Here is a 72,089-nt window from a genome sequence, read left to right on the forward strand (position 1 = left end):
GCATTTCGCACCAATACACTAAAATATTCCTTCGTAAGCTACGAAGTGTTCTCCTTCTGGCGAATCCCTGACGAAGAAAGTGTCAGCAGCAGTTCATTTCTAATTGCTATCAATTTCAGTAATAAGTCAATTAAGGCTGACTATGTAAAACATTTCATGCCTGCTGACGTTAATTTGAATACCACATACGGACGAATCAAGATTAGTTCCAGTATGACTCGCGATGAAGAGATTGTAGATTTGAAAATGTTGCATTTATCACCGGGAGAGGCGCTAGTCATTCAATCATACGCAATCAGGACAAAGACAAGACGTGACTTCAAACATGACTTGTTTTATTGCTTTATTTACTTTATGTGCTGTATACATTACAATGAAAGCAAATTTGATAGCAATTGAATGCTAGCTGAATAAACAAAACATCAATGCATAATAAATACCAACATCATGTGACATACAAGACGATTTGTTGAAACTCCTCTTTGGTGCTTTTAATTAGAGGTTAATAACTGCGCATCGGTTATTTAGAGGGCATTATCTAAACATTTTGCCTTTGGAACCGAGGTATATTCCGAGGTCCAAAGCAACCTGTTTAGATTTTTCACAATGCCCGAGACGTCCATGTCTTCACTTTACAAAAATAACACACAGTTTTCATGAAAAAAACAAACAAAAACGTTTTGCCTTTTCAAATCTGGATCAGGCTAAAACAGGACGACCAAACAGAAGTGCGAATCAATAATCTTATCTTATCTTATCACGTATCGCGTATATTAATGAGGTTATGAATTACCCTTGAAACAAGGCTTCAGTCTTCTTCCTTCTCTTTCTTTGAACATGATAGTTTCCATTTGGTCACTATGTACTATTCAGAATGCCCATAACAATAGCAATATTACCTCATTGTCTCCATTTGCAGTCACTTTTTCTACCTATTTAAAACCATTATGTACATGCATTATACAGAGTGGCTATGTCATTTTACCCGTGGCATTTTAGTCTCAGGTGATATGTTTGCAGGTCCTCCGCCGTCATACCATTCCATAATATCATAATAGCTTACACGTCACAATTGATAGGATATCCTCATATTACTAAACCAGTTGGGGCAGCATCATAATATTGCCATTTAAACTTGTAAAATAAAATAGGCCTATGACTTCTGATGAATTGAGTTCTGATGAAGAACATGTTTACATAATACTGCAAGTACCTGGAATGCAGTTTTAATTTATTTAACAGTCTTAGCAAACTCACATATAACCAACTTTCAGTCTCGTCGATGGAATTTTGTTCAGACTTTGCCTTGCGCATTGCCAGCAATGACAAACTTGGTTTGACCGGGTTTGAGTTTTAATATGTTGCTACCCATTACATTTTTCAATGTATCAATACAATTTTCAAGTTGTAAAAGTGCAACCTTGATCAGGGCCAGTAATGTCGATTTGAGAACACGTACCCCTGCGTATGGAAAAGATACTTCAGTATAATATGATACCTACGGATGATATTGCCGATTTATGGTGGTATATATGGTCTATAGGAGCAAGGGCTTTTGAAAAATGGTCGTGTTCAACACCAAAGTCAACCAATCTTTGCTACATTGTGGTGTTAGTTGACTAAAATTGTAGGGTATATTTTTCGCTAGAGGTCACGAAAGGTCACACAGGGGTAACAAACTAAAAATGCTTTGATCTTGTTGAAAGATATATAAAAAAAAGCATTTTGGTTATAGCATCAAGAAATCATGACATACCGTATTCTCTTTGGGATAATATTATGTACTAGTAGCATGTGGTACTGCACAAGGGATGGTGTATTTCTAGTTCAGAACATCCGACACCCTTCATGTACTAGCATATTTGCTACTCCTAGTAATAAACAACTTGCACCCAACAACAAGCTGTATCAAAAGTTGTATCAATATCATTGTCAGTTTTCCTTGATAAGACATGACATTGGATCCTAATTATTTTGCATAGAACCTGTTGCATGTGATACTACACGCATGCTATTGTGCACCTAGTAAATAATAACCCATCATGTACTAACAAGTGATACTACACAATAGCATCCTAATATATAAAAACTTGCACCGAACATATACTAGCATTTGATACATTCTTCACCACACGATTCTGTACAGTACAGTACAGAAAATACTTCTAGTAATTCTAGTACATACAACCTCACAACCATCAAGTACTAGCATGTGATGCTACACATGGGATGATGCATTCCTAGTACAGAGCAACTCGCGTCTATCATGACTGTACTGTAGTCCGTATGCCTTCCTAGAGGTAGTAAAGGAAAATCTAATTCTGTGATTTTGTCTAAAACTGTTTATTTTTGCAGGAATCTGCTATGCTTGATGGATTCCCGCGTCATTTATTTCTGAAAATGTATTCATAAATTGTAATTACCATCATTACGTTTAGAAATACAATGAAAAACAATATTTAAATTACTGCCTCGAGGAAGGTATACGGAATATAACATGTGGTACTACACATGGTATGATGTATTCCTAATGCAGAACAACTAGGGGCGTAGCAAGAGCCAAAGGGGTCCGAGAACAAGTAGCAGTACGGAGCCCTTTTTGACATCTCGTATCGCCTTATTTAATTTTCGCTTTTACTCAGTTAGGACTGCGTCCACTCTGTCCAACCGCTTGCTACGCCCCGGAGAACAACATACACCCATGCATGTAATAGCACGTGATACTTCATACATTTAGTGTGCTCATTAACCTAATATACGATTATTAAGGTTTTAACTATTTTTCCGCTTGTACAGAAAGTGCAAGCATGCAAACTTTTATGACATAAATTTCAAACACACTTCTTTTTCAACAATGACATATCCAAAGCTCCTAAAGTCTGCAAAAAAGGTAACACAGCTGTTATAAATACGCCTATAGCTTCAAAACTAATAATTGTTTCGACAATATATCTAAATAGAAAGAAGGATGGTTTATATACGCGCATTTTGATACCCCATTTGTCAAATGTCGTTCAATAATAACAACACAGTAATGCTTTTAAAGAAAAATACCTGAATTTAAAAGTTGCAGTTTAAATACAGCGATCAATGGTTATTACGCAAGCATTGTGTTTGTCTTTGCGCTGACTTGAAATCAATACAAATAGCTGCAACTTTTAAATTCGGGTATTTTTCTTTAAAAACAATGCTGTTTTGGTAATAGGCCTACTGACGTAATTGATAAATTAACAAAATGCGCGTAAAGAAATCATTCGTCTTTCTATGTTGAAATATTGTGAACGCAATAGGCGTATTTATAACAGCTGCGTTACTTTTTTGCAGTCTTTAGTTAGTTCTTTTAAGAGTATGCTTACGAAAACATAATACAAGCAGCATAGAACGTGTAAATATTTTGTTTAAAGCATCCCATGTTAAGAAATCGTGACATTATGTGACTCTCCACGACAAACCAAGTATCAAAATGAAATGTGCAATTTTAGATTTTTAATTAGTTACAATGTACAAAAAATAAGCTTTTAAAAAGATGGATCATATATGATAAATTCTTGGATAACAGTTACTCAAATTGTTAAAAATTCCTCTTGAAATTACTTTGTTTTCTATTTGAATTATATTGAGTTTATTGCACCATATCTCTGAACTGGATAATTTACACGTGGTTCGTGGTGGATGGTCGCATATTGTCTACGGGATAAAGATAGATATTAACATGTCGTGATGTACTCCTAGTGCAAAACAACTTTCACCTACATGGGGGGTCGAGCCAAAAGGCCATAAGTTCATTTCGGTACCAAAATAATCCTTACAACACTGACCAGCTCATGTAAAGCCCCAAGCGTATCACTAATCCATTAAATGTGTGAGAGGCAGAAGGCCCTAAGTACAAAAATACATGTCAAAATGCCCTTTTTTTATTGTAAGGAGCATGATTTTGTTACCAGTAAAATGTATGAGAGGCAGAAGGCCCTAAACACAAAAAATACCTGTATCTACCTTATTCCACATTGCATGGAGCATTTTGGTACCAGTTAAACGAGTGAGAGGCAGAAGGCCCTAAGTACAAAAATACCTGTATCTCAAAATGGCCTGGTTCGTGGTGGATGATCACATATCTTTTAGGAGATGAAGAAAAGTATTAATAACATTTGGTGATGTACTCCTAGTACGTCTTGTACCAAAATGATCTTTACAACACTGGTCACCTTATTGTATACCATAAGCAAGTTATAGCAAAATATCCTACCCATCGTATACTAGCACATGATAATACACATGGGGTGTATTCCTAGTACATAATAACTAACAGCCATCGTGTACTAGCACGTGATACTTCAAACACTAAGGGGTCAGTCCATGCCAAAACAGACTGAGTGTACACCCACCCTCTTGGATTTTGCTCTCCTTTAAGTCAGGGGTACCTTTCATGGATCCCTAGGTGAGGTCACAAGAAAAAAGACTAGAAATTCATATCTGGTGTAAACCTAAAGTTATTAGGGGTAAAAATTTGCCGATTTTTAGGCGCCATTTGTGGCTGAACCACTTTAGGGGGGCCTAAAATTCTGTAGGGGGTCTAGAAATTTCACTTCTTTTGTATTGCTCATAGACATTGGCACATGCTGAATATAATTAGTGATCAAAAATAGAAAAAAGGGCATATTAAAATTGGCATTTTGTCCCCGTAACATGTAAGTTAGTCAAAAAATGGCATTTTTGAAAGCGTCAACTTAGTATCAAAACACAAAAATACAAAACAAATCTTATGTTCCTAGTAACATTAGACTACATTCTTTCAGATGCAAAAGACTAGAAATTCATATCTGGTGTACACCTAAAGTTATTAGGGGTCAAAATTTGCCGATTTGTGGCTGAACCACTCTAGGGGGCCCTACAATTCTGTAGGGGGTCTAGAAATTTCTCTTTTTTTGAATTTCTCATAGACATTGGTACATGGTTAATCCATTCTGAACATAATTAGGAGCTTAAGTGCACTGTGACATTATCATGGGTCCGTCAAAATCAAATATAATTTGATTGAACAGCACGAAGTGCTGATTTTGACCCCCTGAAATCCCAACGAAATTCAAAATCAATATTTTTGGCATTGGCATTAGGCATTTCAGACACAACAAGAGGGTCACAACTGATTCAATTAAGAAGAAAATGCCCCTCAAAGAGAGCACTTTGTCATTTGGACACCTTAAAATTCCCAATCTTGGTCAAGGTCGCCAAACTTTGACGGCCCGTCATTCGCAAACGAAATGGAATTGGAATTTTTTTCTTGTGACCTCACCTAGGGATCCATGAAAAGTAACTGGCCAAAGGAGAGCAAAATCCAAGAGGTGGGTGTACACTCAGTCTGTTTTGGCATGGACTGACTCTAAGGTTGCTCGCAAACCTAATTATAAACATCTCACTCAAAAAAGTAACTAACCACCCTTAAAGAATGACCAATATTCAAAAAGGGGTTATTGTATTACAAATCTGTAAAATGCGTTGGAAGCAGAATTTATTTTTGTGAATTTTGACACCTCATTTGATACAATAGCCCAGAAAACAATAATATTAAACATTGGTCAATATAGTGTAGTGAGGTCCTGATTTGAAAGTTGCACTTGCATACAATACAAAAACACTCAGACATCATTACACAGATCTCAATCCATTATACTGAATACAAAATCAATACAATTTACTTCAACTTTCAAATCTTGGGTTACATTGATTTAATTGTACGCGGTGACGTCAATATTTAGTGAATTGCTACAAATGAGGTGTCAAAATGTGCAGAAATAAATTCTGTTTCCAACGCATTTTACAGATTTGTAATACAATTGCCCGTGTTTGAATATTGAGATGTTTATGTACGATTATTATGTACAATATTATTATATACTTTAACTATTTTTACCATTGCACAAATATGTATTTCTTACAACTTTTATTATCCAATTAAGTTAATTCCAATACGTTATTTTTCTACAACGTCCGATGTTAGCCTCCGGTGCTGTTCTTTCAACTATTGACAAGCCGAAATGTTGTTGATATATCCTGATGTAAAGGCACAACACAATAAAATGTTTAAAGTTTTATCAAAATGTTATTGCAAAATATTTTTGGCAAACCTCACCTCACCTCACCTCACTGGCTGTGTCACCCACTGTCGGATGTAGCCCTCCTCAAGTAGCTTCCATTTGCTTCTGTTCTGTGCTTCTCTTGCCCAGGTTGTACCCAGATAGGATGTGAGATCATCACGCCATCTTCGTTTTTGTCTTCCCCTTCTTCTCTTTCCTGTTCTTGGTTGCCATTCCGTTAACCTCTTTGTCCATCTATTGTCGTCTCTACGAGCTATGTGTCCCGCCCATCTCCACTTTGCCTCTTTGATCCTTTCCATGATATCTTTGACATTTGTTTTGTCCCGGATTTCCACATTTTTTACTTTGTCACGTATGGTGATATGTAGCATTTTCCTCTCCATAGCATGCTGTGCTACCTTGAGTTTTTGTTTTAAAAACTTAGTTGTTGTCCAGGTTTCACAACCATAGGTCATTGTAGGTAGTACACACTGGTTGTAGACTCTCGTCTTCAGTGTCATTGGTAATCTTTTGTCACATAGGATTTCTTTGTGTCTGCCAAAGCAACTCCAGCCAGACTTTATTCTTAGCATGACTTCTTCTCTCGTGTTGTCTTCCATCTTTACTGTCTGGCCTAGATACTTATAACTTTTTACTTGTTCTATCTGCTCATTCTCTACTTCAATGGACTTGTTTGTCTGGTAATTTGTCTTGAATTAGGTCTTCCCCTTGTGTATATTCAGTCCTATCTTCTTACTTTCCTTGTTCAAGCTGTTTAGTTGCACCTCCATATCCTCAACTGATGCAGCTGTTAATGCAACATCGTCTGCAAATCGCAGGTATGTTAGATAATCTCCGTCAATGATGACTCCTCTCGGTTTTAGGACTAATTCTTGAACACTTCTTCCATGGCGGCTGTGAAGATTTTTGGAGAAATTGCATCACCCTGTCTTACACCTCTTTTGATGTGTATTGGTTTGGATACATCATTTTCATGATGAATAATGGCTGTTGCGTCTGTGTATATGTCCTCCATGATTTGTACATATCCTTCATTTACTCCAATCTTTCTTAAAGCTGTGAATAGGTCTATGTGCTCTACCGAGTCAAAGGCTTTTTCGTAGTCTATATACCCAACGCAAAGCTTTAACTGGTATTCATTTGCCTTTTCTATTAATTGATTTAGTGCATGAAGATGATCGGTAGTTGAGTAGCCCTCTCTGAATCCAGTTTGTTCTCTTGGTTGATTCTCATCCAGTATTCTTTTGATGCGGTGTTGTATTATTCTTGCAAAGATTTTGTACGCATGGGACAGTAAGCTTATTGATATGTAGTTCTTAATATCTGCTTTGTCGCCTTTGTATAACTTTAGCCTCTTTCCAGGTTTTGGGTATCTTTTTCTGATGTAATATGTCGTTATACAGTCTGACTAGTTCTATGTTTATCTCTGCACCGCCTACCTTGAAGATGTCACTGGTTAGGTCGTCAGTGCCTGGAGCTTTGTTGTCTTTCATTTGTTTCACTGCAAATTCCACTTCCCTTACTGTTATACGTGGGAGGTCAGTTTGATCAGTTGATTTACAGTTTGTATCTGTCTTGTCCTGATTTGATTTTGAACTGTACAGATCTTGGTAAAATTCTGCACATACGTCTAGAATTTCTTCTCTATCAGTTGTGATGTTGCCATCCTTTTGGCAAACAACTATTGCCTAATATTTCTTTTACTATGTTAAAATATACATGGTAAGTTTTCATATAATGTTTTATATAATTTATATGTCTTTATATAACCCGACCTTTACACGTTTTCTAGCTATCTTTTCTAACCTTAGTCTAGTGTTTGCTGGTTTCCCATTCTAATTCCAAAAAGTTTATCTTCTAACGAATGATTGACGACGTAAAATCGTGAATATATTTCGACCAGGCATCTTTGACATCACATCATATAACTGATTTTCCTTGAACACAGATTCATAATAAGATAAAATGAATTGAAAAGATTGAATTACGAATACCTTAGGAACAGTTGTTTGGAAATACGTGCAATTTTAAAAACGACAAATTACGAATTGCTCATGCAAAAGCCAATGCATGGTGTCAGCTTATTATGTGGCCCGAAGCAACCCGTACATAGTGCACTTACGTCCACGGCGAATTCACCGTGACCTTTCCAGCCATAAACCCGCTTATTGAAGATTAAACCGATATATGCAGTACTAAACCATTATATAGTAATCTATTGTCCAATGCAAATTTATTACCACCTGATAATATTGATCCAATGAGCGACCGAATTGTCCGCTACGGACGACTAATCCAATCGATAACGACTCTATTGACATGTACGAACGGGGCCCCACTGACCAAGTTTTGGGATATTTTTCAATGGTTTGCAGCTGTTTGCTGTCATTTACTCATCAAGGCGGAGTACCGTTATTATAAGGACTATGCCAATTATTTAAAGATTGACATGTAGAGAATAAGCCATAATTGATTGACAGAAAGTACTAAATTTGTACCTATGACGGTTTTATGACGACAATCTTCAAAATACAATATAAAAATTGCTGCCCGGTGAAGGAAAATGTGCATTGGAATAACACGGCGAGTTTGGATAGATGATAGGATTTCTTTTTAATAAAAATGTATGTTCCCCCGTTATTAAAGCTTGTACCGGGTTGAAGATTCAGATATTTGGAAAAGAATAAGTAATTGAAACAGAGAGAAAGTACTAAAATCATAGCTTTTATACTTTTTGATATATGATACTAACTAGTTCATCCCCAATAGCCACGATACAGCGCTACCAGTATGGTTCAATTGCCTATTGTGAGTGTCCCTGTGTTGTGTGCATACATGTAGTTAACAATAACTGCATGATGACAGGAATCATTGACACTTGCTTAACTGCGCACAATTAAAAGAGCGGGTATTTGATATGCATTTTGACTTACATGGGTAAACCTTTAATGACAATGACATTAGACCTCTCAGATGCGTGTAGATCTGTAAATGTTGATTAATGTCTATTCAGGCGACGTAATTCTTGGCGCTCACGCTAGCTCCGCCGCGTGATATAACTCCTTATGTCATTTTTAAAATTGCACGAATTTCCAAACAACGGTTCCTATGCTCACGATGATTAAACTTTTGATATCACATTTGGTATTAACATTCGAAGGAAAGTGTATAGAAAATTATTATATAAATATTTTTGCCATAAACTCATCAGACTCTGATTAATCAATCGATCAATCAATCAATCAATCAATCAACAATCAATCAATCAATCAATCAATCAATCAATCAATCAATCAATCAATCAATCAATCAATCAATTTATTTCATCCATTCAATCTCTCTCTCTTCTCTTCTCTCTCCTCTCTCTCTCTCTCTCTCTCTCTCTCTCTCTCTCTCTCTCTCTCTCTCTCTCTCTCTCTCTCTCTCTCTCTAGGTGCCATATCCTAAGACGTTGGCGATCATGTCATTCCACAATTCTCTTATTTTAGCCAGTCTTTTTTTAGCCAGTATTTTAGCCAGTCTTTCAGATTTGATAACCACATCAGTCTCATCCTGCCTCTGCTCCATGTTCCTTCTGTTCTTCCTGTTAATACTAGGTTCTCGAAACCATCCTTTCTGAGGATATGACCAAGGAATCTGAGCTGCTTAACTCTGATTTCACGTTCCATTCATATACAACAATATAATTATGATACAATGAGTTACAATAAGGATGTATTTTATATACAATAATATAATGGAAAAAGCAACTATATTTTATGAAAAACGTCAATGAGATGGATGAGGACACTGCTAAACGCAGAGCGTAAAGTGCAGTGCCCTCGGCCTAAAGTTACAACATACAACATGATAACCAAAAAATAAAATACGCTCGGTACAATTAAATGGGTATGGAACTAGTGGCGACTAATAGTGTGGCTGTGTTTAGCGGATAGATGATAGTGTTAATGTTGAATATAGACAGTTATAACATGGATAGGATATCAATCACACACATGCACGGTGAGTGATGCATTCATCAGCGACAGAAATATATAGTGTTTGTTTGCTCGTTTGTTTGTATGAGATATAGGCGATGATGATGGAGTTTATTTGATTATAAATTAGTTTATTATCCCCGGAAAGTAAAATATATGCACCTCACTTAGGTTCTCCTATCTCCTCACCTAAATTACCTCGCCCCCCCCCATTCCCTCTCCTCTTCTCCCCAGTGTTTCCTACATCTCCCCCACACCTCACCTCTCCCTTATGCTGCACTCTCCTCTTCCCTACACCCTACTCAACTCCACTCTCGCCCCCTCTTATTCCTTACCTTCCCGTCTTCTATTCTTACCTCTCTCCCCTCCCTGTTTCTTGTTCTCTCTCCCCTAACCCCCCCCCCTCCCACACACACACACCTTATCCCTCCTCTCCTACTCATTTTTGCGTGCGAATAAATAACTTGAATAAAAGTCAACCAGCATATATTCAGCTAAAACTAGAGTCAATAGAATCTGGGTACACAGCGAATAGCTACCTGTCAACCATATTTTGACCTTTTGACCCCAAAGTAAACATTGACCTTTGGAGTCATAACTATTTTTAACATGTTTAGAATGTCGTAAGAATCGTTCCTGTTGAATTTGAGCTCGATTGGACCAATTTTAAAATTTGACCTTTGACCCTATACCTTGACCCCTGGGTGACAAATGTCATTAAATACATTTTCTCGTGTTTAGAGTCACAATGGTTATTACTATCGAGTTTGAGCCCAATCCAAGCATGTCGGTGATTTAACCTTTGACCTGTATAACGTGACCCCTGGGTCACGGATGGGGTCAACTGCATTTGTTTTGTGTTTAGGATGTCACAAGGATTACTCCTGGTGAATTTCAGCTCAATCGGAGCTTCTTTGTAGATTTTGACCTTTGACCTTGAACTTTGACCTATAGGGTCAAGACTATATAGACTCCCCGGCCACTTATGTTGCATCACTGTAGTAATAACGGGCCCTATCCGTCTTCCGTAGGTTGAGATATAGCCAATTTAGCTCAAATTTAAGCATTTTATCGAGGGCCAGAAATGACCTTAGATGACCTTTGACCCCAAATCTGTGAGCCCACAGTAAACATCAGTCAATGACCATGCGTGTGTGCAAGAGACATCACCTAGCTATTTCAAACATAGCAGATATGAATTTTTGAATTTTTTTAGAATTTTACCGGAAATGACCCCTTAATGACCTTTGACCCCTTATCTGTGAACACCCTATAGACACCGACCAAAGTCGAGTCACATGACTTAACCATGTCATCATCGCATGTTGATCATTCCGTATGTGATATACAGGGTGTCACAGAATGTCTTCTACTTATTCTGTGACTTTCATATAAATAGCTTGATTCGTTTGTACGTGGCATTAATATTCCTGAAAATGGATGAAAACTGCATGTGTGTAATTTACAGCGCAAAGGCATCATTCTTTATCACCATCGTCCAGCCGTAATGTGCAATATATTGCAGAAATCCAACATTTTTTCCTAGAAAATACACCGAATTTAGAGAGCACGGATGTAAAGCTTACAACGCTGAATAATTCTTGACATAAAATTAAGAGAAACATTTAAGTATGACTTCAGATATTTAGGTTGAAAAACATACTTTTTATGTGATTTTGACCACAATTTTTAACAGGAACAAAATAGTCAGAAAAATTAATAGGCAGTAAATTTTTCGTAAATTTATATATTATAATCACAGCTTTAGATAAATTATTAATATAATATACAGTAAGAGTATTTGCAAATGTTCAAGAAAATGTGAATTCGTACAGATACGCATAATATGCCTTTGTTTGCGATGAACTAAATCTAATTTGCAATTATTGCTATGTGGGGTGAACTTAAGTTTTATATAATGAGTACAAGATGTTTACCTACAAAACGTGCTTTACAAGATTACTTCTATACTATAATAATCATAAGCTCTGTCTGTGTGTCCGGTTATGCGTTTCGCCGTGCTTCGACGCATCGCGCTGAAATTTCGCATATAGATAGGTATCGGGAAAAGCATGTTGGCCATGTGGTTTTGAAGGTCATCGGAGGTCAAGGTCAAAGGTCAAAATTTGTCCGATCGGGCCCAAACTTGGTGGGTGGAATCCTTGATAGGAGGGGACTATAATGCGCGAAATAAAATCGAGGTCAACCGAGGTCAAAGGTCATTACGGAGGGGGTCAAAATTCAAACTTTGTCCGATCGGGCTCAAACGTGGTGGGTCGAAACCTTTGTATGAGGGGAGCATGAAAAACATATGGAGGTCATCCGAGGTCAAAGGTCAAAGGTCATGGATTTCAAACTTTGTCCTATCGGGTTCAAACGTGGTGGGTGCAATCCTTGATAGGAGGGGAATATATGCGCAAAACAAAATTGAGGTCAACCGAGGTCAAAGGTCATGTAGGGGCTAAATTTAAACTTTGCCCTATTGGGCTTAAACTTGATAGGTCAAAGGTCATCTGGGGTCAAACAGTATCGCTATCATGCCAGTGCACTCACAGCATCTGGGCTCTCACAGCCGCAGGTGCACTCGTTGAAATAATATTTGCAACGTGTCCATTGTGATCTTTCCAAGTTAAACATTCATCCAGACTTCAACCAAGAAATCTTGTGCTTGAAACTCGAGAAAAAATGTGATTACAAATGGCAATATGAAACTCTGGATAATTGCAGTTACTGAACCGATTAAAAAAAAATAATATACTTTATATTGTTAACATTAAGGGAACAACCCAAAAGATTGATGAAGCCCTATAAACGAAAGTCCTTTCGTTAGAAGGCTAACCCCCTCTCCCCTCCCTTCTAACGTAAGTTTTCAAATATCGAACATTCCAACCTGGATTCATATGATACAGGACCGTCGCTATGGTGGATGGGGATGTGGAAGAGTGCAACAATGCAATGATATTGATCACGTTTATGGAAGAAACCAATATTTTATTTTATTTTTTAATATTTTTCTTCATACCTTTTTGGGCACGAAAAAAATTATGACTTTCAAATAAAAAAGAATCAAGGTGCGGTACAGCTGATTAAAAATGAACTTAAAAATTGCAGGTTGCGAGTACGATGACCGATGTTTAACTCTTTTTTTTACAAACGTAATAGGACTGTTTGACCCCTTCCCTCCCTAACGAAAGGACTTTCGTTTATAGGGCTACATCGAAGTTTTGGGTTGTTCCTTAAGGATGAAACTTTTCAGCCATGAAGGTTTTATGTTTTCCGGTAATGTTTACTTCAAATGCTGACGTGGGAGTCAATAATTGGGATAATTAGCTTAATCTAAATCTCCTCTCTTTTCATCTTCTCTGATTGAATGTAGGAATTGCTTGAATCTGGGGGATTTCTCTTTGCCGAGAACCACTGTGTCTAAAGTCGGCATCCGCTAAAAGAGTTGTCAGGACGAGGATGTTTATACTTACTGACTATTATATGCCAGCCCGAAAATTTTTTTTTTCTTTCTGAAAACCACCCCATCGTCCCAGATCTTAAATTTCCCTTTCCCGAGAACCGCTGTTGGCAATATTGTTTCTTTTTCTGAAAGCCGCCCACCCCAGATTTTAAATTTCTCTTTGTCGAGAACCGCTGTGTCTAAAGTCAACATCCTCTGAAAGAGTTGTCAGGACGAGGATGTTTAGATCACCGATAATATACCCCTTCCCGAAAACCGCCCAATGTCAGCTTTCAAACTTCTCTTTCATTTCAAAAGGCGTTAAAAGCAAAATTTGAGCAACAGTACATGGTGTATATTGCCTCGTGCTTATACTCATCCACGAACACGTGACCAAACATTGGTTTTTTTTTTCTTAAAACCGCCCCATGCCAGATCACCGCCCGTTATTATTGGTTTTTTAAACCGCCCATGCCAGATTTTAAATTTCTCTTTCCGAGAACCGCTGTGTTTACAAAGTTGGCATTATTGCCTTTTTTTTCTGAAAAACGCCCACCCCAGATTTAAAATTTCTCTTTGCCGAGAACCCGCGCGGTGTCTAAAGTCGGCATCCTCTGAAAGAGTCAGGACGAGTTTCTAAGGGTGTCAAAAACATGAAAAATTGCGAAAAAGGGTAGCAGAATTGCTAATACGCGGAAATGAAATTTAGGGTATGAAATTTGATGCAAGGATGTGAACAGGCGCGTTTTAGCCAAGGGTTAAATCCTTGTTTAGGGTGCTTTTCAAAAGTTGATTATCGCGGATGGTGTACATACAGGCCACAATGGAAGTGCCCCCCCCCCGGGAAAATACCCCTTCCCAAAAATCGCCCAACCCCAGCTATCAAAGTTCTTTATAAGCATGCGCAATTTTAACATTCACAATTTAATTGCCCACAAAACAGTAGGCATGATCATTATAAAAAAATAACTAAAAGCATAAAAAAAGGAAACTGGGTCAATATAATTCAATATAGACTATTGCCAAATGCCATGCTATTTAGCAAATTAATTTACCGGCTTGGGTGGAAAATACCAAGGAATACAATAGGCCTATGTCGCAGAGATATGTCGAATCTAAAAAAATAATATTTGATATCAGAAGGACATTCCTCGTATTCAGAATGCAATTTGGTGAGTCTGATGTGCTCTCAGGTCCCACAAAAATACTGTGCAAACGTTGCTGTCCAATCCCTTAAACTTATAAGTATATTATTCCCAAAATGGGAAGTCTACTATGTTGGTTGACTATTGATTTATAACTATTTTTTTATCTTTCAATGAAACATGTCTATGGAAGGAATGTGCAAGGACTTCAAAAGTAATTTCTTTCGAGGTTTTTGCTATATATAATTCCTTCCCTTTTTTTAATGAAAAGATTTTTTTTTAATTCAAGAAGATTGTCCTTCAGGTATTTTTATCACCAACTTCTATTTAATATAATTATGTATTATGTTTAAACACCGAGCATTTATAACGTTTTTAAAGAGATTATGATGAGAGAATCCAGAGTAATTGCTTTCAAATATGCAAATGAAAAGCATTATAAAAAATTGAAAGTTTGAAAGAAATTGGGCTTATTGTTTAGAATAAATGAGTTTCAAATTGGGCTTATTGTTTAGAATAAATGAGTTTCAAATTGGGCTTATTGTTTAGAATAAATGAGTTTCAAATTTTCGTCCAAAAATGGTATCCAATCACTCCAAGACACCCGGGGATGATACATGATAAATGCAGAAAAATGAATTTAGAGCGAAATTTGGTCAAATAGGCCTAACGAATGTCCAAAAGTTGACAATGTTTTGACCAAATTTTTTTTTTGAATGTCCAAAAATGGTCTCAAATTACTTGGAGTATGAGTTTTTGTACCCAGTTAAACGTATAAAGGTCATTTTACGAGGAAATTGATGTTGAAAAACTGTACCTTGATAGATGAGCATGTTTGATATGAAATAAAACAATGAAATAACCAGAACAAAGCAAAAGCATAGCCACGTCGTAGAACAGGACACGATGTAAACACACCACAAACACACCACAACCACCACCCAAGCAAACATGCATACACGTGCACGCACACCCCACCACCACACCCCACCCCTAAACCGTAACGCCTACATTCAACTCGACTACATACACATTCTCCCCACAAACATCCCAGCAAACACAAAAACGTTTTAAAAACGTTTTAAATAAGTTATATTTTGGCTTTTGGTTTAGGTAAAAACGTTTTAATAACATTAAAATGTCTGGTTATATAAAGGTCATGATAACGTTTTAAAACGTTTTGTATGAAAACACACTACAACAATATTTTTAAATGTTTTCAAAAAATGTTATTGTAAACTATTTTTGCGAACATTTTTGCCAAATACTAGTATTGTGTCAATACTTAAATAACATTATGTTAAAATATTTGAACCCAGCAAACACAGAAATGTTCTTAAAATGTTTTTTTCAAAACCTTTTAATAACATTTAAATGTCGGGTTATATAATGGTCATGAAAACGTTTTTAAAACGTTATTGAAAATATTTTGGGCAAACATTTTTCGCAAAATATTTTTTCAACCCCAAAATAACATTTTGTTTAGAATGTTTTGTATCAAGTTTTCAAGAATGTTTTGGAATGTTATTAAAACGTTTTTATACCCTTTATATAACCCGACATTTAAACGTTTTCTGTAAAACATTTTGTTTGCAGAGCAGTAGATTATCAAAAATGTTTTTAAGGTTATGAAAACGTTTTATACTCTTAATATACCCTTTATATAACCCGACATTTAAACGTTTTCTGACAACCTTTTATAACCTTTTGCGAATGATGTCGAAAACGTTTTGTGTTTGCTGGGATACTCCACTCTGCCGTAAGCTGCGTAACTCTGCAATATTTTTGATGATTAAGTCGCCACTAAGAAACTATAGAAATATGCATTATGTATGCAAAAATGTTCGAGGAAATCCAGACATCCTTGTATTGTCTGGTTCATTGTGTGTTCCAATGTCTGTGATTAAACTCGCAAAAGAATATGTTTTGTGTCAACCCATCTGTAAGAGAATTGTTACACAATTCAATGACGCAATTTGAAAATAGAATACTATATAATGGTAAAGACTAATTTTACCTTTCAATAGAAAGTTTCTATAGAACAAAAATGTCTGGGATGTATAGTAACAACCTTGAAGGAAGTGAAAATTTTCTAACATCTTCTCTGATCAAGCTGATACATTAAGAAAAGGAGGAATAATGACTCAATTAATATACAAGGTGTCCCAAAAGTCCCATTTTGAACGTTCATAACTCTAGTATTTAGCAACCGACAGCAAACATGAAGTTATCTTTGCACAAAGAAAACTCATAGGTCTACAATGTTTTTGACACCAAATTTGCCATTTGTAGAAAATAATGAATAAACTAAGGTGAAACATTTGGGCATATTTATACGCACAAAACCATATAATTTTACAACGCATCCCCGGATCCCAAGTATCCACTACCTCCTCTTAACATCTAGAACACCCCCCCTCATTCAAGTCCATTGCAATAGTACACATAATGTAGAAAAAAATCACCAAGAAATGTCTACTTACTTGTGCTTTGATTTTATTTAGAAATCAGTATAAGTTATCTTCTGAAGTTGTGCAATATTCCATTCTTCAATTTTCTGCTTTGTCACAAAACATCACAATTTAATGATATGAAACAGTAAATGAGTGTAGGCCTATATTGGCTCGTTCTAACTTCATCCACGAACACCGCCCCTAAACATTATAGCACCCCAGGTGTACTAGGGGAATTCAAAAATAGCATAATTGCGCTAATAACGCGCTCTCATGTCCCACAAAAAATACTGTCGAAACGCTCAAAACGCTCATTCCAGATCCCTTAAGAAACAATAATTCTATTTTATTTTGAAATATTTTCTTTATAAAAAAATTAGGACTTGCTCATAGTAGCAACGAAGCAACGCGTTAACGAACCGTAGGCCTACAATAGCGGGGTCACCATTGGTCGATATACCGAATAAATCCAAATAATTATTTGTATTAATTATTAATTTATCAATCTATCTATGCATTTACCATTCATCTGGAAATGCTAGAACTTTTTATCTATTTATTTATAATTTATCTATAATCTCTGAGATGATACCGATGAATCGATCCCATTCCTCTTCAAAGTACCGATTATCGGCAAGTTACTCTTTAATAGTATAGATATATTTTAATATATAATTGTAAAATTTTAAAAATCCTAAAAAAGATCAACTTTGACCAGAACTTTTAACTACTTTTTTACAAACGTAATCGGACTTTTTGACCCCCTCCCTCCCTAACGAAAGGACTTTCGTTTATAGGGCTTCATCGAACTTTTGGGTTTTTCCCTAAGAGATAACTTATTCGCCTTGAACCAAGTTGAGATATTCGCAAGCTCGTAATTACTAATTAATTGATTCAAATAATTATGAATATGAATATATGAATTTCTTGTTAACTTTAATCATTAACCTTCTAGGATATTCCAGGTCCCAGAAATGGAGATAAATATCAAAACAAGTAAAAACAAATATCTGATGACAAAATGTATGACTGTAAACCAATATTATGGAATATTTTGGGAGAACATAACGCTATACTTATTTTATTGATATATTAAATTGTTGCAAAAGGATAAGATCTTTGAACAACGACCAACAGTGTGACTAAACACTTTAATTTATAGCAGGTCTTCATTGAAATCAGTAAAGCTCTGTTTCCGATTGGTTACAAAATTGCAATGAATTAGCCAAACAAAACAAAAATACTGAAAAAAAAGTAATATCGCATTGTTCACGAACTTAACCTACAAGCTATATACGAGGGGGTATCCAAAAGTTTTTGACATCACCCAGAAGCGAAGGAGCTATATCAATGAAATTTTCTCAGTGTAATTACTGGTCCTTATGTACATTATGGTCCAAAAATGGTCTCATAAGTATGTTTACTTTCTTTACAAGTGGCGCTAGATGGGCAGTAGGCGCATAACCTTTTCATGATAAGATTCTCCACTTTCTTGAATTTCTTCACTGTGGCCGCATCATCTGAAAGTGATGGACGTCCACTTCTTGGCTCATCTGTGAGGGACATGTGGCCAGTTTGGAAATTCCTTTTTCAAAAAGCAACAGTGCCATATGATGGGCAATCATCACCGTAGCTTTCATTTCATCATAGATTTTCTGAGCATTGTAGGCCTAACCCTTCAAATGCAGGAACTTAATCACGCTGCGTGCCTCAATTTTCACCATTTTACAGGTTATGCGCCTACTGCCCATCTAGCGCCACCTGTAAAGAAAGTAAACATACTTATGAGACCATTTTTGGACCATAATGTACATAAGGACCAGTAATTACACTGACAAAATTTCATCGATATAGCTCTTTCGCTTCTGGGCGATGTCAAAAACTTTTGGATACCCCCTCGTACATAATGATTAATGATCTAGGTATACAGAACCTTTTATTTTGCGCGTTTGTGCATGACGGTAAAGCACCAGGTAGATAAAAAAAATATTTTAACGAGTGCGATTGTATCTTTTGTATATGTATTCAACAAAGATATACAATGTGTCTCAAAAATATGCATTTTGTAGATTACAATTGTTGATTCCATTTTGTTGAATGCCATCAATCTATTCTGTTTCTGCTAATATGAGTGCAGTATGACTGGGTGTCAACAATGGTCCCACTCTACTAGAGTGACGAAACACCAACATATCACACAACGAAATGTGCATTTAAATGAATCTTATTCTAAAACCATATTAAAAACAATTTCATTTTGTTGTATCATGATATGACGTGAAACTACTTTCTAACTAAGGAATATATGGTGCAACACACTTGAACAATTGAACGAGATGGCGCACAGTGGTTTAAAAATATTATACTTTTTTTGAGAAAAGTGGGGGATGTGGCCGTGGATCACGAAATGCCCCTTTAAGAGGGGGCTATAACTCTCATGTGCCACAAACACCGACATCGCCTGGTACAACAGAGATACTAAAATGAATACCCGGGATCGATACACGTGCATTTGCTATGCACGAGTTTGCTCACGGGAGTTTGCTATGAGAAGAAAATCTTCGGATACCGGTGTAGAAAATGATGAATATCTCCCGTAAATGATTTCGTATAAAGAAACCAGATGTGGTTCCTTGCACATGAATATATATTTTGAACATAGGACCTATATTATAGTCGTTAGCTTGCGCTTTGAGACAGTAGCTTGCGTCTTGTTTCAAAAACTGACAATAATTCCGCAATAATTCCGATTTATATGTGCCGAATTATATAGCGCAGTGTATAGGCCAATCGTGAAGGTTTTCTAAAAGAATATGACCTATGGCATACCATGCTTGACTGAAACTGTGTGGCGCATCCTTGTGAAGACTAACAATCACAATTTGCCCTTGGCTTATGTATATTATGTCATGAAGAGGGAAACTATGTCTGTTAATATCAACTTAAATATTATGTCACAAAAGAGAAACTTATGTTTGTTAACATTAACAAAATAACAAAAATATACGTATAGCTTTTTGAGACATACTGTACATAAAAAATACCGAACGTGATTTCATATACCGTTAGCAGGCAATGCAATGCAGTACAACAGATGTATACCGCAATAGCAATCAGGCAATAGCAATGAAGTCGATTATTCTGTGGTTAACATTTGGGATTTTAACAAATCCTGCATGTTCTGAAGTCTTTGGATTGCGCGAGTGGTGGAAAGGTACAGTGATCTATCAGATTTATCCGCGCTCATATTCAGACACAGATGGCGATGGAATCGGAGACCTGAAAGGTACCATACTAATCAATACTTAACTTTATCTATAACTTTAAGGTCAGCAACTATCTTAAACTGTTGTGATTTGGTAGTTCACAGCATCTTGCGAATGGTAGTAAGCTTGGCAAAAATTGCATCGATCATTTCATAGCGAGTGTGTAGATGAATTCAAATATCACAGACATACTTTTGTAGGTTACGAATAATAAATCATGCAAGTTTTTTAAGTATATGATTTGTAGAATGTACTTTTGCAAAACATCAAAGTCTTATTTTCAATAATATATTGATTTAAATAATGAAAATCGATTTTTTGGCTGCTTCGACCAACAATACCAAGTCTACCCTTAATGTGTATAGCTTTAATAACTTTCTTGGGAGAGGTGTTTGAAATAAGTGAGTGAGCGTCGATTGGTCCCATTATCTCTTGATTTAATTGATTGTTTGTTTGATTAATTGATTGATTGATTTTTTTTAATTACCCTAAAATTGACCCCAAACCTAAAAATCTGAAAAACAATCTGTTTTTTATTTTACAAAAATAATTATTTTCTAACAATTTTCTGCCAAAATTAATACAGTTTTGGTCACCGGCTTATTTCACATGATTTTAGCAAGATAAGCAAAAAATCTCCAAAACGCAAATTCTGGGTCGGTCGGGCCCGTAGAACAGGGTTTTTTTCATCGCCTTATTGTTGCGGTGTGAACGTTTGAAATAATACAAGCAAATGATGATGTATTTTTATGAAAATGTACCGTAAAATGGGGTAACTTCGGTCAGCGGGGTAACTTTGGTCGGTCAAATATATTTTTTTAAATGGTCATATTTTTGTACAGCGATATTGTTTTTAGTCATATTTGGTGTCAATTTGTTCAGAAATATATTTGGAAGAAATATTAGGCGCTCATGTCCAATTTCCTCGAAATTTATGAAAAAATCGGGATTTTTGACCAAAAATTAGCATTTTTTTACATTTTTTTCAGACAAAATAAAAATCGATATTTGTGATGTGTGCTGAATTAATTTTGCAAGGGGTCAAATGTAATAAAAAACAACAACTTGCCCTTATACAGCGAATATCAATTTTTTTGATTTTTTTTCTTCATGGAATGTATGCTCTGACCAAAGTTTCCCCAAATTTGGGGTAACTTTGGTCAGGCTATTTTGAACCCCTAGGGCACCCTTACAAAATTATTAGAAAATCTTTTTCAACTTCAAGGTGTAGAAGGGAACCCTATTGTCATAAAAAAGAGATAATTAGCAATATAATTGGTTTTGTTTGGAAGCAGTGGTTTAAAAACTCTGAAAAGTTACCCCATTTTACGGTACTGTATTACGAGTATGTTGAATTCTGCACACACGACACAATTACTCATACACCATGACAGTGGGCAGAGGCGGATTTAGGGAGAACCTTGTCAGCAGTATACTGTAGATTATACTGTATTACTGACACATATTTAATCCCAAGAACGTCAACAAATAAACCCCATTCATCCATTTGACTGAATAGGACTTTTACACAGTTTATTCATAGATTTGTCACCTACCAAATAATAGAGCTAAACTAATTTGATCAGTTTGTCTTTCATTCTCGATAACCCCATCTTCAAAAATCCTTTGACCGTCTGAACACAGCTAGTATTTGGCTATGTAAAGTCTGCACAAAAAGTAACTCAGCTGTTATAAATACGCCTATAGATTCAGAACTAATAATTGTTTTCACAATATTTCAACATAGAGAGAATGATAATTTATTTACACGCATTTTGATACCCCATTCGTCAAATCATGTCGTTCAATATTAACAACACAGTAGTGCTTTTACAGAAAAATACCCGAATTTAAAAGTTGCAGTTTACAGCAATCAATGGTTAAAATGTCAGCACTGTAAACACGTAAAGCCCGACATTTTTTTCCCGCTTAGGGTATATGTGCCCATCCATCACAAACTGGTCGTAAAGTCGGCATTTTCCATTTTGAGATACAATCAAAAACAGTATTGGATTTCTGTGTAAAATATATTAGGAATTAGACCTTTGATGAACCATAAATTCACTTCTAGATGTCCGATGAAACTGGTTGAGGTGTCATTGTAAAGCTGAAAGTGCATTTTTTCAAAATCTGCAATAAACAGAAAATGATCTAGAGCCGACTTTACTACCACTTTGTGGTGGATGGTCACATATACAAAACATGGCATGGCCTGGCCTGGCCTGGCCTATGATGGCCAACTGAAACTCAAAATATCCTCATTAAAATATTAGTATATGGATTTTGCTATGAAAAATTAAACAAAACCAAGGGAGCACGGTGGCCGAGCGGAACGGACTTCGACTCATAATCGGAAGGTTGTGGGTTCGAGCCCCGGCGACGCCATCGTGTTGTGCCCTTGAGTAAGGCACTTTATCTCGATTACTCCTCTCCACCCAGATGTATAAAGGGGTACCGGCATTCTTAAATGCTGGGAAGGTAACAGACTCGCCGAGGAGGAGGTGTAGCGATCCCCCTATATAGCAACATTGCATGGATGGGTCTGGCCCAATGGCCAATGAGAGAGCTCTTCCTCGTTCCCTGCCATAATCTCCAAAACCAGTCGTTTATAAGCTGTCTGTTGCTTTAAGGTGGCATTTTAGGCATTTTGGTAGTGTTCTATGCATGTTTTTAAATATAGACTAATTGATTAGGGCAAAGAACACTGATCAATACGCATTATGTTTTAAGCTAATCGGACATACGGTTTTTTATAATACACACATTTTAAATTTCTTTGTATTGTATTATTTTATCAATAATCAATGAACCAATATGACTTGAAAGTGCTCATTAATCATGTTAATATGTAATAACATTTTTATTTAATAGAACACTGGTTTCAAATTGATCAACGTGTTGCTTATGACTTCCAGATAATTAATTAGCTAGCTGCCCTACTTTGCATAATTACTTAGCTGATTATGCAAATTAGGTCATTAATTATGCAAATATGGTAGACTATATAATACATTAGAACATATTAGAAACAATTTGACCAAGTTTCAAGGCAAAATTCTGCAAAATAAAAGTGCCATGTGCCATGAACTTTTTGAATTGATTTTTATCAAAACATTGGCATAAATTACATATCAATGAGGCTTTTCACTGATGCTGTAATGAACTTTAACCTCAGCTCACATCACAATAGCTGGCAAATAGGAAATGGCATAAATGTCTTTATGATTGTGTTGAAAAGTTTAGACTATTTAATAGCAGGAAGGGTAACATTTACATATGAATTAAGAACATTTCTTCATTAGTTTCCGCTGAATGTCAAAAATGTGTGTGTGTGGTGTGTGGGGGGTGTGGGGTGTTTTTTTATGACGGATGAAAATCTCGGGGGGGTTGGTGGTACACCCCTTTATCAGTTCTAGGGTTAAATTGAACTGACATAATGACCGGGCATAATCATAATACTATTCAAAGAGTGTCCGTCCGTCTGTCCATCCGTCCGTCCATCCCCGCGCGCTATCGCTTTCGCGCGGTGCGATCGCGTGGTGCGATATCGCGTGCTCACGGTGTGCTATCGCGGAGTATCAACTGGGGTGTGCGCAGAGTACCGCATCGCGCATCGGAAAGCATTACAGTGTAACCAAACAGGTGCATCTCATCGGACTAATAGGCCTTTTTTCAAGACATGATTAAGGGTGATGGGGTATGAACGTTTGGACAGTATTTATTGTGTTACATTAGAGCATATCAGACATATCGAATTACATTCTGAATACGAAGAATGTCCTTCCGATATCAAATAATTTTGATTTTTTGAAATTCGCAATGTAATACACATGTTATGGCAAATAATTAAAAATTGATATTTAACAGTACTCGAAGTAAACTTTATAAATCTGATGATTTATACTTTTATGTTGGTGTGATGAAAAGCCGACGATCATTATTGAAAATTTTGACCTTTTGTATTGAAGACATGGATTTTTTCCCAAAACACCCAAAAAAATAGGTCTTTGGGGAAAAAAATCCATATCTTCAATGTGAAAGTCAAAATGTTTAATTGATCGTCGGCTTTTCCTCCCAGCTACATCACAGCAAACACAAAACGTTTTCGGCATCATCCGCAAAAGGTTATAAAAGGTTATCAGAAAACGTTTAAATGTCGGGTTATATAAAAGGTATATTAACGGTATGAAACGTTTTCATAACATTAAAAATCATTTTTTGATAATCTATTGCTCAGCAAACAAAAATGTTTTACAGAAAACGTTTAAATGTCGGGTTATATAAAGGGTATAAAAACGTTTTAATAATATTCCAAAAACATTTGTGAAAACTTGATACAAAATATCGAAACTGAATGTTATTTTGGGGTTGAAAAAATATTTTGCGAAAAATGTTTGCCCAAAATATTTGCAATAACGTTTCAAAAACGTTTTCATGACCTTTATATAACCCGACATTTAAATGTTATTAAAACGTTTAGAAAAAAACATTTTAATAACATTTTTGTGTTTGCTGGGTACAAATATTTTAACATAATGTTATTTAAGTGTTGACAAAATATATGGCAAAAAATGTTTGCAAAAATAGTTTACAATAACATTTTTGAAAACATTTTAAAAATATTATTGTAGTGTGTTTTCATGACCTTTATGCAACCCGACATTTTAATGTTATTAAAACGTTTTTATGTAAACCAAAAGCCAAAATATAACTTATTAAAAACGTTTTTAAAACGTTTTTGTGTTTGCTGGGATACACTTTAAGAATATGTCATTAGATTTATAAAATTTACTTCGAGGACTGTTTATATAATTATTAAAAATGAGAAAAATCTCAAATTTTAATAATTTGTCATAAAATTTGTATTATATCGTGAATTTCAAAAATGAAAATTATTTGATATCAGAAAGACATTCTTCGTATTCAGAATGCAATTCGATATGTCTGATGTGCTCTCATGTCCCACAAAAAATACTGTCGAAACGCTCAAAACGCTCATTCCAGATCCCTTAACATAAAAAATCATCAGTTATGGTAAGGCCTATAACCCGTTTGCGTTTACACTTCTCCCGATTGAATTGACGGCCTAAATCCAGACACTACTAGAATTTCGGGGTATTTTTGGGTCCTCCAATGTGGTAGGGCTTGGAAGAGGCGAACGATGGGTTTTCAGATTATGGTTACCGAAGTAAGAGTCACAGCTACAAAACAGAGTTGATTAAGTTGTGTCTTAATCATTGAGAGACATATATCGTATAGTAGTTTGAAAGGTCAGGACAAGTATTATGGGTAACGGGTGTTGGGTAATTAGAGATAGGCCTATCACGAGAACCGCCCAACCCGAGAACCGCGAAATCTAGTTATACTATATATAATATTGCGAATTATGCAAAAAACAACAACAACAAAACAAAAACCAGCTGCTTCACTCAGGGAGGTAAATAAGGATAATTTACTGGCCATGCTGGGTGGACAATTTAATTTATTTTTGCCCTCAATTAGACCTATTATTAGATTGAATTTTGTCCAAATCTATTTTTCTGCATTGAGTAATTTCATAACATTTTTAGACATTCAAAAGTCCTGAGTGTTTTGATGAACATTTGAAGGCTAGTGTAATCTGGCCTCGAAAATTATCTCATCTTATCATAATTTCTTTAAAAGCTTTACAAATATTTTGTGTTTACATGTGATAAATAAAAGATTTTGGCAATAAAGATTGCCTGAAGAGCAGTCTTCTTGAACACTCTTTGTCATCTTTCAATAAAATATGTCTAAAGCTGAAGGAATTATAGCGAGTAGCGACAACCTCGAAATTAATTGGGTTTCAGACTGTTGCTAATTCCTTCTCTTCTCAAAATATTTTTCATTGAAAGATAAAATAAAAAAAAACCTTTTAAAGGGTTAAGCAGCGCCAAGGATTTATCATTTAAATATTAGTGCAATGCACTTAAAACCCACCCATAATCATATACCAAAATCGCTGAAAAGGTACGGTACACTAAAACCGTGGCACATCCCCGTATACCTCCAACCAGGGAGACCCCCTCCCCACGTGTATTTTGTATCGTGTATGATCATTACAATTGAATATTTCGGATAACCTTGCTTTTCCTTGTGTTTATAACACTTTTTAATCAACGTTTTTACTCCCGTCCTCTATCAAAGTAAGTTGACAGCCCTGTTGTTGTCGACTCCGTCAAAGACCTCCTTTGTCAACATCGCTGTCACCCAAAGACCCCCATAGGCCTATTGTTTTCGAACACAAGCTCTGTCACCAGTGGCGTAGCCAGCTTTCTTGGTCAGGGGGGGGGGGCAAAATCATTTTTTGGGGGCATGGATGAAAAAAAATTGCAGTTGCATCATACACTATATAGAGATTGTATGTCTTTGAGCTTCCCGAAAAAGGCCTCATTTGGATTATGTGCGCGCGTAGGGCGACAAAATGGTATTTTACACTATTTTACAATGTGCGCGCGTATTTTACACTATTTTGGCCCTGAATTTTGCTAGAAAAGGGGCCCCTTGCCCTTTTTCTTTTCATTTGCCCTCCTGATTTTCTCTTTCATTTTTTGTCAGAGGGGCACTTTTTCCTTTCATTTTTGTCAGCGGTGCCCTGCACCATCCCCCTACCCCGCTGGCTACGCTACTGTTGATGTCACCCAAAGACCCTGACTTTTCAGCTTTTCCATTCCACCTCGGCCACCCAAAGACCCTTATTTTTCAATGAACAGCAACTTTAATTTCATGACTGATTTTGTTATTTATTTTGAAATAACAAAGCCCAGTGGCGTGGGCAGAACATTGAAAGTGGGGGGGGGCAGGTTGTTCAGTTCCCCCGAATGGAGTCTGATTAGGAGTGTAAGGGGCAAATTTTGACGTTTTCTCCCCGAATCCTCCGAATGACCAACAAAAGTGGGGGGTATCCCCCCCCCCCGGGCCCCCGCCCCTCCTTTTCGCACGCCACTGACAAAGCCATTCGAAACCATTTATAACTAGAAATGCAAGGTTCGTGGCTTCGGACTCTCACCACCCAAAGATCCCATTAAAAAAAGCCATAATTTAGGTCTAAATGGTCTCTCACTCAATGACGGAATGTATAGGCCCTAGATACTTTGTTTAAACAGTTTCTCATATAGTTTCGTGTATGATTACCGTGATTTTGGTTGAAGATTCGGGTCAAATTGATTGAGTGCTATGACGGATGACATGTTATTGTTTTTAAACTTTTAATTCTGTATTGTCATGAAATCGTATAGGCCGCCTAAATCATCATCATTAAACTTCTCATTGTATAATAAATAATTATCAGTATTTAGGCCTAAATGATTATTAATATTATTAGGAGGCTATCATTTTCTTTGGAGGAGGGGTTCCAAATATACGGGGGGTCATAACTTTTGGAAAAACAAAGTCATAATTCAATTTTTCATGACCAAAATGTAGGGAGTCACAAGATGACAACAGATAAGGTGTTTCTTTTTTCAAAAAGACTGATTTCTTGATGCAATTTAAGCACTCAATTTTTGGCGAAAATGGGATTTTGATATCAAAATTTTATGAAACATGAGCACTTTCCAATAAGTAAAAACTTCATTTTACCCCATTGAAATCAATGGCCAGTGAAACAGACTTCACATGTAATCAGCTTAGCATAATCAATATAAACCTAAAATTGCCTATTCAACAATAATTGGTCATAACCAACGTAGTACAAAAGAGGCTTGGCTGGATCATTCTCCATTTATTTATATACCTCCATGGTTTAACATGGTGTGTGAGCATGGTGAAAGACTCATTATTGATTAGGCGCGGACATATTAAAGGCACAGGTCCTTTGCGTGTATAGCAGAAAATTATAATAGAATGTGTGAATAGAATGTTTGAATTTTGCAACTAAAATACTAACTGCATTCTGCATTATGTATTTATTTATTTATTTAGGCCTATGCCTATTTATTTATTTACTGACTTATTTATTTATTTTATTTATTTGGAATATTAGTTAGTAGGCCTAGTTAGTAATATTCCATGATAGGCCTACGTCGGTTTATTATTGATTGTTGATAACTTGACAACTTGATTGATTGATCGATTGATAGTCATTTCACATTATATTCCTAGTTTATAGGCCAATTTGAATAGCATCGTACATTAGATAAATAGACCTATCAGTATTGATTTATTCTATTCAGCAATATCAAGGATTACTATCAAACTTCTCATAGCTGATTGTCAGTTGGCTTAGTGGTAACGCTGTAGGTTTTACAACACCGAGGTCCCGGGTTCGATTCCCACCTCTGCCTATTTTTTGCAAGGCTGAGAAAAAAATGAAATTTCTGGACTGCAAACTTATTTGGCGCGCGATCTGAGCTGGTCCTTTTCTGGTGGCTGTGTCTGTTACAGGCACACTCCCTCTGCATCCAAACCAGGTTCACGCTCATTACACCTCCCTTAAATCGGGGTATTTTTCTTTCAAAACACTGCTGTATTGTCATTATTGAACAAAACTGAACAAATAGGGTGTCAAAATGCGCGTAAATAAATCATCCTTGACAGTGCTGACATTATAACCATTGATTGCTGTGAACTCCAACTTTTAAATTCGGGTATTTTTCTGTAAAAGCACTACTGTGTTGTTAATATTGAACGACATTTGACGAATGGGGTATCAAAATGCGTGTAAATAAATTATCATTCTCTCTATATATGTTGGAATATTGTGAAAGCAATTATTAGTTCTGAATCTATAGGAGTATTTATAACAGCTGGGTTTCTTTTTGTGCAGAATTTACATAATTTCACACACTACTGGTTAAAATTGTATGACAATCGGGTGTTGTAGTAGCCTATTGTTATCGTATCACAATTAGTTTGAATGCATCAATTTTAATTCTTTTAGGTGACAGAAATGAATAACATTTATTGGTCCATCCATGCGACTTGTTTATGCAGGTCCTAAAGGTAGGCTCGCAATGACATGATAAAAATAACCGTGTATCCCTCCTTTGAGATCTGTTCGATATACATGCAAGTGTTATGATTTTGTTAAGTCTGTTGGTCTTTCAGAGAATGAGAATCTGCTTGGGAACCATCTCTATGAAATGACTTTTAAGTTCTGTATCAGAGCTGAAAGTTAAAAATAAACACATCCAACAACTTTTTGCAACTTGCTATTTTCAAATCTGTTTTGTTGGTGTTCAATCACCAAATGCTATTTCCATTACAGGTTTAAAATCCCTTGCAAAGAAAAGCATGACATTTTATTACAATTCCTGCCTGTTCTTATCGTTTCTTTGATAAAAACCTACGGATGTTGTGAAGCAACTTTTTTTTTTTTTATTTTTATATGATTTTTGATATTTTTCTGTACGGGGTTTTGTTTGTTCGGGCAAATTATGCTGAAACATCAATAATACTATAAAGATAGATCTGTGCAATGCATTCCAGAAAGTTTTAACCCAAAATTTGTTTCAAACGGGTTCATTATGAATTATCCATGCAACTTTAATTGGTCTTTACCACCGCAATTTAGACCTTTTGAAAATTATTTTTGTTTCATTGTTAGGGATGAATAAATTTGCTTTGCATGCTAGTTTCAATGAAAATCAACCTTATTTTAAAATTGCAGTGGTAATAAATGATACTTTTGCGTTACTGATGCTTTTATTCGTAAAATTGGTACTCAAACAATGCTGACGAAGCTACACGTTATAAAATATGAAAATTTCTGCTGTTTATATTTAGAGTTACTTATAAACTTTATATTCACATGCATAATTTGTTTCCAAAATTTTACAGTACAGAGCAGTTGCTGTGTTTTTAGTTTTGCTGCTTTTAACCAGTAAAGAATATGCAAATTTATGCAAATTAGAATGTTTTTCTAACAATGAACACCATTTCCTCCTAAAATGTACGTTTTCAGAAAATATAACTTTTTAGCTACAATATGAGACCAAAACCACATACTTGACTTGATTTTTAAATTTTGACAATTTGGGCGAGGTTGCTTGGAATTGATCCGGGCAAACATAAAAATGTTTTTAAAACGTTGTAAACATGTTATTGCACGGGGCTTTGGTATAGATAAAAACGTTATAATAACATTAAAAGTCTGGTTATAAAAAGGTCATGGAAACGTTTTAAAAAGTTATGTACGAAAACACACTACAACCTTATTTTTAAAATGTTTTAAAAATGTTATTGCAAACATTTTTTGCCAAATATTTCTGAGTGCCCATCTCTCTTTCATTGGCGATTGGGCCAGACTCCTCCATGTAATGTTGCTATGGGGGATCGCTACACCTCATCTACAGCGAGTCTGTTACCTTCCCAGCATTTAAGAATGCCGGTACCCATTTAAACACCTGGGTGGAGAGGAGTAATCGAGATAAAGTGCCTTACTCAAGGGCACAACACGATGGCGTCACCGGGGCTCGAACCCGCAACCTTCCGATTATGAGTCAGCGCCCGTTCCACTAGGCCACGGTACTGTGCTCCTTATACATAACATACTTCCTCTTATTATCACTCCTCTTCTTTTATTTACATTGTCACGTTATATTTCTTTTACTAGGTCAATGAAAAAAGGTAATAAAATCCATTGCAAAAAGAAGTACCATAATAATAATAAATAAGATGCATAATATTACCATATCAAGGCATATTCATCTATCTCATTAGGTGTAATAAACCGACTAGACTACCTGCAAGATCTTGGTATCGAGACCATTTGGCTAAACCCTATCTTCGAGTCACCGATGAAAGATTTTGGTTATGATGTATCAAACTTCACCGATGTTGACCCGATTTTTGGGACAATGGCAGATTTCGACAACTTGATAGCTGATATGCATTCAAGAGGTAAAGCAATGAATAAAATTAGACCAAATAATGGTACTGTGGTATGTTACTGTTAGTAGTCTTAGGGGATATGTGCAATGTTTATGAGCACGGGTGTGGGTAAAATTTCCAAATCGAGTACTTGCTTTCCTCTTCGGCCTGCCAATAAATATTTAAATCCCCACTTTGCACATGTATATATTTTGGAATCCCAATTAGCAACCTTAAACAGCAATCTTAGGCTATTTAAATAAAGGCACTTAATTTATTGCTCACCTGACAAGATAGACGCTGACATTTCAGCTTGTAGACAGGAAGTCTGAAAAATGTACAGCGGGTGGCATTCCTGTATATTTCAATCGGAAACGCAGCATGGTTCTTCAGATTTGATAACAAATTTGGCTTTTTTTTTCAATATGTTACTATTATTGTAAGAGATGCCGTCGATAACTGATGACTTTTTCCCGTCAGTAAAGACTTCCATTATTAAGTTATTGAGAAGATTCGTAATGTTAAATGAACTAGCCCTATACATTTGCAGTAATTTTTATTTGTTGTAAACGCTATGGTACCTTGTGAATAGCTTCATAAATACCTGTTTGTTGTTGTTGTTGTTAATTTCGATGATATTTGTCTGAAAAGAAATCTGTTAGCATTGTAGCACATCTACTGATCACTGAGGGATCTTGGTATGGCGGATCCATGGGCCACGTGGTATCGGGCGTGGTATTAGATTGAAACCATTTTAATAGCCTAAGATAGCCGTTAAATCGTCTAGATATACAATTGGTAGTGCCACATGGTACTATTGGTGGCAAATGGATAAATGGATTGAAGACTGCATTTTGGTGTTCTATACCAGTTACATAACGGTAAGTAAACGAGTGGGTCAGAGCTGTATTTTATAAGAGAATAATAGTTTGTGATCAAAAATAATAATTATAGAGTGATGAATTTTATGTTTTTTATTTTTTTTTGTCTCAACGCTTTAAGGAATGAAGCTTTTGATGGATTTTGTTCCAAACCACACCAGTGATAAGCACATGTGGTTTCAACGGAGCAGAGAATGCAATGATTCAAGTAACCTCTACATGGATTACTACGTTTGGGCAGATCCGAAGCAGGGATGTGTAGAGCCTGATCAGAACAGTCACGGAAAATGTGTTCCTAATAACTGGGTATGTCTAATGGTTGTGACTTTACTATTACCTTATTAACTTAAAGCAACAATGTGCGATTTGCAGAAAGAAAAGATTCCTTTTTCATTTACTTTTAATTTAATTATATGAGCTTCTAAGTAAACTCTGAGCATTTCCCAATTTTTTAGTCAACGCAGAGTTTAAAATGACTTTAAACCGTTTTACATTGACCCAAATATCTGCCCAGGTCAGCAGGTTTGGTGGTAGCGCTTGGGAATGGGACACTGAGAGAAAACAATACTATCTGCATCAGTTCCTCAAGGAACAACCTGATTTAAACTTCAGGAATAGAGAAGTACAAGAACATATGAAGGTAAGATGAAGATATCAGCAACATCAACGGATTCAACATTTACAAGCACTGTCAACAGTGATTTCAAAACTGGGGCATTACATATTTAACTTGTGTCTGACAAATAGAGTTACGATTACATCTAAAACTTTAAAATAGCGCGTAGTTATTGCCATTTTCATTGCAATATTCCTGTAATCAAAATAGGTTAGCAGAATTCATTTTGTATTTTGTTAAATAGGATGTTCTTCGATTTTGGTTCGATCGAGGTGTTGATGGTTGGCGTGTCGACGCCATTAGGTATCTGTTTGAGGACATATTACTGACCGATGATCCCATCAACGACGACTTTTATCCCCAATCAAACCACCAGGTAGGTACGTTTAAATCAATGCAAGTAATATAACTATCAGTGTGTTAGCATTTGTAAAGACGTAAAGGCGTTTGTTTTGGTCGGATAAATTAACGTAACAAATCCCTGTCGTCTGCCAATGCGGGGAGACAAAAAGAAAGAAAGAAAGAAAGAAAAACATCTACAAATGACATAACATGCTCAATGTCAAGCTACTGACCGGAATTATTGGCTATTGCCTACTAACCGGGTTTATTCCGTATTGTACGATAAGCCTCAGCATAACCTAAGTCATGCATATGTCATTATTTTGCAATTGCCTCTGTTCCAAATAACCACAATTGAAAGTGTTTTACCATTACAAAACTGATAACCACTAAGTACTGGTAATTTATGCAAACAGAGCTTAGATACTTCATAGAATACGTATTTTTAGGTTATGCTATATTTTGATTCTTTCTGTAGGCTCAGTATAACAGTCTCGTACACAAATACACAGCTGACCTTCCAGAAATCCATCCAATTGTTAGAGAATGGCGGGCCGAAGTATTTGATAAATACAGTAGTTTAGGAAATTACAGGTAACAAATCAATATTTATTTCCAAAACTTATCTCATCTTATAGCATCTACAAAGCTATAATCCAGCTGTTCTGCAATCAACGTCGACTGTTGGTTGTATATCAATCAAATAAAGGTCCTAAATTTTGTAAAGATCCTCCGGTTAATTTTATTTCAGGTTCATGGGGACGCAATCATATGGTGACGCAAAGACGTTAGGTCTCTATTATGGCACAGAGGAGAACCCGGAAGCTGATTTTCCATTCAATTTTCAGATGATCAAAATATCTCCTGACAGCATATCAGGCTTTGAAGTTTATCGTCTTATACATGATTGGATTGCCAACATTCCCGATGGCGCTTGGCCCAATTGGGTGGTATGTACTCATATGTTTTCCTTTTTTCCGATTTACTAGGAAAGGTAGCGAAAAAATGAAGAGTTTTCTGGTATAGTTTTACATTTTAAAGTTTAAATGACATTTAACGATTGGAATGGATATGTTTGTAACTCTAGCTTATTCTCTAGCTATTTTCAATATCATTTTGTCCCCTAAGATTATCCAATGCCAGGTTTACAAATGGCTGCCATTGGAATTATGCCTTATGTAGCAAAAAATGTCTTCTTTCGTATTTATTGTTTTGTTCTTCGCACGTGGGGGGGGTTAAAGAGATTTGCAATTATTTTGGTTAAAGATAACCAAAATAATTATTCTACTGCTCTAATGTTATTAGATTGGCATGGTTACTGCTACTAGGAATATCTTCAAATTCCACAAAGCAACCTTTGGGATTAATGCCCTTTGGAAAAAAAACTCTTCAAATTTCAAAGTCTAGCATGAGGAAGTCTAATACACAATGGACTCACGTGACGATTTCAAACTACGAGTGGTATCAAGTTCTAAGCCTCAACAAGAAGGCTTGTTACTATAGAATCGCATTCGGTATATAATACAATAGCTCAAATTGGCATTGTTGAATTATACAAAATTAAATTTAAAAAAACATACACCGCATTAGATTTTTAATTCCCATGGGACATCATTATTTTTTGTTTATCCTAACTTGTGTTATATCTTTGAATACAGTTTTCTCATCATGGGAAGGACCGTATTGCAAACAGGTTTGGTGAACAAAATCACAGGGCTGCTCTGCTCCTTAACTTGTTGTTACCTGGAACTCCAAATGTTTATTACGGGGAGGAAATAGGAATGACAAATATTGAAGTTAAATTCGAAGATATACATGATCCTTGGGGAAAGAATAACCCGGTAAGCTGATAAATTGAGATTCAATGCTGACATTTCATCCATTACTTTTACAGAGTGATAAACTTTGTATGTAATAAAACATGTTTGAAATTATGGTTACATGTTGTTTCTTATAGTGTTGTTGGAAGGAACTAAATCGTGACAAAGTTCGTTCACCTATGCAGTGGGATACCAGTGTCAATGCTGGATTCAGCACAGCAAATTATACATGGCTACCTGTCAACCAGAATTACAAACACGCTAGTAATGTTCAGGTATGTCAGAATAAAAATTCCTTCAAAAGAAATGGATGTTACAACAACATTATTTATTTTAGCAAAACAACGTGATCTTTAAACTTGAAATTACAAGATGTTTATATTTGTTCAATGGTTGTATAATGTCATAAATGGACTAAACTGAGTGATGCCGATGTGTCAATGTCAGCAGCCAATTTTCATGATATTATCCATATTGACTGAACATTGGGCAAACATCGCAGTGTTATCTGGGAAGTTTCAGAAGTCGAATAACTTTCTTATCATTACGATTTCCCCGTTTTCATACAGGTTCAGCTAGAAGACCCATTTTCAACATTACGTTTCTTTAAAAGGACGTTACAACTTCGCAAGACATTCCTGGCATTCCACACCAATACACTAATATATTCCTTCGTAAGCTACGAAGTGTTCTCCTTCTGGCGAATCCCTGACAGAGAAAGTGTCAGCAGTAGTTCATTTTTAATTGCTATCAATTTCAGTAATAAGTCAATTGTGGCTGACTATGTAAATGATTTCATGCCTGCTGACGTTAATTTGAATACCACATACGGACGAATCAAGATTAGTTCCAGTATGACTCGCAATGAAGAGATTGTAGATTTGAAAATGTTGCATCTATCACCGGGAGAGGCGCTCGTCATTCAATCATACGCAATCAGGACAAAGACAAGGCGTGACTTCAAACATGCCTTGTTTTATATTGCTTTATTTGCGTTATGTGCTGTATACATTGTTACGAGTCGTACTTGACTAAAATCACCTTTTACCCGAACTCACACGAATGCACAACACACATACACTGTTTGATTAAGCTAACAAAATCTAAGTCTTTAATTGAAAGCACGTTATTATTGGTACAATATATGACAACAAATGCACATACACAATAATCAAATATAATCACTCTTTAACTATTTAGTACTTAGCCAGCATTCTTCTTCTTGGTGATCATAAAGTTCTTGCATATTCTGGACGACTGGTGTAATATATCCTTATTTACTTGTCCTGCGAAAATCAGCGAAGTCCAGTGTACACTTGAGTTTATAAATATCCTTGCGTATGAAATCCTCACACAAAAATGGCGTTGCTTTCTCCTTGCGCTAATCCACACACGAAAATGGTGCTGCTTTCTCCCAAATATTAAACTCTTTGCGACGTTCTCCAAACACGTTTATAACTCCTTGCGCTGCTTTCTCCAAAAATGGTGCTATTTCCACCTTTCACACAATATCTTCAGGAAGCAGGACTGCAATGCAGTTGTTCCCACTTATTTTGACAGTTGCGTTGAATCAAAAACCAGACTTCAGCAAGTCGACAGAAGAATATATTTTCCTTTCTTGGAAGAAGTACGTTCTTTGACGTATTCTAGATCTTCTCCGACAACACTGGCAAATAGTAGTACTTTGACTACATAAACTATTTCTGGTTTGCAATTTCCTTTCTTTGAAGGAATTGGACTGTAAGCATATTAGCTAGCTAGCCCAGATCAACACTATAAACTGTGACAATAATTGTGTTTACATTTTCTTATATGTCAAGCAGAAATCCCAAATATTAATACACATGATGTGATCTTGGAAATTCAAAGCCTTAATTATAACATTAACCTTTCTCATTACATCATATCCTGAAGGGAAATCCCATTACATCACTTCCTGAGGGGAATCCCATATATGATGTCATTTTCACTTTACAATCTGAGGGGGGTTTCCAAATATTCCAAATGAGATATGATTCAACTTGTTTTGCTCAAATTGAGAGGGGAATTCCCCCAAAATGTCATCACTCGTGTAACTTTGTAAACAAAGATAAATCATCAAATTAAATTACTCAGGGCACATCACAACATTACAATAAAAACGAATTTGAAAGTAGTTCATTGTTAGCTGAATAAAAAAAACATCAATGCATAATAAAATTGCAACATCATGTATACAAGACTATTTGTTGAAACTTCTCTTTACTGCTTTTAATTAGAGGTTAATAACTGCGCATCGGTTATTTGGAGGGCATTATTGTGAAAAATCTAAACATTTTGCCTTTGGAACCGAGGGATATTCCGAGGTCCAAAGCAAACTGTTTTCACTTTACAAAAATAACACACAGTTTTCATGAAATAAACAAAAATAACGTTTTGCCCTTTCAGGTAGCGCGCAATGCAAATACGGCGACCAGCGCTCTCGCAACTTGTTCAACGCACATCACGGCGCGCGGGAAGGTTACTAATATTTATGCTGACGGCGCGAGGTCCACTGTTGAATATTATTAACCGCGTTCAGCGTTTGCAATTGGCAAATAGACAAAAACGATTTGATCGCATGTGTCGCGCATATTAATGAGGTTATGAAATAGCCATGATACAAGGCTTCAGCCTTCTTCCATTTTGAAAATTTAAGTTTTGGAACCGAGGGATATTCCGAGGTCCAAAGCAAACTTTGGTTAAAACTTATTTTTTCAAGATGGCGCCGGCGGCCACCATCTTGCATTTCTGGGTAAATATGAGTTCGTAATGTCAAAGTAATGTCAAATTTAAAATCCTTGTGGTCGACTTATCCAAGAAAGTGTCTTTGTACACAGTGTTCGAAATACGCCTCAAAGAGTTACAGGCCAGCTGGGCTTGACCTTAAAAAGTTACCGGCCAGCCGGGTCGGCAACTAGATGCCAGTCAGAAAAGTTACCGGCCAGGCCAAAAAGTTACAGGCCAATGGCCGGCTGACCGGCCCTATTTCGAACGCTGTTAAATTGTACACGATTTTAGGTCCTCTTGTTCAAAACTAAATTTTTCAAGATGGTGCCGGACACCATCTTGGATTTCTGGGTGAAAATGATGCCGTAATGTCGAACTAATGTCAGAATCGGAATCCTTGTGTCTTTGTGCGTGATTATAGGTGCTCCGGTTCAAAACTTAAATTTTCAAAATGGTGGCGGCGGCCATTTTGGATTTTGGCATGTAGCGAAAAATGCCGGGATATTCGCGAGGGACATGGTGGCTATTTTTTTCTAAGTCGAATCAATCGTCAAACCTTACTAGCCAGAGAGTGGTCACCAAATTGAACTTTTTCACCTAACTATAATACAAAACAACTCACATGCATCGTGTACTAGCATAATGATACTACACATGGGATAGATTCCTAATACATAACAACTCACATCCATCATGTACTAGCACGTGATACTTCAAACACTAAGGGTGGTCACTAACCTAGTTATATAAACACAGCCAAATTAAAAAGTCTCCACTAGTTCCATCCCCATTTATGGGTTGCTTCAAGCCACACAAGCTGATACCATGCATTGACTTTTACGTGGTCAACTCGTAATTTGTCATTTTTAAAATTGCACGAATTTCCAAAGAAAGATTCCTATGCTCACTAACTTTTGATATCACATTTTGTATCAACCTTCGACGGAAAGTGTATAGAAAATTAGTATATGAATTATTTTGCCATAAACTCATCAGACTCTGATTAAATGGGGATGGAACTATACTGGAGACTTTTTTTAATTGGCTGTGTTTATACCATTATCATTATTATTTTACACTACCTTAACTATTTTGTATCATTGTACGAATATGCATTTATTACAACATTTATCCCATTAAGTTCAAACACGCTTCTTTTTCTACAAAATTTCCTAAGCGTAGAGTAAGGTTGCTGACCAAACATAATGAAGGCAGCATAGAACGTGTAAGCATCAAATGTCAATAAATGACATGACATGTGACAGTCCACGACTAACCTTGCAGGTATAAAGTTACAATTTGGGCACATCAGGGAAAATGACGTACACGTAATTTTAATCTTCTTGTAATTTTAATCGTTGTATGATTGTTGTAAGTTTGTTCTATATTCAAGCTATTTTGACGTCAATCGGTTAGTACAGCGTTAAACCAACCAAAATTTGCCCCCGTCGTGAAATAATGTTATAACAACGTTGAACCAACCAACTGATGTCAAATTAAAGCCATATTATAACATTTGCTGAGGAGGACGCCCTCACTGATTTTTTTTAATTCACTTTTTACAGGATTATATTGTACTTTATTAAACCAATATACCCTGCAAAATTCAAGACTCTAGGTGCTGTAGTTTTGTCAAAATCCGAGATTTTGAATAAAGCGCCGGAACCGGCGTCTTATTATTACGATGGAATTATTAGTCGAACGCATACACGATGTTCATAACACACAGTACACACGGCGTGCGTGACGGTGATCTACACAACAAAGGGTCGTACCATAACATGACCGAAGGAGTGGTACGTATTGGCGACATACGCGCTGGTAGTAAATTCCAATTTACTTTGCTTTGCCGTAGTTGTTCGGCCCAAAAATAAAAGGGGCTATATCTGACAGTTAAAACTAACATTTTATGTCAAAGGATTGCTAATCTATTTTGTATGATAATGTTATAATATTGCTTTAACTTGCATACCGTATAAAACCAGCTTACAACCATTTTACAACGTTCCTACGTTGTAATGACGTCATTTTTCGTATGTGCCATAATTTGACAATACCTGGATAATAATCACTCAAATAATATAATATTTTTCAATTCTTTTGTTTCCTGTTTGAATTATGTTGAGTTTATTGAGCGATTTTCGGGATAGGCTCTGTAGAATTAATACCTGGTTCGTGGTCGCCTATTCTCTTTGGTTGCTAGGGGTCAAAAATATAATGCAAAATGTTTTAAAACCAAATATTTTTAAGTTTTAAGAGGGATCAATTTTGGTATCATCACTGTTCCGAGCTGCAGAAATGCCTTAAGGTCCGTTCATACTACCACCGCATTTGCGACGCGTTGCTTTGCGATGCCGATATATCGATTACTTTTGCCGCAACTCAACGCAACTCGTCGCATTTCCAGGTTAAAATGTATTTAACTTTATTGCGATATCGCAATGCAGTAGATGCGGTGCGACAACGCACCGCATCGCAAAGCAACGCATCGCAAATGCGGTGGTAGTATGAACGGACCTTTAGTCCATCTTTTTTTCATAAGTGGCTGTTCATTATAATTTAAAAAAAAACACATTTATTTGTAATGAATATTAATATAAGATATTTTAAAGATAAATTCAAATTGGTTTTAAATAACAAATTGTATGTAATCCATATTTTACATTATAAAATAAGTTTAGCAGGATTATTTTGTCACTAATCAATAATCATCAAAAACAAATAACTATCAATACCTAGTACCTCGCTCCATAAACTGTTAATGCATACATTTTAAAATGACCAAATTGGTGTTTGGCACTTCTATAGCTAAGGTCTTCAAATGCAAGTATTCGATTTATATATTTTACAGAAAATTAAAATAACTGTTCTTTATGCAGACCTGTGTAACCATTAGTTCAGACTTTTTTTTATATTCACTTCATCTCAATATGATGTATAAAACTCCTAATTCTGCAGTGTGCTGACGAAGATAGCGAACATACTGGCTTTTCCAACGCCTGCTGTAAAATGTATAATATTAACAAATGTTAAGGTCCATTCAACTGATTGACTATCAGGCTAAAGTATGGTTTTTAAACACATCGAGAAATTATCACTTGTATGCAGCATAATAATAATGATGCATTCATCATAATACGTATAGCTATCGTATTTTGTTTCGTCCGCTTTCTTTCCTTTTCCATTGAGTTCAATACGGGCTTGACAGGTTGTAATTCACATTTCATCATTATCTCAAAGCAATATAGATCTATGTATAAGTTTTGCTAAAAATAATTTTGGTATTCTGCTTGCCTTTATTAAAATGAATCTCACACAATCATTTTGATCAAATATTATAATACAAATATTGTTGTCATCTACATTGATCAAGGTTGGTGTTAAATTTTGAAGAAAGCAGCAAACCCATTTTCAAGTTTGTATTAAGGGCTCTGTCACCCACCTTTGCACAGTATTTTTTGTGGGACATGAGAGCAGATCAGACACAATCGAATTGAATGTCCTTCTGATGTCAAATAATTTTGTTCTTTTGGAAGTTGCGATATAATACAAATTTTATGGCAAATTATTAAAAATTGATATTTTTGACATTTAGCAGTTCTCGAAGTAAAATTTATAAATCTAATGATATGTACTTAAAGTGTATGTGATGGGAGAAAAAAACCGACGATCATTTGAAAATGTTGCCATTTAGTATTAATTATTTATATAAATGTTTATTCCCATTTACGGCATGTTTAGTTACCTTCATCACGACCAATGACTTCCATTCTCATAGCGGGATGAATTCTCCATGCAATAGCATATACACGTAGAATACGAGCTGTGATTAGTTCAGGAAATATGATATCTACAACGCTATTAATGTCCACGTTAGCTGCAAAAATCTGTATAAACATAATGCATGAAACATCGCGGTTAGGCATACATTTTGATTGAAAAAATGCTATGTTTTAAGCTTCTTCTTTTTTTTTTTTCTTTTTTTTTTGTTTAGTAAAGGAAGCTAAGCGACCGCGGGATTTTTTACTCTGCGTTCAGCCTACTCTATGGTTTTACTGATAACTAAAACGAAACCTGTGAAAAGAGCCCAGTGCGTAAGGCTACAAGCTACAATGGCTTTCACATACTCATGTGTCTATTGTTTTTCCTTTGCCTAATAGTAGGGCGTTGGCATTTTGATCCTTGTTTATACGGACGCATTGTTGCGTAATGCTCTACTATAAAGGTAGATGGACTTCACACCTTCCCCTGTGCTATCTACCCCGTAACACTAAAATAAGATGGGATAGTCTAATTACCAGTTATACTGATACGCACAAAAACTGTGCAAATTCAAATTCACGATATTACCAGGAACCAACAATGTACAATATAAAAACTCTGCCATTACGTTTCACTACCTGAAAATTGATCAAAAATTGAATTCCCTGCCGAGGTTCGTATCTGTCAATGAGTTGACATGTTCACCAGGCTGTCATTATTGCTAGAGGCAGTATATGACACACATGGGTCAATGAGTTACATAAAAATGACCTTTATGTGGTATTTAGTTCCCAGGAAGTGAGGTTTGCCCGAGGTAATTTGTGGTTAAATGTTGATCCCTCACCATAAGAGTTATTACCGTCGATTTGGTTGAAAAAAGAGACATGATCAATTCAGTTCAGGCAATAAAACCTAATGTGCATCATTAAATAAAAAATCGAAAAAAAATCAGACATCACTGATGAATTTATTGCAACAATACTCAAAATAATAAAGTACAGATAAATGCAATAATGATCTAGCAACACGTGAAATATAGCCTACAGATAAATTAACGAAGTAACAAACAATGTATCCAATCTAATGGATTCGAATTTTAGCAAAATATCAAAATATGTTTATTAACCCTAACCGCCTAACGGCTTTTTGGCGACGGGAAGGGAAAGAAGGAAAGAATAAAGAGAGAAAAGAAGGAAAGAAGATATTTGCTCTGGGTGGGCTTCGAACCCGAGACCCCTCGCATGCCAAGCACTCGGTCGGTGACACTTTGCCACGGGTCTTGGGCTTCGCTGGCCAGCGAAACCGTGCCTATATGTGGCTGGACGCGGCGAATGAGCCGTAAACTCGGCAAACTTCATTTCGAGCTACAGGTGAAAATATATGCAAATCTCGTATTTTGGGGAAGTTGAGATTTTTGCAGATTTGAAATGTTTAAGCTTTCTTCTTAACACATACAAAGTTTTATTTTAAAGAAATAAGTGGAAATATGAAATAATCTACATTTTTTGAGGCCCATCTGATGAATGGTCATTTTGCTTCCATAACTTTGAACGCGTTTTTCTCGGTTTCGCGTTTAGATTCATGACGACCTATAACAAGCCATAACTTCGCTTCTGATTGTCATATGAAGTTCATTGAGGTATCATTTTAATCCCTGATACATGCTCTTTGCACATATGTAAAAAAGTAAAAATGACTAGAGGGGGACTTTACGGCTTATTCGAGGTGTCCAGGCACATATATCACTTAGGGCGATTGCGTCATCACACCACGTGGGATGCATGCACGAACAGCGCATATATCAAGTAGTATTTTGTAGTATTCAGGAGGGTTAGGGTTAATGAATAAACATAATATCCCTGGGCCACATTAACCACTCTGCAAGCGACGTTTGATCCACGAGTAAGAGATATGTAATTTTGTTTCGTCAACATCGAGTCTTTATTCAATGAAAGAAAGTTCATTAAAAGATTTGCCTAATGGCGCTATGGGCTGCCTTGACAGAACTGGAATTTTAGGCACAATCTAAAAGTGCCCTCTTCGAAAAATCTCACCAGCAAATGAGAGGACGTACCATTGATTCTTGTTGGGATTTTCAGACGAGGGAGCTCTCTATTTTGTACCAAGGCAAATGAGCACATGTGCGCCATTAGGCGAACCTTTACGGTAGTATACCATACACGAACAAGTCAAGCATCATTTGTTATTGAGGCTCAATCGTTCCATGAAACACGGGAACGGCTAATGCTATTCCATTCTGCGCTTATATTTGTGCAAAATATCGTTTGCGTACTTTTCAACCTGTCTCAAAAAAAATTTTGCAAGTGAAAAGCGCCCTCTGTGGCAATTAGAAAATACCGTTGTGACATAATGCTTACATCACCGTCAAGGGCATAGTCTTAGCTCTTAAATGCCGTTTAGTCTGTTCAATTTGCTTGTTTAATCTCGAGATATGCTTACATAACTAGGAAAGGGTAAAATCACAATTGTGCCACCTTTACTAGGGAAGAGGGCTGTACATGTAAATCAATGATAACATCAAGTTTATCAAGAGTTCCTTATATTAGTAAAATCAAAAGAATGCATCAATTACACAACAATACAAAATTGTTCTTAATGTTTTATCATGATGTAATGATTCTCTTTGTCCACTTACGACAAATTAAACGATAAATAAATACTTCACATTCTGCTGTAAAATTAAATACATGTGCATGTCAATGATTTTACCATGGTAAATACTGTTCTCTTTGTCATTCAAGACATGTTAAAAGACAAACAAATATTGCACACTTATAGGTTAATGAACTTTGACAAGTTCATGAAATTTGACAAATTAATGAAATTAGACAAAATAATGCACGCACGCTGGTGTCATTGATTTACATGTACAGCCCTATTTCCTAGTAAAAGTGGCACAATTGTGATTTTACCCTTTCGTTGTTAACTACACATATCTCGAGATTAAAAAGAGCAAAATGAACAGAACAAACGGTATTTGAGAGCTAAGACTGTGCCCTTGACGTTGATGTAAGCATCATGTCATAAGGGTATTTTCTAATTGCCAAAGAGGGCGCTTTTCACTTGCACAATTTTTTTGAGACAGGCTGTAGGTACCGTTAATGTGTAGTTAACATTAAATACAGCTCCGTGATAGGCACAAACGGCGTGCGTGTAATTTATCATACACGCATGATAGAATGATCGGCCCTCTTGAATATCATAGACTTCTCCGCATACAAATCACACTGACTTAGCCTGTTGGTAAATGGTCAGTATAGTGTTCGTCTAAGCCGGTATAACATATGTACAGTGTATTAGAAAACTTACCTTGGAAACCCCTGCTTCCTCAATTATTGGTGTCAATGCATTGATGCTATTACCCGTTGATACTGTGAGATGAGTAACCCATTGCTGTAATATATCAATGCCAGTGCCCTGTGTTTGAATCCCTTTGATAACGACACTGGTAATGAAATCAACCTGCAACCAATGATCTATGTCGGTCCTTATTGACGAAGAAGCCCAGTAGTTATTATTGTGAAGCCGGCCTTTCCCAGGACTTCTTACATGTACATCCAACAGACCATTCCAAAAGCTTGATGCGGTTATCTGACTGTCTTCAATGGTTCCATCTGCTAGCCCAAGTGGCTGGTCTAAAAAAGAAGTAGAGGGTTAGTACAAGAATGTCTCATCTGCAAAGAGGAGGCCTATAGGCATTTGATATTTGTTGCAATTATATATTTTACTCGTTCAAAGACATCTAATAATATTGCAGACGTCGTTTCTCGAAATAGGACTGTTAAAAATACAATTCAACGCATTCTGAATAATAAAGTAAGAATACTCAACACCTATGCTGAGACTATTTTTCTGTAAAATAACGAGGTTTGGTTTCAAAACGATCAAGGTTGACAAGACTAAAATACTTACAAAGCAGTGGAACAATATTGAGTAGTAAACTATAGAAACGAGTACTCTTGTGACTTGGTCACTTTCTCAGACTTCCAAAAAACACTTACTGAGTCAATCACTAACAGAAGCCAATACATAGACCAAGGAACAGACCAAAAACCATATGGATATCATCCATTTGGGAAAAAACTGAAAGAAATTCAAGCAGATGTAACTCTCCAGAGGGCGCTGGAACTAGCAGAATGAAATAAGCATTGAGAAATACTGCTGATGACGGTGTGTCAACCAACGAAGAGTACAAACTACGTAAGACAGCAAACACGTGTCCTCGCAACCTCGTCCAATGCGGTAATAGTAATAAAGTAAGCAGTTTGCTATTGTGATAAGTACTTATTCATTCAAATAATTGGGAAACGGTCCTCGAGAGCGGAGTTGACTTCCCGACTCCAACGAAATTATAAATATATATACGACACATTGTTTGTATAACATTACTGCAGAGTTATAATCGTGATTACGTGTAAAGCAAATGGTGCGGTCACGAAGTATGACATCTTGAACACCCAAGGCCTCCCAGTGGCGGCACCAGAAAGTGTTTTGTCCGGTGGCGGGGGGGGTCATGAAGTGAATTTTAGGTGGGGCTAAATCGACAAATGTTGTGCAAAATTGCAGCAATAAGTGGAAATGTACGTAATTTGGGGGGTTTGCCTCAAAGTGGGAGGGGGATATTGGGGAAGGGGGGGTAAATGCCCTCCTTGCCCCCACCGTAGCGCCGCCACTGCCCCCGGTATATGGTTTATGCTAATGATGAGTGAGTGTTTGATTTACAAAACGTATAAGTATCAACTATTTGAGGCTCCAATCCACTCCATCCGCATTGTACCTTCAGCAAGAGGCAACTAGTCAACAGGAGAGCAACATTTTCATATAGTGCAGAATCATCTTTTGTTCTCGAATATTATCATTTTATGAATAAGTCCTGAATATATATTCCAAGACCAAATATATATAGACACATTAATTATAATAAAAATTAAACTCCCAGTTCAAAGTTGATGTTTCAATTGCTTTGAACACTTAAGAGAACCCAATCTTATCATTTCTTACCTATATTCCAGATGGTGTAAGTTCCCCTTTTACTGTACATAAACTCTGGTTTGGCGGTTTGCGCCATTTCCAAGTCACAACCCGGATTGGATTTGTATGTTACAGCCATCCAGCCCGACTCCCACTGACATTCAACATACTTCTTGTTAATGAACCATTGTTTACCAACTAAACGGTGTCTTTAAATTGTAAAATGAAAGAATAAAGTAAACTAGCATAACTGTTAACAAACTAAAGAAAATATAGTCAGTTTCGTATTTGTTTGATTGTTTATTTCACGGTCGCTCCGTGTGGAGTCACATTTGTGTAGTGATGGAACAGTGGACTTCGGGTATATATGGTCGTGTGTCTTGAGCTCGCCACCAAAAAAAGGTGGCGACGTTACATTTTGCCAAAGTCGACTCAAAACAAATGATGATATCTCTGTCAAGCAAGAAGTTATTGTCATGCTTGAGGTATCATTTTATTGCTAAATAAAATGCACTTTCAACCCTGTAAAAAGAAATACTTGAACTTTTTTAATACTAACACTGTGCTTCATAGAATTCAGAATGGGCAGGGTGGCGGTGGTGGGGGATGTGGTGGTGGGGGATGTGGTACACACAAACTCTATGGGGTTGGTATTTTTAGTGCGTAATCTGCTTCTGTAAAGGCTGTAAGTTGGATTTGGACTCTATTTAGCATCTAAAAGACTCATGGCCTTACAGCTAAACAATTCTACTAATTGTTTTTAATCATTTATGATTGGTTTAGTCTAGAAAATACAAACTTTTCCATACAAAACTACACGTTGTCATATTAAACACTGTAGTAAGTAATGCAGATGTCTTCAAAATCTAAAAGTTACTGTAAAATTTTAATTACTTGCCCTATCATAGTCAAAGTATAGATTTTCTGAAGGAAATTTGACGAGGAATCTAAATATGGACATATTTTTTTCTGTATGGGTTAGGAGGAAAATGTTTAGGTTCAAAATATGTTGAATTGTAAAAAAATCTAACATACTTTGGGACACCCTATATTACGAGATTACCAAACAGCTGTGATTTCGGTTTCTTCCAAAGTCAGTTGGCTCTCCATATCCTCTAACCAAATGAATGTTGTTTACTTCCAGTTTATTACTTTAAGTTGGTAATAAGCAATGCATTGAGTGACCCATTTTTTATCAAAATCTTTTTTATTCCACCCTGTATAACTTGCAGGTCACCCTGTATAATGAGTAGAAATGTATATATTTGAATTGCTTATGCCTTCAGCTTTCCAAAAATGTATACTTTTGCTGGTTTAGGGTTGATGATTGTCGAGATAATCTAATTATAAACCCGATTGGTGTAAAAAATCATAATATTTGTCATGTAACGCCAAGGGTGGCGAGTTCAGGACACACGGCCATATATAAATGCGCTTTTATAAATGCGCACGTGACATCTACAAGTCTCCATACCGTGTTCAACGATGTAAGGTACCCGGATGTACACACATTCCACACGCAAAAGTATAGGCGAAAATGACAGGTTACACGAAAATAGTTTTTGCAAAATAGTGGCATTGATTGCAAAGGGCAAAATAATTTGAGCGAAACATACACTCTTTATTTAGATTTTCCATTACGGACAAAAAAAAAATTGATGACGGAAATGCTAGGTATAGCTGACTTAAAAACTTGTATTTCAGTATTTCCGTGCTAAATAAATGGGCGTGGCAATTGGCCATATTGATGACGAAATGTGATTCTTACTGGCATTAAGGTCAGAACTGAGTAGCTGCCAATGATGTTATTTGATAATTTTTGCACGTTATGATTTTCTACGGGAGGAATGGGTCATGGATTTATTTATTTGGGAGTCAAGATAAGTATTTCCACTCCCCACTCCCCCCCCGTAGTGCCGCCACTGAACATAACCCTTACCCTAATTTTAACTCTAATTTTAACGTAAATTGACGAAATTATATAACTTTAGCCCTTTTCGGAACCTCTCGAACTTAATAGGCTAGATGTCCCCGCCCGACCTCCTCAACCCCAACTTACTCATTCGATTCAATTAAGTATCAAAATGGACAAAAAAAACAAATTCAAAATGTGTTTTTAAGCACCTTTTTGTGTCCCCCATGCTAAATCGCTAATCTGTACACCCTTTGACGTACAATTCAGAGTATAAATACGTAGATGACTGTACATGAGCTAATCATCCCGGCTGGAAGATGTTGAGGAAGACTCGTATACTATACATCACGCTCACATGTTATATGACAATTTGGCGTACAATCACGTATGTTATGCATGGTGTATTCTTCTAGTATGGTCGTCATACACATTATTGTCATGGTATTATATATTGTAATTGTATACGTCAATTTTGTTCAGTTTGGTTCAAACGGCTTATAAAGTTTTACTTTACACGGAAGGGGAAACTTAGCCAAAAAACAATGGTTTTGCCAAGCCGAAAGGGGGAACAAATTTATAAAATTATAAGTAAGGCTATGAAAAAAAGAAACTCTGTTCTACGGGCGGACGGACCTTTCAAGTAGGGTCGATCGTTCGGTTTTTTGTTGTTGAAATAACCCACAAAAATCACCAAAATCTGTAAATAATTTGTATCGAAAAATTATTTCTATTTCTCAATTTGTTCAAAATCTGGGTCGGTCGGGCCCGTAGAACGGGGTTTTCTTTTTTCGTCGTCTAAGTACGTGCTAGCCACGAAACAAGGTCACAACTGTAGCCACTCCCTCAATGGTCGTCATTTCAGTGATTGACAGTGATGTAATGCAAATATGGCGCTGGCCATCTGGTCACGTGCGCATTTATATATACAACCGTAGTCTACTGTGGAACGAGCTCTTATAAAATGCTCATATCAGAATACTCGGTAAAACACTGGGGTTATTTGAAGTCAATTCGGTGGAGTTTTTAGTGCGACAGTCAGGCAACGCATGCTACTCAGTTTGACCTCCCTCGTGAACCAACTCATGAATAATTAATTTAAAAAAAAAATGGATTTGGAACGTTATGAACGTTATGAATAATGATGAAAAAGGGCTATAGCCCAATTTGATTGGGTAAAGCAAACTAAATTGCTGTGAAACATCGCCCGGCACACTCTCATTTAAGCGCACGTTGAACGATTAGAACATTTACACTAGAAGACACAACACATCTGTTATCAGTTTCAAAATCCGTTTTTTATTGAATTATTTTTCAACTAGTCAGATTTTTTTCAGGGAACACTTACTCTTAGTTTTATCTGGTTGAATTATGGTCGTTTCGTATATTGACTTAATAATCTCTCGTGGTAGATGATGTTTAAACCGCCTTATTATAGCTAATTTCAGAATGAATGTCGAATTCTTTTCTAAGGTAATATTGGAGTTCTTTAAAAAACGAGTCGGAGCGGAGACTGAGCTAACAAAAGATTGTGATAAAATATTGAGACAAATACAGGCTACACTGACAGGAGAAAGGTATGAGTTTAATGAGATCCCAAGGTTTGAAGTAATGGGTTTTATTTTTTCCTATGTCCTCGATTTTTCATGGAAGGGTGAAAGAGCGAACACGTTCGTTTTAGGACTTTATTTTTGACCAGTTGCTTTCTTGACTCATTTCCTATAAGATCAATGAATAACAATGCAGAAATAAATGTAATATTTAAATAATTAAACAAAATTACCCAAACTTGACAAATAATGAGCTGTTAATAAAGATATGTTTTGTTGCTGTTTTTTTTAAATAAAAGACACCACAATTAGAGAAAGGCACACAATCGCATTTGAATTTAAACATCACGTAAGTTATAAGTATATAATTTTATTTTCCTTACCCTGAAGCAGAAAAGCTATATTGACTTTCCTCACAAATATCATCATAAGGCGCCGAAAGCAAACTGCTCCTTGAAAACCAGTTCAGGTGGTTAGAGCCCACTCCATTGAACTTTAGGCTCATGACCTCATTAGCAGTCTCGTCTAACAGTGCTACCTTTACCTTAAATTTGAAAATAAAATCGTAGAAAACATTGTAACATACAAGGGAGGTCAGTTAGTGCAGAACAGACCATTATATTTTCATCAGCTTTCATAAGGCATTTGTTAGTAAAAGTTGATAATCTAGGTATCTTGACTAATTTGGACCTACTTAATTGTCCGAATCATGTCCACGAGGGCGGTCAATAAGTTCACAGAACAGTTCATTATATTTTATCGCAGTGTTTTGATTTTGGTGCCATCTGAATGCTTTAATATTCCGTCTGTCCCTTCATAATATTACTGCAAAAATACGTGTTTCTTGCATTACACTATGTATATGTGTAGATGGAGGTATTATAATCTCCATACAAAATTGAACCAATTGACAGAATCATTCATGTCCACGCCCCAATACACTTTAATGTAGACTGACCTCCAAGTAGTTAGCCTTCATTGAAGGGTGGTTAAGTGAAGGGTGGCTAATAGAGCAATTGGAAGACTTTCATTTGGTTTCAAAGGTTTCTATCACTATTTAGGTACTTTAAGGTGACCATGTTCAACAGTGAGATAGAAAGAATTTGGATTTCAAGTATTTTGTTCTAGTAACTTATTGACTGCCCTCGTAAGACTTAGTTATTGAAATTTCCAATACCCAGATTTGTTCTAATTTAATATCAATGTTAAAAGGTGAGCTGTTGTAAACTGCTTATCCACAAAAATAGCCTGTTTAAGTAAAATTTCAAAGTTTAGGGGCCTGAGCTTTCGATCCTAGCAGGATCTTTATCAAAGGCAAAGTGACAAGACAACACACAAACATGCATATATATAGTGACATGGACATAAAGGAAAAGGAAATTAGCAAGACAATAGAAGACATAAGTGGTTCCTGGGAACTATCAATTGGGGCAGGAAGTGGGATGTCATGATTGGAGATGAGAGGGATAAGGAAATGAATGAAGACAATGGACTGAATAGAAAAATGAAAATGTGTGGTAAAAATAAAAACTACAAAAACATAATACATGATGATGGAAGTAAAAGGGAAATAAAAACTAAAAATAATAAAATGGATGGAAAATATAAATAACAAAATAGGAAGAAAACAATGGGGGGGGGGGTGGTTGGAATAATTATTATGATAATGAAAACCAAGTTAATCGTTTCCCTCTTGGATGTTGAGACCATGTGGCTGGATGGTACGTAGGCGCTTCATCCAAAATTTCTCCCTGCTGGCACTGACGGTGACAGGACGGTTACCTAAAGACTCAATCCCCTGAAGGATCATGTCGGAGATTGGTTGGGGAGGTTAAAGTGATCACCAACAGGGGTGTCAAGCTTCTTGGTGTTGACTGTGGACCGGTGTCCATAAAACCGCTTCTTAAGTGCATTCTTGGTTTCTCCCACATACTGTATACCACAAACTCTGCAAGAAATGAGATACACTACATTAGATGTGGTGCAGGTGATGTTGCCCCTGATCCTGTGGGAGGAATTGTTGGAATTACTGGTGACAGAATCCCCTTCTTGGATATGGTCCTTGCAAACAACACACCTGGAATCACATGTGACAGTACCCTGTTGTGTGGAAGGAATAGTATCAGAAAGAGGGGGACTTCAGCTCTCACAAGAAGATCTCTAAGATTGCGGGGACGTCTGTAGGCCAGGATGGGGTTATCGGGAACCGCTCGTTGTAGCCGATCTGAGGTTTGAAGTATATGGTGATTGTCATTAGTGATGCTGCGGAGAGGAGGGAGGTTAGGATGAAAAGTGACCACTGGTATTGGTGTCTTGGCTTCTGGGCTTCTGCTTCAGTACATCTGACCTGGGAAGAGATTTGACCTTGTTGATGGCCTGTTGCACTTTGTGTGCGCTGTGTCCCCTAGTTGTAAGGTTCCTCTTGAGGTCCCTAGCATGCTGTGAAAAGTCAGAATCATGAGTACAAATGCGGCGGAGGCGGAGAGCTTGGCTGTATGCTATACCACTTTTACAATGTTGGGGATGGCAACTGGAATGTGTTATTCAATGAAAGTAAAAAGTAAGGTAGACTAGTGCAAAGCAATAATTTAAAGCTTTACATTTCAATTAAAACCTAATATTATAATATACACATGAAATACACCTTTTGGATATTCCTTGTTTCCCAGTGAAGAGCAAATGAACTTTTGTAATGTCCCTTGAAATTCGTATTGAGTTGACGTGCTTCGACATTATCTTCATTACATGGTTCAGGTCGGTCCCATACTTGATAAGGATCGTTTATATCAAATGTTCCATTGTCAGCAGTTGATGTAGTAACATCAGCTACAGCTTTGAACACTAGTTGCCATCCAGGTTCTGTTTAAAATAAGCATAAACATAAATCGTGACGAAATAAAAAGATCGAAGACAGTTTGAACAATGAATAATCATTACCTAATGCTCTGATATTTCGACTTTTACATACATCCCTCGCTTTATAAAAGTTCTCACCTATACCAGGAATTTCCTTACACATTCAATAACAAAAACAACAACAGTGGTTCAAAATTAGAACAGTGGCATTTTAAAGAACGTGATCTAGTCGTAATGTTTGGTGTATTCATTTGACCTTCAACTCAAAGTTAAATGTTCTGATCTGCGCAAGTCCTAAAATGCTTGGGAGGTCTTGACTTTGTCTTAATCTGACTGGAAGTTAACAGGCATTATGTCAGAAGCAATGATGGCGATGCCTAAAGTCCTTCTGCATCTCTGAAAAGCGTATGCACCAAATATTTTTATCTTACAGATTTCGGTCCACCAAAGCACTGAATTTCTTGACATTTACTCAATTAATATATGTAATTGGCCCTAGGCGGGTGATATCTTTGATGAATGGGTAAATAATGCCCAAGTATTCGCAATTTTGTTGCATTTTCATTTGACTCTACAACAGGACTCTACAATATTATTGGCAATTTGGAAAGGATATGAGCCACGGGAAGTAACGCATGAATAACGTTAATTTTGCAATCCAGCATAATAGCTAGGACAAACAAAATAGTGCGAAAAGATGAATGCCCAATGGCTAAAGAAATTATACGCCCGTATATGATCACATTTAAAAACTACTGTATATTTTCGAGTGATGTAAAATTTGCATATCGGTTGGATTAATTTTTTTAATGGATCTATATAGTTACGATCAGTAAAATATTTACAAAAATACCTTTAGCGCAATATCCATCTGCAAGTCCATAAGGGCAGGTGCAATCATAGCCAATAATTTCTAGTCGCATACAGGGGTACACTCGGAACGATTTTACAACTATTCGAACATAACGAGTAGCAACTGGCGTGGGAAATGGAATACCAACTGCAACATGGTTATTTTCATTCCCCTTGAAAATCTGCAATTATATCAAACAGACGATTCATAGTGTAGCAATAGGGGAATTAAGTTTTCACAGACGAATACTTAATAATACCTTTAGCATACTCGATAAGACAACGAACGACAGAACATCATCATGTCCTTATACATGTATAGAGGCCGTCAGCGTGACGTCATATGCCGCCATCTTGTGGGTACACGCTGCGATGGTCGTTCGATCTCCATGCGTGAATACCAAAATCACCGTGTCGATGCGTGATGACAGCTGCGTGGCAAGCTGCGACCTGCGCGTAGTGTCCGACGCATGAACACGCGTATCATTTGTACCCACAAGATGGCGAAAGGCTGACGGCTTCTATTGGAGCATTTGAATAATCACATCCGTTAACCTATTGTATTGTAGAATGCGGTAACTTTAGCACGCAAATATAGTCATTTTTAGACCTTTTGTCGGGTCACTTTGTACACATTCAAGAAATATAATCCTCTTTTTACAAACAAAGAGCCCAAAACAGTGGCCGGGCAAAATGAATCATTTAATGGATTAAAAGGCGACATAATAATCATATCTACACTTTCATTATTTATACAACACCCTCCCCACACAACCACCCATCCCGCACACATGCAGTGGTACCTTAATGGTATTTGAAGCAATGTCAATTATCGGGGTCAAAGTTGACACGTAAAACCCAGTTTCGATTGCCAAACTTGTCACATAGTAATTTTCAGTAGCTCCGCCTTGAGTTTGTATTCCAGTCACAATTATTTCAGATAAAAGATCAATTTGAATCCATATATACTCTTGTATTACGGGACTCCAATGACTTGGTCCGTTTAATCTGGCCTTGTATTGCCGTAAATCATAGTGATAACCGGGACTAGACGTAATCTGAGAATTAGCAATGGCACCATCTTCCATTCCTAATGCTTTAGGTAATCCAGAGCGAACTGCAGAAAAAAGAGTAATAACAAGGTTTAGTGGTAGCGTTTATTTGTACAAACAACGAAAGCAGGTAAAATGTTACTCTTGTCGTCGGCAAAAAAAAATCCAAGACAAATTAATCAAACAAATAAACAAACATCAACACACACGCAGAATTGGATTTTTCTTTCAAATAACAGTTAAAATATGTGATTCTGTTGTTAATAAAATCGGTTTTCGATAAACCTTTATGAGATCTGAAGACACAGTTAAGCTCAGAACATAATAAAAAGTCATTTACGTCTTTATCATGCATATACTCTTTCTATCCAAGTCACAATTTGACATACATTTTACAATTATATTATTTTGAGAAGAATTATTTTGAAATAACACTCTGATTTTTTCAGTGACTACCTTCAACCTTTTTGCACAATATTAAAACCTCTGTCAGATCCTGCTCTTACCTTCAGTACAAGATTGGTCAATGTAACACGGTGAGCACGGTGAAGTATCCAGTGGTTCTTTTACCTCATAATCAGCGGGACATGAAACTGAAAAAAAAATGAATGCAATGGTGACCAAAGTTGTCTTTAGGCTATTTAAAAAAACCCATGAATTGGAGCATGCACAAACATATTATACACAAGGTGTGGATCAAAGAAGAAGAATTACTTTAAATCGTGTACATACTAGCAACTACAAGAGGATCACTCAGCGGTTAGATCGGCGCGCTACAGAAAATGTCTTCAGGGCGCAGAGGATGAAATATCAGAAAGTGAGTACTTTTATATCCGGCGGTGTTTATCATCTTCCATTTCATGTTAATGTATACCAGTTCTGATGAATATTGGCAAGCACAGGTGCAGGGAATATTTGCGTTATTACGGTGTCTGAGTCTTCGTTACCATCAAATACCTACAGACACAGTTATTGTGAAATATTTCAATATAGGTACGTAGAATGTAATTTACAGATTAGTTTTTTACGTGGACGCGAACTGGCGCTGCGAAAGTTTATTTAGTTATGTAACATGACACTTTACATAATACGCGTAAGTAAAACATGTTCACACTTGAACATCAGTTCTTATTATATCAATTATATTGTTTCTCGATGTTATTATGGCCGATATACGCGTGTTCATGTATTCTAACCTTTTTTGTACAAATCTCTTTGATCATTACAACCTGCTCTAATAAACATATCAATATCACTCTTCTTTTTCTTTCATTTCTTTTTCTTATTTCCCCCCTTTTTTAGCAAAAATCCTACACCGAATGACACCGTGTTAAACTTATTTAAACGTTTTATATTGTATATCTATGAATATTCTCAATCATCCAGGTAGTTGAATAAAGTTAGATTAGGTTATAAATCTTTGCAACTGGACTTACTGATTTTGTTGACTACAGTATCACGTCATATCTCTGACGCTTCATCAGGCCTAGTGATGTGAATTGGCTCTGTGTTATTGACCTGTGACGTCACGGTGGTAGGAGTGGAACGCTTCGAACAATCTGCGCTAGCCTCGTACAGTGGTACGGTACCGTCCCATTGGTTCCGTTACGTCGATGACACCCTCGTGAAGATCAAAAAGAGCGAACTTGAACCATTTTTTGATCACATTAACTCAGTGAACACAAATATCAAGTTCACCCAAGAGGGCACGGATGACAACAAGTTGCCTTTTTTGGACTGTTTGGTTAAAATTCAGGGTGACGGCACACTTTCAACATCAGTATACCTAAAGCCACACATACGGACCAGTATCTACTGTTTGACTCCCATCATCCGCTCATCCATAAACTCGGTGTGATTAAAACACTCTATCACCGTGCTGAAACCATCCCTTCGACGGAGGAAGCTAAATCGGTTGAACGTGAACACCTCAAGTCAGCCCTAGGTACCTGCGGATACAAGGATTGGACTTTTCAAAAAGCCTTGAAACCGCGGAAGGATCCATCTCCACCTACACAAGCTTCCACCACCTCGTCGAGCACTCGTAATTTTGGCATTACTATTCCGTACGTCTCAGATGTCTCTGAGAAATTAAAGAGGATTTTTGGACAACATCAGATCCCTGTCTCACTAAAACCGTGCAACACACTGAGACAGAAGTTAGTCCACCCTAAAGACAAGGTTCCTCAGCGCAAACAGAGTAATATCGTGTATGCCATCAATTGCCAGGATACGGACTGTGATGACTATTATATAGGAGAGACTAAACAACCGCTCCATAAACGGATGTACCAACATCGTCGCCCCAGCTCAACAGGGTTAAACGATTCATCCGTTTATACGCACCTCAAAGCAGCTAAGCATACTTTTGAGGATAAAGACGTTATTGTGCTAGGTGGTTCGAAAGAGGGGTAAAGGAAGCAATATATGTTCGCAGGGAGGAACCAACTTTGAATCGCGGAGGGGGACTACGCCACAACCTGTCTCACAGCTACGAACCAACGATCAGGAAAATTCCTTGGCGACTCCAGTGTGACGTCACTCCTACCACCGTGACGTCACAGGTCAATAACACAGAGCCAATTCACATCACTAGGCCTGATGAAGCGTCAGAGATATGACGTGATACTGTAGTCAACAAAAACAGTAAGTCCAGTTGCAAAGATTTATAACCTAATCTAACTTTAGGTTTACCCCTAGGGTCGTACTTTGCAAGTCACATGTACGTCACTTTCATATTCGAGTAATCCCCCAACCTTTCAGGCAAATTTTTCTACAAGCTCAAACTTGATTATTTTTAGTGACTGTTCGGACTTATTCAATAGTTTCAATTTCAATAGTTTGCAACAACTGAATATGTTACATTGCTAACTCCCACAGTTAGGTCATGTCTTTGTAAGCTTCAAACAGGAAGTACCCAGTGTTGATTTTATGTAACCTACCATTTTATTTAAGTTATCATGCGTCCACACATAGGACCATTCGTCACCGTACTCTCTATGTCGAACTTTGAACTTAGTAACCCGTTGCTGAAAGTCGTCCCTTCCTTGTATCTTCACTCCGCTTACCAAAGTAACGGCTAACAGTTGCACCTGAATCCATTGGTTGGCGTCTTTGACAGCTGCACACCAAGCCCCAGGACTGACGCCAGGTACACGTGGTTGATTTAACCTTGCGTTCTGAGGACCATGGTCAACACCACCGGCCAAGGTAACACTTGAAGCTTCCATTAAACTCTGATGTATTCGACCGTCTTCTACGCCAAGTTGTTTACGACAGCTTTCTGTTGTTTCTAATAGAGGTATGTTAAACCAAGTTTAAAGGTTTGTCTCTCAAACATTTTGCAAAATAGCTATGTGCTAAAAATGCTATGTTACGATCTATTTTTGCCTACAAATATCTACACGTTCTAAAAACAACACACATGGTGAAAATGTCAACTTGGACACAACTGAGCAATCTCGTGCAAAAGTCCGCCACTTTTTTCCACATAGTTTTCTCAGTCGTCAACCCAGACAGTTGACGAATGAGGGCAGCAGTCTACACATATCTGTTGATTTAAATTGCGATGAACACCACCAGTTTGAACAATTTAATGCAGTCGGTGTTGTTATTTTATAGGAATCATCCAATAATATGTGCCAGCGTTGTGTTTGTAAGAGAAAAGTTGAATTACACCTACCCATTCGCTTCACAGTTAAGCGACCAAGATGGTATATTTTTTTTCTTTCATTTTACCTCAGGAATTTTACCTCAAAAGTCATTAACTCTGTACTTTGTTTTGATTTACTAAAGACTATATAACGAACCTCGTACATATACGTGAAAATTGCAAGATGCAACGTTGCCACTCCTATCGACGGCTGTACAAACGATGCGTGTTAAACCCAATGGAAATTGAGATCCAGGTGGTGAGTTGCACTTAACCAAGGGGGCAATACCAGAGTTATCAGCAGCTTGAGGAACTGACCAGATTACGGGTACAGTGTTTTCACCCGTGGGTAGTACAACTCCGTCTTTGTGTCTGGGACACGGATCTATTTCCGGGGCCTGGAAATCTGTACATAAAGAAGGGAAAGTAATTAGAGCTAACTGCGCAAACAGATGCATGCGAGCGAATTCTACTCCTAGCCTATAATCGATACGTTATGTGTAATTGATATTAGAAACATTTTAAATGTATTTGGCGAAAATGACCCCTAAATGACATTTGACCCAGACCCTAGTTATATTTCCAAAATATAGATACTAGCTATAGCTGATGTATATGTGCAAATGACATCAGCAAAGTTCACTGAAGACTTGAATTTATATATCTTTGGCGAATAAAATCCTCGCACATATGACAATTCCAAAATGGTGCTGCTTTCACCAATCACACACTTTTATTAGGAAACAGGCCACAAATAATTGTCCCCCTGTTCCTATTTACATCTGTAGATGTGTTGTTTCATAAACCAGACTTCAGCAAGTCGACAGAAAATATATTCTCCTTTTGGGAAGAGAAGAGTACCGTGTTACACTCAAAATCGCATTCGATCATATTGCTGGAATAGTAGCACATCATTGGCTATGTAAGTTGACTGGCTCACATAGGTACCTCTTTTAAAGCACATTTTCTACCAACACATTATAGGGACAGCCTAAAAACTCTCTTCATGAAAACGGCAAAGAGAGAAATGAAACCTTCTTTTTTTCATATCAAAGTGGATGGTGGTAACTGAAATTTTCTCATCTATCTTCAGCTCATGGATTTTCCTAATGGTGCAATACAATGAACATTCAGAAGAACTGGGGATTTCCAAAGATCCAAACTAGGTTCAGGGTTGTTTGATGGCATGTAGATTGTAGAACTGTTTTTTTTTCATAATAATTCCGTTTAAAGGTGATACCAATGATACACCACATTCCAATATAACCACTTAATAAATTTGGTATAATCACAGCGTGTGGTACAGTTCTGTGGCAATTATACATGAGTTGTGCACAATGTCTGTCTAGTTTTTTCTTGTAAATTTCAAAGAAGGGGCGCATTTGAGCCAACATTAATAAATTTGTTTTTCTTATCAGTAGATGCTCTAAATACCTAAAATTTCAATCTGAAATTCGCATGTTCCGTTGTTTCCATTTGCATCAATAGCCACACACGTTACTATGTTCAACCCAATCCCAAAGCTGTCTCCAGAAGATGCAGAACAATCTATGATTGGAGCCACACCAGAGTTATCAGTAGCATTAGCTGATTCCCATTCGGCGATAGCTACAGAATGTTTTGAGGACAGTATGATATCTTGATTATCCGGACAAAACGTAAAGACTGGTGGCTGATTGTCTGAAAAACAAGCAAAATAATTTTACACATATAAATTAATTAAGGCATACACATTAATTATGGCCATGTTACAGCAATCTTAATAAGCATATTAACGTGCCATACTAATAATATAACAGCTACTCTGTCTCGTTGTGAATAAACGTTTACTTTTTTGTATAATATTTAAGCCTTTTTTTCCTCGTTGCTCGTCGCTTTACGCTTTTATTGACAGCTTTGGAGTACCTTTGTTTTCTAAGCTGTAAGCATGCTAAACACTAAACTGAGCTTAACACGTGGGCCAATCCATAGCGCCACACGTTATTGCGTTCATTCACAATGGTTAATTGTGTAAAAAAGACATAGCAGACAGGTTCTCCTCAACAAATATATGAATAGGCTTGACCTACTGTATTGTTTTTTAACAAACGCACTGAATGGTCTATTGTTCTATTGTGTCCGATTTGAGCGCTGACATATTGGAAAATGTTGCCAATCAATATTCATTTAACGTCCAATTTTCGAAATTGGGTGACTTGTGCTTGGCAGGTGTAAAAACATCTGACTGGGCGTTTTAAATACGTAACGCATAAAGGCATTGACATCAGGGTCACTCCATATGAAATCAAGGAGGCCCCCACCTGACCCCCTCAGATTTGCTTTATATTTTAGTCATATGTTGTACCTGTAAACAAATAAAAACCTGCAAATTTGAGGTCTGTAGCTCTTACGGATTTTCTGTGGCAGCCATTTAAAGTTGGAGTAGGGGGGTCTAAATTTGGACTAAAAAGTTGCCCTTTAAATAAATTTCATCTTTGAGAGTTTGTGCCTTCTTTATAAAGAGAGAGAGAGAGAGTAATGTAATGTAATGTTTTGTAACCTGGCAAGTTTAGCCCCCCTAAATTCACATTTTTTGTCAGATTAATTATTGTTTGTGGTCACTGATGCTATATATAGGATAAATACAATGCATATCCAAAAAAATTGAGGTCACAACTCATTTACATTTCGAACAGCGCCCTCACGAAGATGAAATTTATTGCAAATTCAACATTTTCATAGGGCCCAAAGTCGATGTGGTCCACCTTTTATATGACTACTAATCTTAAATTACAACTTTGCTAAGTCCCAGTAATTGTCTAGGTTGACTTCATATAAAACGACAAGCCCAAAGTTGACCATTTTCTTATGATTGCATGTACTGCAAATATGGCGAATTTGGAAGGCTTAATCATTCAGCAAGCACATTCAATTTATTTAAATGAAGCACCTGAAGTCAGTGGGGTGACAACGAACTGTACATCAGCGGCTAATGTGTGCCTTTTGTGCTTACGGCTACTCAATCACATCCTTGGGTTTTATGGTAACAAAAGGTACTTTTCGTTACAGTAGGCGCTTTCACGCGACTTTCGTTTGATCACTTATTGACAGTAGCCTGCTAGGTAAAGGGTTAATACACTGTCGGGTCAGCTTACCGATTTAATGGCGGAAGCCCTTTGTCCAGAACAAAAGGTACCTTTCGATGAATAGCTTGTCAGATTTCAAATCGGCACAAGTGTACAATGCGTTACATAATCTATTGCTTCTCCATCTTTAATAGCTTCATGCTTTTAACAACGTTTAAAGCGGTCTCTTTATTACTTAGTGAACCATTGTGACTAAACGCAATGACGTGTGACGCTATAAACTGGTCCATATTATGTGATGCGATCAAGCACAATCAGTCGGAGAGTCCGGCAAGGCCCGCACAGCTGGCATAGTATTTGCTTGCGGGCAACTCAACCCAAACCTCCACGTGGTGTCGGATGGGTAACGCAAACTTGGGCTCTGGGGAACAGGCTTGGATGCGAGGAAGTCAAGCTAGCGGAGGATCATGTAAAGTTTTGACCCCGTTCTAGCCCTTCCTCGGCTGACTCAGCCTGGTGTGGCTATGAAGAGACACCGTTTGGTTTTTTACCACGTCTGCAGTGAAATAAATTTGGATTCATCGTACGAGCAAATACAGCGAGAGACCTACAACAAGCCCAGAAGAAGATAGGAAATAACTAAGATGCAGTGAAGCAAATATTTACGTATTGTAAGGAGTGAGTACTGGCGCAAATTCATTCATTCATTCATATTTTATTTTCATCAATCATCAAAATGCATGTAATACATAAAAGCCAACACAGTAATACAAAATATATAAAGCTAGAATATTAAATACAATCAGGAATCAATAGTATAATCAAGCTTACGATTAAATCAATATAATGTAAGTCAATACAGTAATATAATAATGCATGCTTAAGCAGACTACATTTTAAATGACAGTAATGATAATAATAATAATAATAATAATAATGATAATAATAATAATAACACAAATAATAACAATAATGATAATACAATATAGTACTGCATGATTAATTATCAAGCAAGATTAAGCAAGCATTAGATTATACAAAATATATGAATGATCATTGATATAATGAATGGTCAAAATTAATACGAAATATGAGGCAAGAATTAATGGTATAATTATATATCGATACAATCAATTAGTAACAATTATGTCAGTATAATATAAATAAATACAACAACATAATAATGCATGCTTATCAGAATACATTTTAAATGGTCATTGATACAATAAATACAAAGTATAGTAATACAATTCTAAACTAGGTTGTTGAGCAAAGGAAATTGAGAGGGAAAAGAGATGATTGACGAGGACTCTGCTAAACGCGGGCGTGAGGTGCAGAGACCTCATGGACACACAAACATACACATACACATATCCGACAGAAAGAAAAGAAGAGAAAAGGATATGAAAGGGAAGAAAAGAAAAGAGAAAGAGAAGAATAGTGAAGGTCATAGCTACTAATTACGTCAAGAGCATAATGGAGACAAACGCCTACGGTTTCTGATGATGATTCTGATGATGCAGTATTAATGTGAAGTTCGGTGGCTACTATTGTAGGAATGCAAGCAGTAGAAGATAATTAAAGCACACAAAGGGAACACATGGGGAACACAATACAAAGATTGGATAGCAGCTAAGTATAATGAGAAAATCAAGCACAACTACCGTAAAGCTTCGAGGGTAAACATGTAGTGTCTATGCCAAATCATATTCACCGATGAAACGTTTTTCAGCCTGCTTTTAAAGGCAACATGTGATACAGAGTGTTTGATGTTAAGAGGAGAGAGTTCAGAGAAGCGGTCCTCTGGTTTTAGAAGTGTTACCAGCAAGAACAGATTTAGTAGGAATGATGAATGGCTCATTAGCATGTCTGGTGTTATAGGGGTGAGCAAATACATCAATGTTGAAAAAATTGTCATGACGAAGATCAGGAGGAGTAGACCATTATAAAACTGAAACATAAAAGAACCAAGTGGAAGCTTATAGATATCATAGAGTTTTAGAGTTTGAAGGGAGGAAAATAGAGGATCAGTGTGAGCAAGCCATAGGGAGTAGGTACAAGTTCTAATAACTCTCTTTTGAAGAAGGAACAGTGAATGTAGGTTAGAGTTGTTGGGGTCAGCCCATACCAGGGCACCATAGGAAAGATATGGGAGGACAAGGGAGTTATAGAGAGTAAGAATAGAAGATGAAGGGATGAATTGCCTGACCTTACGGATGATGCCGTTGTATTTAGAAACTATTTTTGAAATGTGTTGTGTGTGGGAGTTCCAGGAAAGGTTGTGAGCTAAGTATAATGAGAAAATCAAGCACAACTACCGTAAAGCTTCGAGGGTAAACATGTAGTGTCTATGCCAAATCATATTCACCGATGAAACGTTTTTTCAGCCTGCTTTTAAAGGCAACATGTGATACAGAGTGTTTGATGTTAAGAGGGAGAGAGTTCCAGAGAAGCGGTCCTCTGGTTTTAGAAGTGTTACCAGCAAGAACAGATTTAGTAGGAATGATGAATGGCTCATTAGCATGTCTGGTGTTATAGGGGTGAGCAAATACATCAATGTTGAAAAAATTGTCATGACGAAGATCAGGAGGGAGTAGACCATTATAAAACTGAAACATAAAAGAACCAAGTTGAAGCTTATAGATATCATAGAGTTTTAGAGTTTGAAGGGAGGAAAATAGAGGATCAGTGTGAGCAAGCCATAGGGAGTAGGTACAAGTTCTAATAACTCTCTTTTGAAGAAGGAACAGTGAATGTAGGTTAGAGTTGTTGGGGTCAGCCCATACCAGGGCACCATAGGAAAGATATGGGAGGACAAGGGAGTTATAGAGAGTAAGAATAGAAGATGAAGGGATGAATTGCCTGACCTTACGGATGATGCCGTTGTATTTAGAAACTATTTTTGAAATGTGTTGTGTGTGGGAGTTCCAGGAAAGGTTGTGAGCTAAGTATAATGAGAAAATCAAGCACAACTACCGTAAAGCTTCGAGGGTAAACATGTAGTGTCTATGCCAAATCATATTCACCGATGAAACGTTTTTTCAGCCTGCTTTTAAAGGCAACATGTGATACAGAGTGTTTGATGTTAAGAGGGAGAGAGTTCCAGAGAAGCGGTCCTCTGGTTTTAGAAGTGTTACCAGCAAGAACAGATTTAGTAGGAATGATGAATGGCTCATTAGCATGTCTGGTGTTATAGGGGTGAGCAAATACATCAATGTTGAAAAAATTGTCATGACGAAGATCAGGAGGAGTAGACCATTATAAAACTGAAACATAAAAGAACCAAGTTGAAGCTTATAGATATCATAGAGTTTTAGAGTTTGAAGGGAGGAAAATAGAGGATCAGTGTGAGCAAGCCATAGGTAGTAGGTACAAGTTCTAATAACTCTCTTTTGAAGAAGGAACAGTGAATGTAGGTTAGAGTTGTTGGGGTCAGCCCATACCAGGGCACCATAGGAAAGATATGGGAGGACAAGGGAGTTATAGAGAGTAAGAATAGAAGATGAAGGGATGAATTGCCTGACCTTACGGATGATGCCGTTGTATTTAGAAACTATTTTTGAAATGTGTTGTGTGTGGGAGTTCCAGGAAAGGTTGTGATCTATAAGCAGGCCTAAGAATTTGGTAGTGTTTACTTTTTCAATAGGTGTGCTATCTATTTTAATATAAGAAATATCAGGTTTATTGTTATGGTTATTTTTGAATACAATATAGTTCGTTTTCTTTATATTTAGTGACAATTTATTTAATTTAAACCAGTTAGATATTATTTTAAGTTCTCTATTTACAGTTAATTCAAGTAATTTAGGGTCACGGTGTGAAAAAAGTATATTGGTATCATCAGCAAACAATATGAAATATCAAATAACCACAGTAGTTGAAAGCGCCATACAAATCTACAAAACACAAAACACAAAACACAATCAGTCGGAAATGTTGAGTTTGAGATATATAGACGAATCCAACGAGCCAAGTGATGGTCGGAATTCATTTGACAATTACTGGGTCCCCTCAGCACCAAACCGGTGTTGTGACTGCCCAATTGGGTGGATTAAAGCCGCTTAAAAATCGATTTTCTTGTATTGTATTGCGTCGTAAAATTTCATCATTCTTTTGTCCACATATAACACGGGTGATGGAATGCAATTTCGTGTATAGCCAAACGAAGGAAATACTTATTTTTGTTCCCTCTTGTTTTGGACAATGTATTGCTCATAATAATTAAATACGGTTTTGTAAACGTTTTTTAATATTTCCGAGTTTTGACTGATTTTGCTTGATCGCATCACATAATGTAAAACAAATAAGGGTACATAATACTTTTTTACACTTTTACGTTTCGTAAATTATGTTTCGATATATTAAAAAAAGGTATTAGGGAAAACTTATAACTATATGTATATACATACCTTCGACATACACCTCAAAGGAACATGTGGCTGTGTTACCATGATCATCGGTTGCTAAGCACTTGACTTTGGTCAGTCCCATGGTGAAATACGATCCTGACTCAGGCTCACATTGAACTTGTGGAGGAACATTTGAATTATCCACGGCAGTTGGATTTATCCACACAACTTTTGCAGTGGCATTGCCTTGGTCTGTATCTCTAGTTTTATTTGGTGGGCAGGCATCAAAAATGGGAGCTTCCATGTAAAAAAAAAAGTTAAACAGCTGTTTATGCTTATTTAAATGAATGCAGATAATCATTTTTGCGCGACAATTATTGTGTATAAAAATGTTATTAATGTTAGTTTACCCGAGCTATTAAAGTCATTTAGGGACCGATCGTTATTTACGACAGGGGGGATGGGCGTTTTGGAAAAATATCGACGAAAAAAATCGTGTTCCCCCATCGGGTCCGCTCAAAATGTTGCGATTCTCCGCTTGTTTCCCCGAGTTTTTCCATTTAAAACTTAACAATCCCCCTCAAGATCCCCCTAAAAAATCGGGTCCCCTCAAAATGCCCATTCCCCTGTCATAAATACAATACAATACAATAAACGGAATTTATATAGCACCTTAGCATAAGTATGAACAAAGCGCTTTACAATGATCATAAAAGTACAACTTACACTACATCTTAGGCTACACTTAATGTACAACTTAATTAAAAATAAAAAAAACTTAGTTTGGAAACAAATAGGTTTTCAGGTTAGATTTAAATGTGGCCAGACTATGTGAAGTACGAAGTTTTACAGGTAGTTTGTTCCAGAGAGCTGGCACAGAATTGCAGAAGGCATTATTCCCATATGTTGTGTGAGTTCTTTTACATTCAAGCAGACTGCCATCAGCATGTGATCGTAGGAACATACCATCAGAAAATGTGTGAGATTTTAGGAGATTTTGTATGTACAGTAGTGTTGTTTCATGTCTACTTTTATAAGCGAATGTGAGTAGTTTGTAGGTAATACGCTCATTTACTGGAAGCCAATGAAGCTCTTTCAGCAGAGGAGTGGTGTGTTCCATACGGTTTGCCTTGAAAACAAGTCTGGCTCTGTTTTGTATCTTTTGTAGTTTTGTATGTTTTTACAGTTGTTCCATATAATAAAGAGTTACAATAATCAATTCGAGAAATAACAAGTGAGCGGACAGCATGGTTGCAAGTATCTTTATCAATATAACAGCGAATGCGTCCTATATTACGAAGATGATAATTTAAAGAGCGAGAGACAGCAGATATTTGAGATGACATAGACATGGTTGAATCAAAAAGAACTCCAAGGTTGCGTACAGAATCAGATGGTTTGATAATTGTTCCACATACATTAAGAGTTGGTTCATATATATATTTCAAATTATATGCAGAGCTAGCAACAAAGAATTCGGTTTTATCTTCATTCAGTTTCAGCTTATTTACATTCATCCAATTCTTGATTTCAGCAATACATGATTCCAATTTGAAAAGAGCAGTTACACTATCTCCAGGTATGCGGGGATTAAATAACGACCGCTCCCTTAATTCATAATTTCTTAGGCTTGCATCATTTATTTTGATCCTCCCATAAAACAATTATTGTCGCATTGTCTTACGCCGTTAGTATGAAGCATACTATGTGCCGCCTCATGATTAGTTAACAAAATATACTAAGACAAAGGGAGTGAAAAGTCAGTAATTGCTAGGTACCAGCTTTGTCTTAATTTTTTCGCTCTTTCAATTGATTATATTTCATTTTACCCGAGCGTTATAGTGTCATTTAAATTATAATTCCTCGGGCTTGAATCATTTATGATCATCTATTTTGTCAGTAACAAGTATTTGAATGAAAATGTCGACAGAAAATATAATTTAAAAACACATAATTTGTTCATGTTATCCGATATTTTACCAGTTTAATGTAATTTAAAAAACATATAAAGCTGGAAGAATCTAGTGGGCCTACAAAATACAATGGACTCATATATAAAGCTGGAAGAATCTAGTGGGCCTACAAAATACAATGGACTCATATCATGGTTGTTTGATGTGATCTTTTTTTCTAATGATTAATTCTAGACCTGAATATTAACAGCAGCTATCACACTAATAAATTCAATATACACATATATTTTGCAGCAATTTTTAACATATATATTTTCGTTTCTGTATCAAATTATTCAACTTTTTTCTGTTTTTTGTGTAATTTTAATTCTATAAAGCGTACATTTGTGTGCAAATTGAAGGCGCTAATAAATATATATATTTTAAATTTAAAATAAGCCAAATAATATGAGTTACCTTACATTTCATGATAAAACGTTATTGGGAAAATTCTCTTGTCATTTGTTAGTCTGTTTGCTGATGTGCTAATACCATTTTACAAATGTCTACCCCTTTTAAAGATGTAAACAAGATTATAGATAAATAGCGCCATCATTGTTCACCCTTTCTTTAAAAATGTCTCAGTTGTACATGCCATCAAACCCAAAAATGGTGCCTAGTCAACACATGTACTTTGCGTTTGATACCATCGACCATGGAATGTTAATTGCTAGACTTCAATGTATCCTCCGGTTGGGGTTCAATTTACACTTGTCTGTGGCGAACACAGCGTATCTGCATCAATTGCCTAAATTCAACATTCCTTTTGTTCAAATCACTGATGTCAACATTCCTGTCCAGTCCAATCCTGTCAGAAACCTTGGGTTGTAATCGCGGCATTGAGCTAAGGTTCCTAACATGTTCCAAACCTTCATTGAATAATCATTGTTTATTCTTTCCTTTTTCTACCTTGATTGATTGCTTGATTGACTGACTGATCGATTGATCGCTCGATTAATTGATTGATTGATTGGTTAACTGGTTGATTGATTGATTGATTATTTAATTGATTGATTGATTGATTGATTGATTGATTAATTAATTGATTGATTGATTGATTGATTGATTGATTCATTCATTCATTCATTCATTCATTGATACTGCCTTATGGTGATATGAAATAAATCTTGGATACGAACTCACCTACGCAGTCTATGTTGTAAAGGTCATATAGGAATTTGTGAACGTCGTTTGAGAGGGTAGTTGCTGTATTCTTTCCGATAACTTTAATGCTGTTACATTTACAAGGATCACCAGAAGACAGAGACCATCGCATTTTACCAACCTCGTGTCCAAACTCACATACATCTTGCGCTATGATGAAATTAATAGAGAAGAACATAATTTGCAATAGGTGCCCGATAGACACTTTACTATTGCTGCATTTTATATTGTATATACATCTAAAATATGACACCTGACAGTAATTACAGATAGGGTCTTTTTGCAGTAACCCGTCAAAATATATTGTTAAATGAGAATACCAAACATCAAACATTTTGTTAATGCTTCGTAGTCAAAGTCAATAATATATAAGAAACAGGTGGAGAAATATGTAAAGACGATAGAAAAGTAAAATTATAGTGATGAAAAGAAGAAAAAACAAAAGATAAAAAAGGAATTTATGGAAAAAAAATAGAACATAGGATCAAACTAATATGCATAATATTATAAAAATTCTCATAAAACCATAAAATTATATTATATCATATTACGAGCAACCAATTTTGCAGTGGGCTATTCCAGTTAAAATACATACACGCCTATGAAAGACAGGACCTTAACCTTCCACACAGGGAGTTTGAATATCAAATGGGGTTATCTGTATGGGTGACTTCATTTGAAATTAACACCCCTATGTGGGAGATGAGGGGGCGGTTTTTGAAAAGCATGAAAACTAATCGGTGCCATGTAGAGTCATATTCTAAGCAATAGGCAAATTAGTAAGTTTTTCATACGGTATTTTAGTACACCATTTGGCATTATAATCGTGCAAAACATAAATATTCGAGACAAACTGAGTGCGTCGCTGTGGAACCACTCTCACATTCTACCTTTAATATCTGCGTTTCTACATGCCAGAAATCGTGACAATCTGTGACAATAAATATTGGTTAATATTATGACGTATCATGAATGGAGATCTTTATAATCCTCTGTTTTCTAAAGACGCCATAATATCCTCCAGTATTCTATTGTTATCCTATGGATGCATTACTCCAGCGGATAGAATAACATGTTGTCTATGTTTATTACTGTACGATACTACTTATAGTCGGTGCTACCTACCACTAATGAAGAACACAAGTTGCACCATCAGCAGACCATTGCAGAAGGAGTTAATCTGCATTGTTATTACGGACTAAGATGTTTGGAAACAATCAGTAGTCACGCTCACAAAACGCGGCTTGTTTTCCTGCGAACACAAACACGGAGAAGCATCCTATAATTTTTACAAGAAAATTTTACTTTCTTTATCAATTTATTAATATATCGCTTTGTATACTTTAGTGATGTTTGGTATCACTTTGAGAAACAAAGTCCATTCTATAATAATACTGATTAACAATGTTGAAAACATTTATTTGAAGATATTTTTGATGTTGCCAACAATAATAAAAATGGTTTTCTAAAACTCATGTATATTTTATCTAATTATCGTAAAGATAGCAAAATAATAATTGGTTTGCACATGAATATGTACATCATGAATCATAATTGTCTGGTTCTTACATTAGAAGAAGTGAGTCAAGCATACCGTGTTTTTACATCAAGTCAATTATAAAGCCTCCAAAATGTGTGACTCCATTACACATGTGTACTATCATGCGCATTCCTCCCTACGCCATGCGAAAATTCGCCCAGCCCCATTTCCCTAATATGAACTCTGACAACCGGACGGCGCAAAAGTTCTCGACAAGGAATGTGATCTGGGGGCTCGCCGCTTCAAAGAATCCATGTGGATAAGAAAGAGAGCTCCAAACACCATGAACAGAGATGAGGGGCCCATTTTCTCAGTCACGTATACGATCCTCTTCTGGGCGCTAGTGCGCCTCCTCTTGGTGACCAATCAACCAGAAAGTAGGATCAAGTACCATCACTCCGATGATGGCCTTCGATCAAGATGGTCCAAACTGTCAGGTCAGTAATTTGTGATCCTGGAGCAAAAGGACACTTTACTCAAGGAGTATTGGAATATCACAAAAGTTAGGGTTGTAGTTAGGTTTAGTGCTCCGGGATTTTTAATACTGATGTTAGTGAGGAGGAGGTCAAAGGGGTTATCTCAAAACTTCCAAACAAAACATCTCCTCTGGACCCGATCCCCACGTGGTTGTTAAAACAGTGTATTGATATTTTGTTACCGATTATTATGTCTATTATCAACAATTCATTCAGAGTTGGGTCTTTTCCATCTGTTCTCCGTGAGGCTGATATCTTCCGTTGCTCAAGACACCCACTCTCAACCCGGACTTACTTAAAAACTACCGCCCTGTATCAAACCTTCCCACCCTTCGTAAGATATTGGAGTATCCAGCTGTGTCAAGGTTTAATAAACATCTTCATGAAAACAATCTCACTGAAACCTTTCAGAGTGCTTACAAATCATCTCATAGCACGGAGACAGCCCTCCTTAGAGTAAAAGATGACATGCTTAATGAGTTGGATAAAGGTAATGCAATCATGTTGGTTCTTTTAGACCTCTCCTCTGCATTCGATACTATTGACCATAATATCCTTGTCCAGCGAATGCAGCGGGAGTTTGGTATTACAGGGTTTGCTCAAGATTGGCTTGAAAGCTACCTTAAAGATCGTTGTAGCAAAGTATGTGTCCTTGGTGAGTATTCTAATAAATGTCCAATGCAATATGGTGTTCCACAGGGGTCGGTTGCAGGTCCACCGATTTTCACGGCATATGCTCAGCCAGTTTCTGAAATCATCAGGCTCCATCAGGTTGCGTTTCATATCTACGCTGATGATACTCAGCTTTATGTTAGTTTTAATCCCAAGTCACAGGAGGATATGGCGGCTGCACAACTTAGGCTCACTAAATGCATCGCTGAGTTACGATCGTGGATGCTTGAAAACAAGTTAAAGCTGAACGACTCGAAAACCGAGCTTTTCTTGATTTCCTCTCCAAGATGTGCAGCTGCTATATCCCACCTTGACTTGAAAATCGGTGGATCTGTAATCACACCCTCTGGCTCAATTAAAAACTTAGGTGTTATTTTTGATCGTAGTCTTACCATGGATGAGCAAGTCAGCGCCCTGTGTCGTAGCATTAATTTCCACCTGCGTAATCTTACAAGAATACGCCGTTATATTGACCAAACCACTTGCGCACATGCAGTAAGATCTTTGATCCTTTCTCGGCTGGATTATGGCAACTCTCTGTTAGGTGGCCTTTCAAACCGTGGCATGCAACGTCTCCAAAAGCTTCAAAATCGCGCGGCGCGTCTCATTTTCCGAGTTAACA

General features: G+C 36.6%; 3 protein-coding genes across 3 annotated transcripts in view; all 3 read left to right on the forward strand.

Annotated features, from left to right (window-relative positions):
* LOC140139917 (alpha-glucosidase-like) overlaps positions 1 to 1,205 on the forward strand; it is an 18,596-nt gene extending 17,391 nt beyond the window's left edge. Inside the window, exon 10 of the mRNA XM_072161691.1 lies at positions 1 to 1,205. This exon is cut by the window's left edge and continues 72 nt beyond it. Coding sequence (XP_072017792.1) covers positions 1 to 399 — 399 coding nt within the window. The 3' untranslated portion in view covers positions 400 to 1,205.
* A 19,009-nt stretch (positions 1,206 to 20,214) lies between these two features.
* Positions 20,215 to 33,487, forward strand: LOC140138984 (probable alpha-glucosidase). Its single transcript, XM_072160765.1, has 6 exons — positions 20,215 to 20,401; positions 31,065 to 31,244; positions 32,217 to 32,401; positions 32,610 to 32,735; positions 32,956 to 33,087; positions 33,470 to 33,487. Exons 1-6 carry the CDS (start codon positions 20,242 to 20,244, stop codon positions 33,485 to 33,487), a joined length of 801 nt encoding a protein of 266 aa, XP_072016866.1. The 5' UTR covers positions 20,215 to 20,241.
* Positions 33,488 to 33,901: 414 nt separating this feature from the next.
* Positions 33,902 to 35,904, forward strand: LOC140138985 (amino acid transporter heavy chain SLC3A1-like). The gene is made up of 3 exons (XM_072160766.1): positions 33,902 to 34,003; positions 35,011 to 35,148; positions 35,443 to 35,904. The coding sequence occupies exons 1-3, from the start codon at positions 33,902 to 33,904 to the stop codon at positions 35,902 to 35,904; spliced, it is 702 nt and encodes a 233-aa protein (XP_072016867.1).
* Positions 35,905 to 72,089: the final 36,185 nt, after the last annotated feature.

Source organism: Amphiura filiformis, chromosome 18 (assembly GCF_039555335.1).
Source record: "Amphiura filiformis chromosome 18, Afil_fr2py, whole genome shotgun sequence".
NCBI classification, from domain to species: Eukaryota; Metazoa; Echinodermata; class Ophiuroidea; order Amphilepidida; family Amphiuridae; genus Amphiura; species Amphiura filiformis.

What these genes read in the sequence shown, in the direction of transcription:
- LOC140138984 (XM_072160765.1), top strand. Translation starts at nt 20,242, where the DNA reads ATGAAGTCGATTATTCTGTGGTTAACATTTGGGATTTTAACAAATCCT. An exon ending in TGGAATCGGAGACCTGAAAG is followed by an intron (nt 20,402 to 31,064) that starts GTACCATACTAA and finishes CTATCTCATTAG; the next exon opens with GTGTAATAAACCGACTAGAC. An exon ending in AGCTGATATGCATTCAAGAG is followed by an intron (nt 31,245 to 32,216) that starts GTAAAGCAATGA and finishes CAACGCTTTAAG; the next exon opens with GAATGAAGCTTTTGATGGAT.
- LOC140138985 (XM_072160766.1), top strand. Translation starts at nt 33,902, where the DNA reads ATGATCAAAATATCTCCTGACAGCATATCAGGCTTTGAAGTTTATCGT. An exon ending in GCGCTTGGCCCAATTGGGTG is followed by an intron (nt 34,004 to 35,010) that starts GTATGTACTCAT and finishes TGTTTCTTATAG; the next exon opens with TGTTGTTGGAAGGAACTAAA. An exon ending in AACACGCTAGTAATGTTCAG is followed by an intron (nt 35,149 to 35,442) that starts GTATGTCAGAAT and finishes GTTTTCATACAG; the next exon opens with GTTCAGCTAGAAGACCCATT.